General features: G+C 42.4%; 1 protein-coding gene and 1 long non-coding RNA gene across 4 annotated transcripts in view; both read left to right on the top strand.

Moving 5' to 3' along the window:
* Positions 1-11939: 11939 nt before the first annotated feature.
* usp25 (ubiquitin specific peptidase 25) lies at positions 11940-57649 on the top strand. 3 transcript variants are annotated; one of them, XM_028594765.1, is made up of 26 exons: positions 11940-12199; positions 21487-21564; positions 22254-22398; positions 26416-26539; positions 27946-28108; positions 29293-29379; positions 30994-31131; positions 34098-34174; positions 34811-34884; positions 36556-36707; positions 38209-38336; positions 38460-38555; positions 38689-38853; positions 39089-39327; positions 40236-40306; positions 40409-40637; positions 41680-41940; positions 42885-43024; positions 45079-45252; positions 46113-46208; positions 47569-47747; positions 49050-49128; positions 49327-49406; positions 49738-49861; positions 52345-52537; positions 56753-57649. In XM_028594765.1, exons 1-26 carry the CDS (start codon positions 12158-12160, stop codon positions 56923-56925), a joined length of 3507 nt encoding a protein of 1168 aa, XP_028450566.1. In that variant the 5' UTR covers positions 11940-12157; the 3' UTR covers positions 56926-57649. The 3 variants fall into 3 exon arrangements, with proteins under 3 accessions (XP_028450566.1, XP_028450567.1, XP_028450568.1); XM_028594766.1 differs by lacking the exon at positions 46113-46208; XM_028594767.1 differs by lacking the exons at positions 45079-45252; positions 46113-46208 and having other exon boundaries at positions 11941-12199.
* Positions 57650-69889: 12240 nt separating this feature from the next.
* LOC114567084 (uncharacterized) overlaps positions 69890-72089 on the top strand; it is a 77192-nt gene continuing 74992 nt past the window's right edge. Inside the window, exon 1 of the long non-coding RNA XR_003694116.1 lies at positions 69890-70277. This is a non-coding gene — a long non-coding RNA (uncharacterized LOC114567084). The remainder of the gene's footprint in view (positions 70278-72089) is intronic.

Below are 72089 nucleotides of genomic sequence, written 5' to 3'. Positions count from 1 at the left end.
AAATGTTGATTAATGTGTGTTGTCCTTTATAAATAAAGAATAAGAATAAGAATGCTTTTGTTAGCATTTAGCTAATAGCACCACTGTATATAGCCTCACAGAGCCAATAGCGTGGCTGTAGACTGAGAGGAAATGAGATGTCTATGTATTTCACTCTTGAAATTATTTTATGTGATTTTGTTTACAACATTTCAAAGGTCGAAGGATTTACAATTGAGTGACTACAGATTATAATAAGCATTGATTTCAACTTTATTTGCACTCAGCACAGGTGAGTATAAAAAACATGATACAAAACAGGTAAGGTAAGGATCATGGGACTGTGTTCTCCCTTTATCTTCAACACCGGTCATTTTCTTAAATTTAAATGGACAGATTCTGGTTTGGGGCATTAACTTGGCTTTTTATTTATTTTTAAAATCATGAGAAATATGAAATGTAGTATATTATCGAAGGAGACTGACTAGTGGAAATGGCCAATGTCTAGAAACCTAGAAAATGGCTGAAATCCTGACAAATGAAGATCTTGTCAGGATTCCCTACATCCAGCCACGGCAGGGCTTAACTACTTCATCCTTTATGCTGTCATAAAATCAATGCTCATATTGCACTCTGAGCAAAAAAAAAAAAAAACAAAAGGAAAAGGACACAATCAGTGTTGTTCATAATGAAATTAACTTTGTATGATTGCTGCCATGATTGCTTCCAACGCAACACATTGATATGTGTCCACTGCCTATAAACCCAATGCTGTGCTGTGCTGCCTCTCTCAGGTATACGCTGTGTTCATACCTTCTGTATCACATATTAACATCTATGATAGACGTCCGTGTCTGCATTTGATATTAAATATGAGGAGCAGCTGCAAAAATCTGCGTGGCACTGTAATTTCCCTCGACTGCAAAACGCACACTGAGGCTTATCTCGCTTATATGAAGACCAAGACCTCATATATGGTCCCATGCTTTAGTCTGGAGGAAGAAAAAAAGATGACATATCAGTTTTATATGGTTTCATGCTTTATGACAGATAAATATCCTGTTGGAAAAAACTATGCTAACACTGCTAAGTCAGCAGTGCTGAAAATAACCTCTGGGGTCTGCTGCAAGAAAGTGGCTGCATTTGATTGATATTATGATTAATAATAATAATTCATTTTATTGATATAGCGCTTTACATGGCACTCAAAGACACTTTGCAGTAAAAACCATCGCATATAGCACATTCATAAGCAATACAACCAACTAAAACTAGTAACTATCAGGTGAGAAATGTAAGACTATTGTATGTGGAAAGCTAATCTGAAGAGGTGTGTTTTGATTATTATTATTATATAATTATTATTATTATTATATATAGATTTGACTTCATCTTTTTTTCAGGAAAGCAACTTGCTGGTTCTAATCCATGTGTATCTACTTAATGTTGTAGTTTCCTATGCATGAACAAACTTATATTAGAGAGTATGACATTGAAATGATGTGTAATTGGATAACCAGTATTAAGATTTACCAATTAAGCAGTTGCCCTAACCCTTGTGTGGTGTTCATATTTTTGTTCCACAGCCAATGTTCCCGGGTCTGGTGGACCCACCACATTATTAGGCTTTGAAATCAATACAGCCATAACAATTTATGTAAAAATACTTAACAGATGTTTACTTTAGCTCAGTTACCAATGATATATGCATCAATTATGGTTCATATTTGCCATTTACCCCTGTGAGATCACATTTATTAATCATATGATCACTTTCAAGGACATTCAATTATAAAAAAGGTAAATAAAAAATGAGAAACAAGATTTTTGGTCATTATGGGTGCTTATCTCTTAGAACTTCATCATAACAGGTGAAAGTGCTTGAAATGTAACAATTATGTAACTTTGTGTGGGAATAGCAGGTGCAGAAAGACAACATAGTTTCATGCCACCTTCATTTAAATACACTCGGGTCCAGTGGACCTGAACACCTCATATGTAATAGTTATGTGTTGGGGGGGTGTACTGTGTGCAGTCATTGAAAATAAGCTATTTTTGATGTTCTTCACAGAAAATGAGCCAAGGCCAATGAGTTTGAGTTAGAAGAAATAATAAATAGCATCATTTTTCTTTTTAGGAAACATTGAAAATGGGTCCCACAGACCCGAACACCACACAAGGGTTTAAGAAAACAAAAATAAATTGGGGAAAGATAATGAGTTTCAGTATGCTTGGACAAAACGCCTGCTTCAAGAAGAGATCCTAAAAATGATATAAAATTTCATAATGACCGTGCCAACTCATTTTGAACGTAAAGCCTTTATGTGATAGACTACTCTCGTAAAAACGATCACAACCCAATTCCTTATAGTGACCGGCACAATGGTCTGCTCCAGAGCGGGTGGACGATAATGGATGCTGCTTTGTCAGCCAGATTCAGAGACACATAATTGCCGCAAGCCCTTAGTTAATAATTTTTATTTAATTTTTTTAATCGCTTTAGTCACAATAACTCTACAGTATCCACCTGCAGCCTTGGAGCCCGGGCCTGTCTCTAAAAACCCCGGAGTAAAACGCGGACAGTGAGTGAAACCTGGCAAGTGCACAAACAGACTCAAGAGGGCAGCGCAGAGGAGATGACCATGGATGCCTTTCAAGATTTTGTTTTTCCAAAACATTGTTGCAATATAATGTATATAACTGCTTCTCAAAACCTTTTCATCCATTCATTTTCTATACCTGCTCATTCTTTTTCAGGATCCCGGGAATGCTGGCACCAATCTGAAGCATGCAGAGTTAAATAAAGTACACCAACTCAGTTAAAGCTATAGGGCGTCATTTCTGCCCCCCATGAGGAAGTCTAAGTACTAGTACTAGTGCTAGTCTAATGACAACAAAACTGTCAGCGTGTCCACATGATACAAGCCTTCCATGACCACGCTCTGCCCCCACCCCCCTTCCACACAGTTGCTAGTAGCCAAGGAGGACACAGAGGATTAAAAAAACATGATGGACTCTTCAGAAGAGGTCATTATCTTCACTGGAGTTTCTGCGTGGGAAAGTAACCAGACGCCACAATCTTCTGAACATAGCTATACTGAGAAATCCAGAGAGGGGTGCCTGGGTAGCTCACCTGGTAGCATGCGCCCATATACAAAGGTTTACTCGTCAACACAGCAGCTGTGGGTTCGACTCCAACCTGTGGTCCTTTGCTGCATGTCATTTCCCCCTCTCTCTCCTTTAGTGTCTTAGGCTGTCCTATAGATAAAGGCCTGAAATGCCCAAAAAAATAATCTATAATATATATATATATATACAGAGAGAGTTGTGTGGAGTTGGTAGGCCTCTTTAGCTTTATAGCAACTCATTTGGCAACGGCTTGAATATAACGGACGTTCATTAATATCAAAAAGTTATGCACTAAAGCTTTAAAGCACATACAGTACATATTCATAAAATTATTAATGCAGTAGAAAATAATCCTCTGCTCCCATGACACAGATAGTAAGACGCAGTAGGTTTTCCCACAGGGTAAGTAGATGTCCTGGGGCACCAGATCACCAAGGACCCCACAAGCACATCCACTCACACACACACACAGACACACACACACACACACACACACACACACACACACACACACACACACATCCACTGCAGATACATTCAAGAAACATGTGGGACCTGTATGTTAAGAAATCAGAACTTTAATTAGTGTCTAATCTATATGAGATTAGATTAAATTAGATTAGATTAGACTTTATTGATCCCAAATTTGGACATGTCAGTGCTACATCAGCAACATAAAAAGACACACAGCCCACATACAGAATATACAAGACATAATAAAAAGGATAGAATACAAGAACTATTCAAAAATAGAGATAAAAGAATACAAAGGAAAGAATGTACAAACGTATACAAGTGGCGAATAAACACGTACAACCTACTCAAATAGTATTTATAAAGATGTAAGTAAAACCTATGTTTGTGCAAGTTGCACTTTGTGCAGTATCGAGTGATGTATATGAGTCTTATCTAACACTGAATGATTTCTTGCAGCGGTTCTCCACGACACCGAAGCTCTTGGAGAAAGTGCTTTATTTCCCAAATTTTTATTATCATTGACTTTTCTACTTTTACATATAAAGTACAGTTGTGATTTAACCCGGATTGTATGTGTGGTGGATTAGCGAATGAGATCGAGAGCATGGTGGGGATTTTACATGGTCCTGGTGTGGTGAAGCTGTTATCACATAGAACTGGGGCTCACTTCCCGGGATCCGTTTAGATCTTCAACAAACAAGTCTTTATAGATCCGCTTGTCAGCCACGGATCCATTCAGACTGCAGCCGCTCCTGTTTGACTTTGCCAATTGATTCATCAACTTATTTTCTGATTGGTTTCCTGACAGCTTCCCAGATCCTGTGACGGATAGCTCCGCTTCTGGCATCGAGGTCAAACTGGGTTTAATAAGAGGTGTTCTGGAAAGCGTCACACACTCGGGTGGTCAGTCAACATTTCAGCACGCTGCACACTAGAAAGTATCAAATATTGATTAAGGTGCAGCGCTGTGAAAAAAAATTGGAAACAGACTTTGTGATTTATAATGCCACTTGATTTACCAAGTGGAATCATTTTCATGATTCATTTGCCCGATTCATTTTTCCTGCTTCTATTGTGGGTTGTGACATCATGCAAGCTGCCACTCCAAAGGAGGATGTCTCCATCTGCTGGAGGAAGGCTGAATGACAGCGCAACATTACATTACATTACATGTCATTTAGCTGACACTTTTATCAAAAGCAACTTACAATTGCTATATATATATATGTGTGTCAGCAACTAGGGGTTAAGTGTCTTGCTCAGAGACAAACTGGTTGACGTACCACAGTGGGAATTGAATCCAGATCTCCCACACCAAAGGCATGTGTCATATCCACTGCGCCATCACCACCCAAACGTGTGTACTGAATAAAAAAAATTTAAAAAATGCATCATATGTTTGTGCATATGCAGTCAAATGGCATTGAGCATGCTTCTGATATCCATTATTCTTGCAATGAAGTCGCAAAATATATATCTTGATGAAATCCTCTTTCATGACGTCTGCGTTGTTGCTAAATCCTTCCCCCACTAAAACCACAAAGTTCTGACTATTCCCATCAATATTTATATGTGCTAGTTAGATGACACAGTTCATGTTAACAAAAGCACGCTGACTGCTTCAGTTAGAACTATTACAACAATGCTATTCCTGAACATCTAAAGGATGACCCAGTTCTGTGTTCTCCTCCATCTTGCGCTGAATTCATCACAGCTGACACATTTGAATGCCCAGTGTTTTTGGATTTAGGTTATTCTCTCCGTCTGAATGATTAGGGCAGGTATTGGACAACTGAATGTTAGTCCCTTTATCCATTATGTTCAATGTTGATATTCAAACACAAGTGGGCCGAAATGGGATGACATTAAAGGCACAATGCACCCCAGAATTGAAAAAATACATATTTTTCTCTCTAACTAGTGCTATTTTATCAATCTAGATTGTTTAGTTGTGAGTTGCCCAGCGTTGGAGATATTAGCTGTAGAGATGTCTGCCTTGTTTTAAATATAATGGAACTAGAAGGCACTCTGCTTGTGGTGCTCAGGCACCATAAAAAATACATAAAAAAAAAAACAACTCAACAGCAGTATGTCTTTTCAGAAATCATGACCTGGTTACTCAAGATGATCCACAAACAGTGGACAACTCACACCTACATAGAGTGATTAAAACAAATTTAAAAGTTAAAAAATGTAAGCTTTTCAGTATCAGCGGCGTGGAGGTTCTACAAGATTGTGCTGTTGTTATAGCAGCTCCCAGAGGCCAAATGATAGTTCTTGACCTAAAAGAGTTGAAGTTAAAGAGCAGGAGGTAACAGTTCAATTTGTGTTTATTTTATTTTATCATTACTATTATTTTTTTTAAATTTTTGGGGCATTTTTTGGCCTTTATTGACAGGACAGCTGAAGAAATGAAAGGGGAGAGAGAGGGGGGAATGACATGCAGCAAAGGGCCGCAGGTCGGAGTCAACCCCTGGGCCCGCTGCATTGAGGAGTAAACCTCTATATATCCGGGAACCCAATCATCACTATTAGTTTTGATTGGTACAGAGCACTGTTGTCACTTTATCAAGTTAATTCCTACTGTGTGCTGCTGATTGTGTGTGCGTGTGCATGTGTGTGTGTGTGTGCGTGTGTGCAAAAGGAGGCTGACCCATGAAGATAATGACCTCTTCTGAAGAGTCCATCATGGTTTTTTTAATCCTCCGTGTCCTCCTTGGCTACTAGCAACTGTGTGGAGGGGGTGGGGAAGTGGAGGTGGATGCTACAACAGTGGTGTTCTCATTACTTAGAATTCTTCATGGGGGCGACAGAAACTACGCACTACAGCTTTAATAGGAAAAAAACAATAAATACAGAAAACTGTGTCGTCTACAGACCTGTTGGCTCTGTAGGCGAACTGCAGGGGGTCCAGGAGTGGGTCGGTGAGGGTTTTTGAGGTGAACCAGAACATGGGGCTGTGGTCACTCAGTCCTGTGATCCTTGTTTATCTTAATACAGCATCATGCTCTCTTACACCCACTGCTCTCATGTCGCTTATATATCATGACTCGGGATGATATCTAAACTTGAATAGAGTACTTACAGTCTCAGTGTCACCTGACAGCAACTGACATTTCTTATGTGGAATCCAACCATTACATCATTCCATCAGTTGTGATGGAATTATTCTCCTGATTACTAGTGATGTCTATCATGATATCTCCCTGCGTTTGGTGTATATTTATATTATTATGGTGTCGAATTATTTAGTTTGTTATGGTTTTGGTGTTTTGCTTTGCATTTGGTTTACGTTTGTTCCCTGTTGTGTTTGTTTTCTGGTCTGTGTATTGTGTGTTTCGATTATTCCTGTCTTCTCTGTTGTTCCTTGTGTTGCCTAGTGGTTTGTCAAGTGTCTGTGTTTAGTTGTTGTCATATTTTCTGTCTGTGTTCCTGTTTCCTGTTTTGTTTTGATAGTCTGGTTTTCTGTCTTGTCTTGTCCAATTAACTTCCTGAGTTTTCCCGCCTTTGTCGATTGTCCTGCCCCGCCCTGATGTGCTTCACCTGTTGTCTCACCTGTTTCTGATTTACCCATCTCCTCATGTATTTAGCCTCTGTGTTCCCCTTGTCTTGTGTCAGATGGTTTTGTGTCCGTGCCCGTTTAGTTTGTGACCATGCCCTTGTGTTTCCGTCCTGTGCCTTGTGTCTGTTCCTGCGTCACTTTACTCCTGCCTGTGTTTTGCCCGTCAGTTTATGTTTGTAAGTTTTCCAGTCTTTGTGCTGCCGCCTTTTGTTACAATTAAATTAAAACCCTGAGTTCCACCATCTCCTGCCTGCCTGCCTGCCTGCCTCTCTCTGCATTTGGGTCCTCATCCTCCCGCTACATACAACAGAACGATCTGACCATCATGGACCCAGCGGAGAAGCTTCTTTTTACTAAGAAGGTGTTGGAGTTTGGCTGGACTGTGCAGTGTTTGCTCTGCTCTGAGCCAGACCGGCACCCTCCTCTCCTGGAGAAGCTCGCCATTCAGCGACAGTGGTTGGCAGAGAGACCTTGGGTGAGTCACTTTGTTCCCCAGCTGGAGGGATTCAAGCGCGTGCTGGAGCGTTTTCTACAAGCCACCCCCAGTGACCCACCCACCACCAGCCTGTCTCCTCCTCAGTCGGCCAACACCGTGGCCGTCGGCGCATGCTCTATCGGCCAGCCTGCCCCTTTACTGGCTTCCCCAGAACTCTCATTGGACTGCTCAGACGCTACCCGGTCTGCGTATGCCCCCAACCACCAGCAGTCCTATGAAGGAACCCGCCTGGCCCTCTTCACAGGGACCCGTGGAGGCCGTGGATGGAGGAAGGGACGTCGTGGCTCTCAGCGCCTTGTCCCTAATCAGCCTCTCATTGGACCTGAGCCCAAGCTGCCCAGCGGACCTGAGCCTGACCTAACCTGGGTACCTGAGCCTGGTGCGACCTGTGTGCCAGATTCTTCGCCGACGTGCAGCCGCCCGGAGTCGCCGCCGACGTGCAGCCGCCCGGAGTCGCCGCCGACGTGCAGCCGCCCAGAGTCGCCGCCGACGTGCAGCCGCCCAGAGTGACGCGCGGCTCTCCTTCTCCTGACTCCGAGCCGACGCGCGGCTCTCCTTCTCCTGACTCCGAGCCAACGCGTTACTCTCCTTCTCCTGACCCCGAGCCGGCACGCAGTCCTCCTGCCTCTGGGCTGACGTACAGCTCCTCCCCAGACTCCCGGCCTGCTAGCGGCCTCTTTGACTCTCAACTAGCTAGCCACCTTCCTCATTCTCCGCTAGCTAGCGATCTCTCGGAGCCCCGGCTACCTGGCAACCTCCCAGATCCCCGGCTGGCTAGCAGCCTCCCTAATGTCCCGCTAGCCAGCAGACCCCCTGAGTAGCGGCCCCCCAGAGTCCCGGCCGTGTAGCGGCCCCCCAGAGTCCCCTGAGTCCAGGCCAGCTAGCGTCTCCCCTGAGTCCAGGCCGGCTAGCAAGTTCCCCGAGCTCCGGCTAGCCAGCAGCTCTCCCGAGTCCCAGCTAGCCAGCAGCTCTCCCGAGTCCCAGCTAGCTGGTAGTCTCTCTAATGTCCCCGAGCTCTCTAGCGTCTGAGTTCTCTGGTGTCCCTGAGCTCTCTAGTGTCCCCAAGCTGCCCAGTGTCCCAGCACTGCCCAGCACCCCTGTGACTTTGCCGGTCTCCGGCTCCCCAGAGACCGCCCCTAAGACTGTGCCTGTCTCTGTCACTGTGCCTGTCTCTGTCACTGTCTCCATCCCTGTCACCGTGCCCGTCTCCATCCCTGTCACCGTGCCCGTCTCCATCCCTGTCACCGTGCCCGTCTCCGTCCCCGTCCCCGTCACCGTGCCCGTCTCCGTCCCCGTCACCGTGCCCGTCTCCGTCCCCGTCACCGTGCCCATCCTTGTCACCATGCCCATCCTTGTCCCTGTCACTGTGCCCATCCTTGTCCCTGTCACCGTGCCCGTCTCTGTCCCCTTCAATATCGGTGTCCCTATTACTTTCCCTGTGTCTCAGTCTGTCCCGTCTCAGTCTGTCCCTGTTCTGTCTGTCCCTGTTCTGTCTGAGTCTGTCCTGTCTGAGTCAAAGTCTGTCCTGTCCGCATCTGTTTTGTCAAAGTCTGCCCAGTTCCGTGTTCCCTCGGTCCCCAGTCCCTAAGTTCCCTGTCCCTAGTGACCCTCTGTGTTCCCTGTGCCCCCGGTGTCCTCTGTGTTCCCTGTGCCCCCGGTGTCCTGTGTTTCCTGTACCCCCGGTGTTCTCTGTTCCCTCTGTTCCCTCTGTTCCCTGTGCCCCCAGTGCTCTCTGTTCCCTGTGCCCCCAGTGCTCTGTGTTCCCTGTGTTCCCTGTGCTCTCTGTGTTCCCTGTGCTCTCTGTGTTCCCTGTGCTCTCGGTGTTCCCTGTGCTCTCGGTGTTCCCTGTGCTCTCGGTGTTCCCAGTGCTCTCGGTGTTCCCAGTGCTCTCGGTGTTCCCAGTGCTCTCGGTGTTCCCAGTGCTCTCTGTGTTCCCAGTGCTCTGTGTTCCCTGTGTTCCCAGTGCTCTCTGTGTTCCCAGTGCTCTGTGTTCCCTGTGTTCCCAGTGCTCTCGGTGTTCCCAGTGCTCTCGGTGTTCCCAGTGCTCTCGGTGTTCCCAGTGCTCTCGGTGTTCCCAGTGCTCTCTGTGTTCCCAGTGCTCTGTGTTCCCTGTGTTCCCAGTGCTCTCTGTGTTCCCAGTGCTCTGTGTTCCCTGTGTTCCCAGTGCTCTCTGTGTTCCCAGTGCTCTCTGTGTTCCCAGTGCTCTCTGTGTTCCCAGTGCTCTCTGTGTTCCCAGTGCTCTCTGTGTTCCCAGTGCTCTCTGTGTTCCCTGTGCCCCCAGTGCTCTCTGTTCCCTGTGCCCCCAGTGCTCTCTGTTCCCTGTGCCCCCAGTGCTCTCTGTTCCCTGTGTTCCCTGTGCTCTCTGTGCTCTCTGTGTTCCCAGTGCTCTCTGTGCTCTCTGTGTTCCCAGTGCTCTCTGTGTTCCCAGTGCTCTCTGTGTTCCCTGTGCCCCCAGTGCTCTCTGTGTTCCCTGTGCCCCCAGTGCTCTCTGTGTTCCCTGTGCCCCCAGTGCTAGTGCTCTGTGTTCCCTGTGCCCCAGTGCTCTCTCTGTTCCCCGTGCCCCTGGGGCGCTCTCTCTGTTCCCTGTGCCCCAGGGCCCCTCTGTTCCCTGAGCCCCAGTGACTTTTGGCTCCCTTGTCGCCCTCCCTGGGTTGATTTTTTGTTTTTTAGGGTCGTCTGGGATCCGCCCCTTGAGGGGGGGGGGGTTCTGTTATGGTTTTGGTGTTTTGCTTTGCATTTGGTTTACGTTTGTTCCCTGTTGTGTTTGTTTTCTGGTCTGTGTATTGTGTGTTTTGATTATTCCTGTCTTCTCTGTTGTTCCTTGTGTTGCCTAGTGGTTTGTCAAGTGTCTGTGTTTAGTTGTCATAGTTTCTGTCTGTGTTCCTGTTTCCTGTTTTTATTTTGATAGTCTGGTTTTCTGTCTTGTCCACTTAACTTCCTGAGTTTTCCCACCTCTCAATTGTCCTGCCCCGCCCTGATGTGCTTCACCTGTTTCTGATTTACCCATCTCCTCATGTATTTATCCTCTGTGTTCCCCTTGTCTTGTGTCAGATCGTTTTGTGTCCGTGCCCGTTTAGTTTGTGACCATGCCCTTGTGTTTCCGTCCTGTGCCTTGTGTCTGTTCCTGCGTCACTTTACTCCTGCCTGTGTTTTGCCCATCAGTTTATGTTTGTAAGTTTTCCAGTCTTTGTGCTGCCGCCTTTTGTTACAATTTAAATTAAAACCCTGAGTTCCACAATCTCCTGCCTGCCTCTCTCTGCATTTGGGTCCTCATCCTCCCGCTACATACAACAGTTGGTCTACATCTCACAAAGCAGGCAATTTGAGTATTTGTTTTCATTCTTTATATGCTATTCAGCTTCATAATTTTATTGTATCATTCACAGTGCAGTTAGACTTTGCTTATTCAATAGTTTTACTTATTGATCACTTCACTTCTACTGCGTTAAAACCATTGTGTAACACCCATTTTTAAGGATCTATTGCAGAAATTCTTCTTCCAGAATGTCAATACACAGGAAAGTGTAATCCCACAAACAAAATACCAAGTACACCATGATGATTTGGTGCAAAAGAAGAATAACTATGAACGCTGCCTGCAGAGCCTACACTGAACCAGCTGGAAGAAGTTAATGAATGACATATGTTCCCCAAAGAGCCAAATGGGTTAAATGCAGAGCCTACATACTTTAGCAAATGATGTGTACGGTTATGGTAAATATTGAGCAACACACCTTTCAGTGTTCTTGGCTGTAGAATTTTAAACTGTTTATAGCCTTGTATTTATAGCCTTGTTCAGTGTCCTTTTCAAATATTAGGAATTTATCTGTGCACTTACGGCGATATAAATGGGTATATGTGACTTAAAATTGATTGAATGTCTTTGTTTATCAATGTTTCCATTGCACTCCTATCAGAACAGCATTCATCCATAACTGGAAAAACTGCATGGTCATGTATTGATTGAGCTTTGTAATATCTTAACGTTTTTTTAATATTTTTTGTACAACAATGTGATTATTTAGTTGCTATGGTAGTAGTTATGTAGTAATACTACACAAAATAAATATTGAGATATTAAATAGGTTCAACATTTGCAAGTGTAATCCCTTTTGTAGGCTATTTTACTCTTGTGAATGTAAACATGTCTAGGATAGTTCTTCGGTTAATAAGGTAATAGTGCTTATTTGTGTCCGTTATTATATGGCCACCATGAGGACCACACAAAACATAACACAAATAACAGGCCAACGTCTATTTTCTAAAAATCTGATCCATGACGTAAATGCAGTTTAGACAGACATGAGTAATCGATCTCAGCGCTCAGGCAAGACAGAGCAATGTTTTCATGCCTGCTGACGACCTGCGCTAGTCACTCTGCCATGGCGCCCGTTATGTCACTGGTTGAGGAGGGGACATCATAACATCGTGTTTTAATTTGCTTTAGTGAAAGATAGCCTGTGCGTTTCGCTACTCCGGGTTTGAATTTAGTTACACTTATCTCTGAACCCGCCATGACCGTGGAGCAGAATGTCCTCCAGCAGCATTCTCAAAAGGTAAGCTTACAGAAGCTAACTTTGTGGCAAGCTAACTTTAGCCTAATGGCATAGCTAGCTAGCTACTTACTTTTAAGGCTCAAAGTACCCGCAGAGATGGCAAACCAGTTTCTTGGCTAGTTAGGTTAACATTAAATAGTCCTTTTATTCGGGTTACGGACTGTTGCTCAGGAACAGTGTGTAGATCGCGAGTACATTTATTCAAGTTAGGCCTAACGTTATCCTATCGTAACGCGTTATTCAACATTTAGCTAGCTAGCTAGCTGCTAGCCAACGTTAGCTAACGTTACAGTGAAGTTAAACATTAGAGTTGTTTGTGTTAGTTGGGTTACGTAAACATTAACTATAGCTTAAAAGCTTCATACGCGTTAATGTGGAAGAAACCTTTCTTTGTAACATTAGCATGCTGGGCTAATTATGTCGTCAATTGGAATGAACAAGGCCCAGTGACAGTGAAAGATTTAACGTTATGTTAGTGTCAACTTCGTAACGTTAGTATTTAGCTTGCTAGAGAGTTCAATCTTTTATTTTCACGGGACGTTTTGCTAAAACCTCTCCACCAACGATACTGTTTAGTATGGATAAGTGGATACTCTGTGTTTGAGTGTGTGCAAATGTTTCTTAGGTTACGCATCCCATATCTGGTATATTTGTTTACAAAGCATGACCAGCGGCGAAGGTAGAACCCAGCCTTGATGCTTGGCAGGGATTGAGTAGACAGATAGCAAGCCAAGTGTATAATGGTTCATAACTGAGAAGGCAGATTATTATGTTACATTTGATCATCCCTCTCAGTTTACTAAAGTGCATTTAGGGTCGATTGCGTTGCTTAGGCTTTGAGTTTTAAAAGGATTTAATCTCTGCGACCACCATGCCCAGCGATAGATAGATACTTTATTGATCCCCAAGGGGAAATTCAAGGAGCTCTGGTTAGTTCTGCAACCACTTGACTGATGTTGCTAAAACTTAGGTTGGACCATTACTGCTTTTACTACTAATGTTAGTCCAAATGTAAATAAATAATAGTTTTGCATAAGAGTGATGTAATCATATCTGATGGGTCTGAAGCCCAGGCAAAAATAAATACTTAACCTTTCCGTTGATGACTCAAACTTAAAAGTAGCCTTGTAACACACACCTTATTATGCAGTCTGACCTTTTCAGGGGCTGAAATGAAACCATGATTAACAACAATGTCAGCAAAGGCAGGCCAAACATTGTTTTATACTGGATTGAGCCATTATAATACAATAAATAAGTATGCATCTTCTTTTTCTAAGCTTTTATATTAAATCCTTTTTTTTGTATATCATAGTCTACGTACTATCTGTCCAGGTCGGATTTGTTTTGACAATGCGTGAGTGTATGGTGGAATTTAGTTATAGTCCTTACAGTTGTACATTACAGAGTACTTTATCAGAGCTGGGTGTGGTGCAGGTTTTCATGTAGTGGCCTGTGTGTGTGTGTGTGTGTGTGTGTGTGTGTGTGTGTGTGTGTGTGTGTGCGTGCGCGTGTGTGTGTGCGTGCGCGTGTGCGCGCGCGCGCGCCGCGAGCACGCAGACATATCTGAGTAACTGCTCTTGCGGTTGACTTGGCTCAAATCGGTCACAGGTGTGACTTTCCTTACACTTCAGTTACCCTGCCTTGCCAACACACTGGCATCCATCAGTCTCTGACAGTGACCAAAACACAGTGCCATCTTGATGTTTGTGATGTGATTGAAACATGGTCAAATGTAAAGCTTTTATAAGTGCACGAGTTCAAAATGCAGTTCTTGTGAGTGTAACGTTTAAATCTGCTGCATCACATTTAAAGTGTCGGAGCTTTAGAATGTTCAGCTGACACGTAAAAGGTCGGTATTGAGAGTGCATCAAGTGGTGGAATAAATAGGTTCATTCATGGATTTACATAACAGTAATGTTCTGCCTGTATTCCTCTCTTGCCTGTTTGCAGCAACCAACAGCGATGCTTTTTGCTGTAATGCCTTTTTGTATTCTTCATAGGTGGAAGGCACATGATCTGTCCATTTAGTGTGGTAGAAGAATCAAATCAGGGCTCCAGACTAACTTTTTTTACTAGGAGCACAGTGGCCCCCTACTGAAAATTTTAGGCGCGCAACCAGAAGATTTAGGGGCACACACCGTAAATCTACATGCTAACCAAATATTCACATTTCTACTAATTTCCACTGTAATACTAATAAATACTTTGATAATAGATGCAGAAATTACAATGTGCTGTTTCAAATTCAGTGTCACTTTTGAAGATGCAACATACAAGGTACCATTGCTGTCATGACAGTAAACAAAATATTTAAAAAATATACCAACTCTGGTCTACAACTACAATGAATTCACCTTAAAATTAAACCTGTATTGTTTAGGCTACTACCCATTGGGTTGGGTACCTTTCACATCTGAACCAATATTGGTACAGATACCTGAAATTATGGTAAATTTTTTTTGGTACTTTCCCTCTGTAATTACAAAACAATTCTTTCAGTTGTAAAAATAATTCCAAACCTATTTATCCTATGTACTTAGAACATTGTTATTTTATTAGAATATGTTACACTCTAAAGAAATTAAACAAAAATAAAAATAAAACCCCTCCCTCTCTCCTCCCAAACCCGTCCCAATAACCTATTAAATTGAATAATTATTCATTTCTTACTCACTGTAACTTGTTTAGCCTGTTTTATTTTCATCATGACTGTTTTCAATTGCTCTTTAATTTTTCATGTGAAGCACTTTGAGTTGCTGAAAGGTGCCTTGCCTCACAACCTCAGCCTGTCAGTCAGTCCCCAGGGCACAGTTGCACACTGTTGAGCCTGCTGCTTGTCTCAGAGGAAGTGTAACGTCAACAGCACCGGGACTGTTTTTAATATCATATCGCAGCAAACGCTGTCTGTGTGAAGTTTTTAAAAACTGTAACCATACTTGAACGTGATCGGCATCATACACTGTGACTTCAACAAAACAGCCGATCGCACCTCTGCGTGTGTGTGCGAGTGTGTGTGTGTTTGTGTCGGAGCACCGCTCTCTGTCAGTTTTCAGAGAGGACAGATAAGCTTGCGCTTACGCGCTCAGGTACCTACGTTTCGACATTTAACGTGTAAAAAACTGGGGCAAATTTGCTGGTCGCAAAATGCGACCATTTGGTGGCAGTCTGGAGCCCTGCAAATGATGCTCTAAAGGCCCCCTTTTTTATGAGAACGTGCACAGAGTTGAAGAAGAAATCCAGGGTTAACAGAGCAAGTTGATAACCACCGTTGTGGTATCCATCAGGGCTGCACAATATGAGAAAAATATGCGATAACGTTGAATATCACGATAACGATATTACTTGCGATAAACAAATATTAAAGTGTATTAAGTTCTTAATTTCTGCTGTTTTCAGTATTCTTCTTAAATTCAACAAATTGTTGAATTTAAAACAAACAAAAGAAAATAATTTCCAACATTCTGTTAGCCTGGTTGACACCAGACCCTTCTCAGTTGTAACTGAGAGTGGGTCTGGGAAAGGTTCATTGACAGTTCATGGGCGTCACCAACGGACGCCGCTCAAATGCCTCTGGGTGCATTGGATAGTCCTTCAACCAATCAGACCAATGATCTGGGTGACGCTTTTCACATCCAATATCCAACTAAAAAGAAATGTGATTTTGGTTTTTGGTGTCGTCCCTCCACACCCTACTTTTTACCACACCCTACACGCTGAAGAATTTCCAAACAGCTGACATGTTGCAGGTTCATTCACGAGGTTCCCATCATGTGGGAGAATAGCGCCGACACGCGCTTCACACCACGAGCGTTGACCGGCATTAAATCGGCATATGTCAGACTGACCTGCCGGTCGCCGGCCATGGCCGAGCACGTGAAGCACGGCTTCGGTAGCCGTCAAGTTGAATGTAAACAAAAAGCTGCTCGCCGTCGCTGCGCTATCGTCGCTGCGCTATCGTCGCTGCGCTATCGTCGCTGCGCTATCGTCGCTGCGCTATCGTCGCTGCGCTATCGTCGCTGCGCTATCGTCGCTGTGCAAAGGCCACCTCAACGGTTGTGATTGGTGTAAAGCCCGCCTGAGCGGTTGTGATTGGTGCCTCGATTTTGGGGACATTGGGATTGAATGGACTCTTTGCCAGACTGACTTGCAGAGCAAATCTCAAATTTGCTGGAAGTTTGTCAGGGTTTACCCAGGCTAACATTTTGTTATAGCACAAATTGAACATTGAATTGAATATAAAAGCAGGGCTCGACATTTAGGCTTGTCCGCTTGTCCGGGACAAGTGGATTTTTTGTAGGGCAAGTGGAAGAGAAATTTACTTGTCCCACTGGACAGGTTAAAACTCAAACAAAATAAAATGCCATGTTAGTTCACGTTATGTGCCACTCATTACGTCTATGTTACCGATTTGAAACGATAAATTTTTCCCCCCGCAATCCCAGGCAGCGGACCCAGCGGTAGTCGTCAGTGGGCCGCTAACGTTAGACCCAGCCCGCTGTTCAGCTCGTTTTCTGTAAGCGATGCAGCATGAAAGCACGGTGAACCTGCCGGTGTTAGTTAGCTAATGTTAGCTTGCTAACTCCGCCTTAACGTTACCTCCTCGCCACATCCTTGACAGAAAACGAGAGACCCGGTGCTAATACGGCACCGGTGCCTTAATGACGTTATCTACCGGACCGAATTGCAACGCAGATTTCGGTGCCACTTAAATGCCAGCGCTTCTCTCTGATGCTCCGAAAACGGACGAGGGAACCTAAACATCACCGCATGTCACGCTAGTTAACATTACACTTGGCAGCAGGTAATGTTAACCTACGGTTAACTAGCAGCTAGAGTAAACACGGTTAAAATGCTGACAGCTAAACGGTGTAAAAGTGTGTCTGTATTTCACTGGAGAGGAACATATGACGTTGTAGCTGCTGTTGTCGGAAAAACACAGATGTTGCGTTCACTTGAAATTGGCCTCGCCATACTCGTGCTGCATTCAAAGCTGTTGTAAAATACCCTTTTCCCATCCAGAGGTCGTTTTTGCCGTTCTAGAATGTCGGTTTTTTTGTGCTCCTTTTTGAAACAAATAAATAAATAACATGCTGATTAAATATCCTGTAATAATCAACTGTAAAGTAGCTACAGCTTTTAAAGGATCTCTAAATCAGCCTCTGCTGGGTAGAAATTAGTGAAATTATATTAAAAAAAAAAATAGTTAACACCAACATTAAGTGGCAAAATCCATTGTTATGTCTCCAAAATTATTTTAGATATAGTATAAGTTCAAGTTTAAGTCACCACTACGTCTGGTCAAAATATTGACTCAGTATCTCAGAATATAAACTAAGAATCTCAAAGTAATGAGAAAATGTAAAATATTGCTTTAGAATCTCAATATATTGACTTAGTATCTCAATATATTGACTTATCCAAAATATTGACTTAGTATCTCAATATACTGATTTAGTAACCCAGAATATTGACTAAGAATCTCAAACCAATGAGAACATTTAAAATATTGACTAACAATCTTAATAAATTGACTCAACATCTCAAAGTATCGACTTAATATCTCAATATATTGACTTAGTAACTTAGAATATTGACTAGGAATCTGAAAGTAATGACAAACTTTAAAATACTGACTTAGAATCTCAATATATTAACTTCTGCACACCGACATGCAACATATTACTATGTACTATGAAGTCTGGAGATCCTTTTTTCTTGTTGAATGGGAAATCTATTGTTGGGACACGTTTGTTTCTACTGTTTCAACTGAATTTTATTAATGCTGATAGTGTTTAGATGCTTTCATTAGCAAAACAATTTTTTTTTATAAAATGATGACTCTTTTCCCGGACAAGTGACTTTTGTGCATGGACAAGTGAAACGTAAATGTACTTGTCCGAAGGACAAATGCCTCAAAAAGTTAATGTCAAGCCCTGTAAAAGGCACAACTAACAAAAGAATGACCGTTACATTATTTACTTCAGTTTCTCTTAACTAACGCAGAAAACCAAAACGTGTTTTTCGCGATATGTCGCAGCCTTTCGCGATATGGTTATTGCGCCGGTTGATATTGCGATGACGATTAAAGGTGCACTGCCATACAAAACCGTTTTTACTTGCATTTTTTGAAATCTGTTAGGTCCATATGTGTTTTTGTTATGTTGTGAATGTGAAAATGAACTGCTACCTCCTCCGTCAGCTCTAGCCACTGAAAAGAAATAAACGGAGACATCAGGCCAATCACAAAAGCCGGTCAGTCTGACATCATATTGCCTGAACTTACTATTCATGAGCTCTTCCAGTTGGGCTGGGTAGAGGATGCTGATAGCCAAGCTCTCATTGGCTAGCTGTTAGCCAATCTGATTCAAACAGCTTAGCTTGTTGAATATTAATGAGAACTGGCAGAAATGGAGCCGAGTCTTCCTGAAGGCTTTCTATACCATGCTAGAATGCCTTGAAACAAGGTAACCAAGGCATTTTTTCCACAAAAAATGTTATAGAGTCCATGGTAGAACTTCAGACATTACCACAAAGTCATGAAATACGTGTGGCAGGGCACCTTTTTAAAAAAACGATGTATTGTGCAGCCCCTGTACCCATTTTCTCTGAATGAGGCTTCAGACGTTGTCTAGCTAGTTAAAGCATGATTTATGGTCGTGCGGTGGCTCCACGCAGAGTTTTCGCCGTAGCCTACGTAAGTGGCCTAAAGTTTAGACTTCTGCGTATCTCTTTAAGAGAGAGAGTGTGTGTGTGTGTGTGTGTGTGTGTGTGTGTGTGTGTGTGTGTGTGTGTGTGTGTGTGTGTGTGTGTGTGTGTGTGTGTGTGTGTGTGTGTGTGTGTGTGGTTTGCACATAGCTTTGTGTTCACTGTGTGTGACTATTGAGTTTATAATCAATAGGGCTGGGTATCGCCAATGATTTCGCCAATTGATCCGATTCACAAGGTCCCGATTCGGTTACATTTCCAACTCAACATCGATTTAGGTTAGGGAAATTTCAGTTGCAATACCAATTTTGCTTAAATATAAAAATAGACTCTCCGAGAACTTAAAGCTGTACATTGTACAAGCAAGAAGCAACCCTTACGTATATATATATTTTTTTAATGCACCAGGTTAGTGTTTACATTAAGAAATGACCCCAAAAAATGGGGTCCACATAAGCCTCTTCGTAACCATGGTGAAAAGGCATATATTAGATCAATTTCAGGATTATATTAATCCTTATCAAATCACTCAAAGACCAATCTTACTCGGGGAATCGATTATCACCCAGCCCTAATAATGAAGTAATCTACAGTATATATTTGATATTGTGGCACTGCGCATACAATTTGAGACTCACTTAATTCCAAGGCACACAACAATCTAAAAATACTGTTGTGCAGTGCACAATGTTTTGTGTGCATGCATGACTGACGGCTCTGTATTTCTTTCATTTATTTAACCTTGCCGTGCCAGGGGAAAGGCTTACATAATCCTCATTTGTGATCAACAGTTTTTCTCCCTAAAAACAAAGTTTAGATTCTTGCCTACCTGAAATACTGGAGTACAGTTCACTCTAGTGTGCTTCTCTAGAGTGCTTGATGCTATTATGCACATGGGGTTGTTGATTACTGTCTTTACATCTAAACTATAAAACATGATATTATATAAACTCTTGACATTCAAGAGCACAGCACAAAACATGTTGGATGAAAGCTTGCGTTATTTGTTTGGTTGTGCTGCTTTATAATATATCACTTTCCCGTGCATGGCTGGTTTCCATTGCCTTTTGTGTAGTAGCTGTAGCAAGTCCATTAAAAGGGTAAGAAAAAAATGTTTAGTGTAAAAACAACCTACAGTAACTGTTCCTCAACCAAAGAAGACCCCTTTGAACGGACACTGTTGGCTGGTGCAGCTGTGACGTTACAGTCACTAATAAATAAATAAATAATAATAAATAAATGTATGTGTGGTAAAACCATATAGTACAGCTGGGTTTGACATGAGTATGTCATTAGACTTCTGTGAACTCATTAATAGGGAAGAGAATTGACAGGTCCAATTAAATCAAACTATGTCCTATACAATTAATATATATCTATCCAGTAGGGCTGCACAATATATACTTTTTTTCATCCTCATCGCAATATCAACTTGCGCAATAAACACATCGCGAAAAGGCTGCGACATATCGCAAAAGACACTCCGATATCTTTTGTGTTAGTTGAAAGAACATATCAGCAGAAAACTGCACTTTAAAATGTAACTGTCACTTTTATTTAGCGTTGCCATTTTTATATTCAATTCAATGCTCAATCTGTTCAATTAGAAGAATTATTACTTTAATTTGTTTCAAATCCAACAAGCAATGTGTTGTATTTTAGCAGAATACTAAAAGCAGCAGAAATGCAGAACTTAGTACATTTTAATATCTGTTTATTTATTGCAAGTAATAATGGCAATTTTCAACGTCGTCATCGCATATTTTCCTCACATCGTGCAGCACTATTATCCAGATCGCTGCGGTGTAGAGCCGGCATACTTTTTTAGTTTATCCGGGCTAGGAAAAATTGCTTAGGCCTCAGAGGGCTAATGGCTCGTTTTAATGGAGCTGATAATGATGCTTGATACTGGTCTGAGTTCCTGGAGTCTATTTTTTGGAGGGCTAAGCAGCAGGTTGCCTTCTTTTTTTCCTCTGCTTTAATCTCTGGATGGTGTTGAGCTAGTGACAGTCAAATATTGCTTTTATAGAACTATATGCTTATTCAGCCATGACTATGGATGTTTACGTTCACTGTAATTAATGTTCAGTTAAACACTGTTAATCAATCAAGAATATATCAATATCAACCGACATTATTTTTGCACTCCTGCAATATTGGTATGTATAGCTGTTAAGGGCAGCTGATACTCACAGTATGGTCAACTGCACTGTGCATAGCATGAGTACAAAGCCTGTGATGCATGTCACTATGCAAACTCTCACCAGTTTTAAATATTCCAAATAATTATTACACATACATTCCTTGATTTAAAAAAAAAAAAGATAGATAATTATAATAAGCCTTCCCCTGTAGCCTTAGATAGAGATTTGGCTCTTACTCCACCTTTTTTTTTCTTTTCATTCATCTGGCCGTCACTATAGGTGTGTAATAGCCTTACGAGTAGCTCCATTATTGATTGAGTTGAAATGTTGGCTTCACTCTTACAGTTGTGGCTCCTTGGCGTTGTCATGTCTCCATGATGCCCTGCTCTGAACTGCCTTGTATCCTTCTCTCTTCTATTCTTTTCCCTTCAATAGCACCAGCAGACACTACTAAACCAGCTGAGGGAGGTCACGGGCACCACAGACGTTCAGCTGCTTCAGCAGGCGCTGCAGGTACACTATGAAACGCATGCATCACACACACACACGCTTGGATATTAGCTAATGCAGAAACAGTTTCTCTGTTTACAAGCATCACCACATATTCCTTTTAAGACCCATTTCATGTCAAAGACAGGTGAGATGCTTTTCTACCTCAAACCCACATTTGACCCGTTCATATGAAACTGCTGGTCCATGTTAATCTCTGGGGTTTGCAGAGAGTGTATACGTAGTTCCACCCAAGTCCCTACTAAACCAGACACTTAGGCCGGTTACACACTGGCTGCGTGGCGTGAGCGTGGCTTGTCACGCAGGGATTGTGTAAGCTCTAACCTGTTAATATGGGAGCTGAAATAAAAACGGACACGCCGCGCAGCTGACACGCTCGCGCCACGCATCCAGTGTGTAACCGGCCTTACACGGTTTTAAATTAGATAAGCACACACTTTGGCAATCTTGCCATCTTCCTTTTTTTTAGTTGTACTTATTCTAGTTCAGTTGTATTACTCAGCTATTGTTAGCATGAGTTCTCCTAAACAGCAGCCACATTTTTCAGGTCTCACCAAGAAACTTAAGGTTGAAAAATATATGAAAGCTTGAGCTGAGACAGGGTTCAAGTTCTAGTCAAGTGTTCCTGCAAATTATTTCCCCGTGTTTATACTGAACTGACATATGGCTCAACACACACATTGTTGCTGCAGGTGAGCAATGGAGACTTGGCCGAGGCTGTGGCGTTTCTGACAGAGAAGAACGCCAAGGTTCCTCAGCAAGATGAGACGACCTACTACCAGACGTCCCAGGTGGCCAGCGACAAATACATCAGCGTGGGAAGCCAGGCAGACACAAGTGAGCAGCTTACTTAAACTTTTTGGCAAGGAAGTTTAAGAGACCTCACAGGGATGATTTAGAAGATAAAAAAACATATAAGCTCAGTTTACAGTTTCATAACATCTATATAAGATTTCTGTCTTTAAATTGTAATTAACAAACTATATTTTAGCTTTGTCGATATGGATTATTGTATACTGTCATAGCACAAATCACCATACGTAATAAACAGTAGTTCCCCTATAAGGCTGAACGATTTTGAGAAAAAAAAACAATCTAATTGCGGTTTTTCTACCAGATAATGCGATTACGATTCAATTTGCAATTTCTTTTCCCTTCTTAAGTTAAGCTAAATTTCAGTATTCACTGTGTAACAGATAAAACATGTCATGGAGCATTATAACATGAGATACCACCAAACACAGAACATTTATCACAAAAGCTAAAGTTATGAACTATATATTGAAAGCATATCAGTACTTTCCTGTAAAGTGAAATGTCTGCTCTGCCTCAGTTCAACAGCAGCATCTCCATATGGCACCTTCTACCATCATGTTAAATAAAGTCATAAAAATAAATGAAATATTCACTGAAGATAGGACGTTTCTGTAAACAGTCTGTGATATGTAACATTATTCCAGCAATTATCTTATGGAAAAACAGTAAATATAATAACAAAAAGAGGAATAAAACAGGTTGAACCAAATGTTACACCAAACATTCAACTAAATATTCCATCCATCCATCTTCGTCCGCTTATCCGGTGTCGGGTCGCGGGGGGAGCAGCTCCAGCAGGGGACCCCAAACTTCCCTTTCCCGAGCAACATTAACCAGCTCCGACTGGGGATCCCAAATGCGTTCCCAGGCCAGGTTGGAGATATAATCCCTCCACCTAGTCCTGGGTCTTCCCCGAGGCCTCCTCCCAGCTGGACGTGCCTGGAACACCTCCCTAGGGAGGCGCCCAGGGGGCATCCTTACCAGATGCCCGAACCACCTCAACTGGCTCCTTTCGACGCGAAGGAGCAGCGGCTCTACTCCGAGCTCCTCACGGATGACTGAGCTTCTGACCCTATCTCTAAGGGAGACGCCAGCCACCCTCCTGAGGAAACCCATTTCGGCCGCTTGTACCCTGGATCTCGTTCTTTCGGTCATGACCCAGCCTTCATGACCATAGGTGAGGGTAGGAATGAAAACTGACCGTTAGATCGAGAGCTTTGCCTTCTGGCTCAGCTCTCTTTTCGTCACAACGGTGTGATAGATTGAATGTAATACCGCACCCGCTGCGCCGATTCTCCGACCAATCTCCCGCTCCATTGTCCCCTCACTCGCGAGGTACTTGAACTCCTTCACTTGGGGTAAGGACTCATTCCCTACCTGGAGAAGGCATTCCATCGGTTTCCTGCTGAGAACCATGGCCTCCGATTTAGAGGTGCTGATCCTCATCCCAACCGCTTCACACTCGGCTGCGAACCGATCCAGTGGGTGTTGAAGGTCACAGGCCGATGATGCCATCAGGACCACATCATCTGCAAAGAGCAGCGATGAGATCCCCAGCCCACCGAACTGCAACCCCTCCCCACCCAGACTACGCCTCGATATCCTGTCCATAAATATTACAAACAGGATTGGTGACAAAGCGCAGCCCTGGCGGAGGCCAACCCACCTGAAACGAGTCCGACTTACTGCCGAGAACCCGACACAGCTCTCACTTTGGTCGTACAGAGATTGGATGGCCCTGAGTAGAGACCCCCACCCCATATTCCCCATGCACACCTCCCACAGTATCTCCCGGGGGACCCGGTCATACGCCTTCTCCAAATCCACAAAACACATGTAAACCAGTTGGGCATACTCCCAGGCTCCCTCCAGGATCCTTGCGAGAGTGAAGAGCTGGTCCGTTGTTCCACGACCAGGACGGAATCCACATTGTTCGACTATCGGCTGAACCCTCCTTTCCAGCACCTTGGAGTAGACTTTACCAGGGAGGCTGAGAAGTGTGATACCCCTGTAATTGGCACACACCCTCTGGTCCCCCTTTTTAAAAAGGGGAACCACCACCCCAGTCTGCCACTCCTTTGGCACCGTCCCAGACTTCCACGTAATGTTTAAGAGTCGTGTCAACCAGGACAGCCCCTCCACACCCAGAGCCTTGAGCATTTCTGGACGGATCTCATCAATCCCCGGGGCTTTGCCACTGTGGAGTTGTTTGACTACATCAGTGACTTCCGCCTGGGAAAACAACGACAATCCCCCGTTATCCTCCAGCTCTGCCTCTAATATAGAGGGCGTATTAGTCGGATTCAGGAGTTCCTCAAAGTGCTCCTTCCACCGCCCTATTACCTCCTCAGTTGAGGTCAACAGTGTCCCATCCTTACTGTACACAGCTTGGATGGTTCCCCGCTTCCCCCCTCCTGAGGTGGCGAACAGTTTTCCAGAAGCACTTTGGTGCCGACCGAAAGTCCTTCTCCATGTCTTCTCCAAACTTCTCCCACACCCGCTGCTTTGCCTCTTTCACGGCAGAGGCTGCAGCCCTTCGGGCCCTTCGGTATCCTGCAACTGCCTCCGGAGTCCTCTGGGATAACATATCCCGGAAAGACTCCTTCTTCAGTCGGACGGCTTCCCTGACCACCGGTGTCCACCACGGTGTTCGTGGGTTACCGCCCCTTGAGGCACCTAAGACCCTAAAACCACAGCTCCTCGCCGCAGCTTCAGCAATGGAAACTTTGAACATTGTCCACTCGGGTTCAATGCCCCCAGCCTCCACAGGGATGCACGAAAAGCTCCGCCGGAGGTGTGAGTTGAAAGTCTGTCGGACAGGGGCCTCCTCCAGACGTTCCCAATTTCCCCGCACTATACGTTTGGGCTTACCAGGTCTGTCCAGAGTCTTCCCCCACCCCCTGACCCAACTCACCACCAGATGGTGATCGGTTGACAGCTCTGCCCCTTTCTTCACCCGAGTGTCCAAAACATACGGCCTCAGATCAGATGAAACGATTATGAAATTGATCATTGACCTTCGGCCTAGGGTGCTCTGGTACCAGGTACACTTATGTTCGAACATGGTGTTCGTTATAGACAATCCATGACTAGCACAGAAGTCCAACAACAAACAACCACTCTGGTTTAGATCAGGGAGGCCGTTCCTCCCAATCACGCCTCTCCAGGGGTCTCCATCATTGCCCACGTGCGCGTTGAAGTCCCCCAGCAGAACAATGGAGTCCCCCACTGGAGCCCCATGCAGGACTCCAGTCAAGGTCTCCAAGAAGGCCGAATACTCCGAACTCCTGTCCCCACAACCCGCAGGCGTAGGGAGGCGACCCTCTCGTCCACCGGGGTAAACTCCAACGTAGCGGCGCTCAGCCGGGGGCTTGTGACGCCTCACACCCTGGGCAACTCCGGAGAAGAAAAGAGTCCAACCCCTATCCAGGAGTACGGTTCCAGAACCGAGACTGTGTGTAGAGGTAAGCCCCACCAGATCTAACCGGTAGCGCTCCACCTCCCGCACCAGTTCCGGCTCCTTCCCCCACAGAGAGGTGACGTTCCACGTCCCCAGAGCCAGCGTCTGCTGCCCGGGTCTGGTCCGTCGAGGCCCCTGACCTTCACTGCCACCCATGTGGCAGTGCACCCGACCCCAGCGGTTCCTCCCACAGGTGGTGGGCCCATGGGCTGGAGAGATGGGAGCCACGTAGCTTGTTCGGGCTGTGCCCGGCCGGGCTCCGTGGCAAACCCGGCCACCAGGCGCTCGCCGACGAGCCCGCCGTCTGGGCCTGGCTCCAGACGGGGGCCCCGAGCTTCCTCCGGGCAGGGTCACTCCATCTCTACCTCGTTTATTTCAACAAAATATTGCACATTGGATTAATGGCGGTCTTCACAATTAGCTAATCGCATTCTTTCAAATCTCAATTTCAATTTGAAAGAAAATGTGAAAAACTAGAGGGTTTTCAATACTTCCCTAAGCTGTCTGAGTATGAACCAAGGTAAAATGGGTGTTCATGCAAATCAAATTACAGCTTGTTTGTGTTTTCTTTAATGCAGATGTGATTGACCTGACGGGGGATGATAAAGATGACCTGCAGAGGGCTATCGCCCTCAGCCTGGAGGAGTCCAACCGGGCGTTCAGGGAGACAGGCATCACTGATGAGGAGCAGGCCATTAGCCGGTGGGCTCAGCAGCATTACTCGCTAATAAGAAATGTGCCTAGAAATTTTGGACTCAACATCTCACCACACAGGCAGGAAAAAAAACAGTTTGCACCAATCTTTAGAAGAAAAATAAAAACACAAGACCTCTATTTTAATCAGGGATGTCCCGAGCCGATTCTAAGCATCGGTATCGGGGCCGATCCAGGCATATTTTAACGGATCGTATTGGGTAGAGATACAGCTGATCAAAATCTGATCCTTTCCTTCCTGACCTTTGCTGTGTTTTGTCCACCTCGACTTGCTAGAGTTGCACCGCTGCTCTCCTTAGTGACAGCCGGGCTCAACTCTGCGAGCTAGTCGCTCCACATGCGAGTACACATTTGACTGTATGAATGTGATAAATGATTGGTTTGCACCAGTGATTGACTGTGCTCCGTCACCTGTTAAAATGACAAACGTCGCCGGTGGCAGATCATATCAGCTGTCACTAATTAACATTAATTCTGCGAGTAACTTGATGGCAGGCCAACATTTGGCTGTTGTCGGGTTTATGTGCTCTCTGGGGCCCGTATATCTGTTTTCTGCCAGATCTGTACTCAAGATTGTTTGAGGTAAGAGAAGCATCAATCTGTAACACCATGTGGACAGAGTGTTCTACAGTCCCAACAACTCCAACAGAGTCTAATCTGTTACTCATCTAATACATCACATGATAGTTACATAGTAAGAACAAATCATCTCTGTCTTAGAGATAAGTAAACTGTGTTAAAAGAAATGCAGTTTTGAAATTTGGGTCTTGGATATTTGGAACATTTCCAGACTAGGTTTGAGGTTTAATGTGGAAAAAATGGAATGGAATTAATATTTAAAGTCACCACTTAAACCTCATATTTTTCCTTTCATGCACCGTCCAAGGCATTGCTAATGGTCACCTACGTTGTCATTCATGTAATTCGTTTTTTATGTCCTCATAAACGGAGAATAAAAGCCTTATGAGTATTACATTTTAAATCACAAATCTTAGTATAAAGTACAATATGACCTGACTGAAGTACAATGCTAAGGAGCCACAATCAGGCAGTTCAATTGAACCCCATTAAGACTAAGGACCATCATGACAAGATGAAGAATGAGAGGGAAGAAGTTTGAAAATAGCACTTTTTAGGAGATAGAATGCGGGATGAACTAGAACAGGGGAGCCAGTGCGTGACGGCACCACCTACTGTGGAACCACCTTTAAAAAAATCATAAGAAATTGAATTGTACATAAAGCAGGTAATTCCGCTACCACTAGTGGGTTGAGCTGGACCTTTCAAATGTATTTATGGAAAGGTCTGACAATGCTGAGATCATTTGGTAGAAAAAAGGTTTTGGCATCCTCTCTTTCTTACTTTCTTTAATTTTTTTCCCCTTTCTCTTATAGAGTTTTGGAGGCCAGCATAGCAGAGAACAAGGCAAGTCTGAAGCGGACCCACACAGAAGTATGGAGCGATTCACCCAACCCGTATGACAGGAAGAGGATAGATACCTGTCCTGTGGGGCTGAAAAATGTTGGCAATACCTGCTGGTTCAGTGCTGTCATACAGGTAGGCACACACACATACTCACTGATTGTCCAAGACCAGGTGGAAGGCATCGATCAGGAATCAATGCATTAGTCTGCTGCAGTTTTCCTAAGTAGTAATGGATAAGAGAGTTATCTAAATGTTTATATGCTGGAGAAAATGCTGGAACATTTTAGCCCAACTGTCACAAAGACTTTCTTCTATGCTGGTGATGTCAGTGGTAGACTGTGACCTGATCTGAAATATGCCAGATGAACACTGGATACACCATCACATGGTGCCTGGCCCCTGTGTGTAATGAGAAGAAGGCACTGCTTGTACCTGACCCCGCTGCACTTAGTGCAAGCACAGAAGTAAACAACTTTTTCTTTTTATAACAAGATATCGAAAAACTCGACAACTGTTATGTTCACTTTCACATTCAAAACAGAAATTAAACACCATGACCTGAAGTTAAAGCAGTGAGCACAAGTGGCTCTTGTAATAGCTGTGAAAGGTTGAACATGCTTTCCCTCAATGTGTGCAGTTTTTGTTACATGTAACATAATCGCGCAAAACTGAGTTTAATATTCTGGCATATTAAATGTCATTGTGCTTTGTTATGTTAAACATTCCACAGTGCGTTTCCTTACTTTCCTCCATCACCTCAGGTTGTTTTTCAGAACTTGTATCACATGATGCAACAAACGCTGTCAACATATCATTCCAAGTAATGCGTAAAGGGGTCAGGTTTATGTCCTATTTGTGTATAATCAATCTTTTATTTCTGTTTCATGCACTACAGCTGGCAGAAGCATGTGACAGATTGACTTGCATTGGTTGTAATTGCTAGAAGAGTGGTCCTAATGTTATTGCAGAGAGCATAAGCTTTTGATTAAGACATTTGTTTTAATTGGGGAAATGCGGAGACAAAGGGAGAAGCAGTATCTTGCACATATAGCATGCAGGTAAAGTAGTGTGAATAATTATACAAAATTGAAACCTTATAGCTGTTGCTGCAGCATCGTAGCTTTACAGAGTGGAATGCCACACGTTGTAAGAGGTTTAAGGCATTATACTGTATGCACTTTGATGAGGCCTCTCTACGTTAAGAAATCACTAGATTGTTCGCTGCAGTTAACCTTGATTGTCCTCTGACATGAAACAATGTATGTCTTTATCGTTGGATGTTACTAACCTAGTCTTTATCCCTCTTCATCCTCAAGTCTCTGTTCAACCTGTTGGAGTTCCAGAGGCTGGTGCTCAACTACTCTCCGCCAGCCCGCGTCCACGACCTGCCTCGCAACCAAAAGGTTAGAGATTTCTTCACAGTACCTCAACAGAGGTAAATGAAACCGCAAAAACAAAGTGAGAGTGTAATGATTTTTAGTTCAGTGTGTGTGCGACCTCACCTCAGTTGTGTGTATATCCATCTATAGCCTTTCACAGCTAGCAGTGCTTTAGCTCTGAGGGTTTGGAGCTGTGAGCCACCGTTCAGCAGCTGTGTGAGTGTGCCCTAAGTTCACAGCAGCTTAGTGTTTTGCCCCTGATAGTTCATGTAAACTCACCGCTAGCAAGCTACAAGAATCCCTACCCTCTGTGAAATGTTTAATGAAACCCAAGTATTTCTCTTTCAGAACAGACATGAACATGCAGAGACCGTGTGTTTCGATTTGTCCTCACCACCGCATTGGCAGAATAGTTATCAGTAGGGGAAATATGGACGGTCAAAACCATGCTGAGGGCTCACCACAGGGTTAGCAGCCTGTCACTAATCTGGCTTAAGCCTCTGCTGTGGAAGTGTAGTTTGGGGCAGTCATCTCTTCATGTCAGTTCCATTGGTTCTAATCCCTGACCTTTCACTTCAGCAGTATGCAACTGCTAGAGCTTAGAATCTAATCCTTACATCGGCATCCCTGACTTTCTAGCACAGAAAATAAGTGTTATAATGCACCGCTAAGTCACGTTACCCCTGTATCTCTCTGTCATAATGCCACTATGGTGATATTGCACAATGTAAAGATGAGAACTACGGAAACACTGTTGTTAAAAAAAGTGACGTGATTCAGTCCATGACCTTTACCATGCTCTTCAAATGGCTTATTGAGGGTATTTAATAAAGAGTTGTACCTAAAATGCTGGTATCGGTACAGGCTAGTACGCAAGTCTATGCACCGATCTGATACTACGTAATGAAGCCCCGACAAAAAAACTACTTTTAAAGTAGTTTCACCTGGATAAAACAGCCGTTTGCTAACATTAGCTCTTGTACACTCTACAGTAGCAAACCAAACCATGAATCAATTCTTCTTTACCACCCCAAAATAGTAGCTCACACAGCAAGTTGCGCTGTGCCGCCACCACAGAAGACCGCAAAGGTTGCAGCCCCTGAATTGGGACACAGCAGAGACAGTCAGACCTGGTTAGCTAGTGGCAGCCACTGGCAACTACGGTTTCTTTAGAGCGCTTGAAGAATTGATTTGTGTTTTGATCTGCTAGCGGAGAGTGTAACCACAGATACTCTTTCTAAACCGTCTTTGTGTAATGTTACTTAGAGTTTATGGTAGCAAAAATTCTGCAATTTGGCAATATTTTACACAGGAACATACCAATTAAACACAGTATATAGTATCATACAGTACGCAAGGCTTTCTTTTTCAAGGGGTGGCACTAGTGTTGCCAATTTCAGTTGCTATTGCACTACTTTTTTATACTGGTACTGTACTATTGAAAATTTTAAATGTCTTAAGTTTACTAAATTGTGGCTTCATTTATTCCTAGATTTATTTATGTACTATGTTCTTTTTCAGTTAATGACTGTCTGTCAAACTACATGAGTGTGTTATGGCATTCATTTTTTGTATGTATAAGGCTGGTGATACTATTATTTTTTGTTAATATACTTGTTCATGTTTTACTCTGAGCAGGAACACAGGAACCTGCCCTTCATGCAGGAGCTGCGGAACCTCTTCTCCCTCATGGTGGGCTCCAAGAGGAAATATGTGGATCCGTCACGAGCTGTGGAAATCCTTAAAGATGCCTTCAAGTCCAGTGAGTCGCAGCAGGTAAGCCTCTTTCTGCCATACCGCCTCTGCATAATAACATTCACTTAGTACAGGCAGTGTTCAATGAAGAGAACGTCATTATTGCAAGCAGGTGAGAGGTTATGTTCTTGTTACAGAAGTATCTCCTACTGATGAAATCAAAGTGACGGCACACATTTTACACACAGCTTCACATGGCATGGTTTTGACATGGTAGATGCTGAGTTCCTCAGGAAAAGTACTAAACATATTAAAGTCTTCCACCTGCCCAATACCAACTTCCTTTTTTGTTTTATTTTATTTTGGTCTCTAAAGAGGTCCTAACAATTATTAATCAATGTTGTCCCTATAGCATTTAAGACTGCTAGAAAAACCTCCTTTTAAAAAAAAAAAAAAAGTAGTCTAGGTCCATCAACACTTACAGAGTACAGACCAATCTCTAATCTTCCAATTTTAAGTACATCTTTAGAGAAATTGGTTTTCATGCAGTTAGTTTCCTGAACTCGAACAGTAAATCAGAAATGTATTAAACTAATAAAGGCATTTTAACTGTCCTTGTGGGCCTGAAGTAAGCCCTACTGGCTTCCTTTTTTCTATATTAAATTTGAAATATTTGACAGAAGCCCCATTTTTATTTATTGTACTATTTGACCGGAGTGCTGCTGTTGATACAGTTAAACACCAGGTCCATTACATATACTAAGGAAACCCATTGGCCATGTCGCTCTTATTATCAGCTTTTCAGTCATCTGCAAAGCACTGCATTTCACTAACCATTGTATAAAGGTGCTAAATAAATAGGCTTTGATACATTTAGTAATAAGTAAATCTCTCCTTATGCTACCACCTTTAGCCAAATGAAAGGTCCAGCCAGTTAAGTGCTAATGTTAGCTTAACATGCTTTGAATGCACTTTTTAAAACATGCTGCAGTAGGGATGGGCGATATATACATTGCAGCCTCTTGCGATAACAATATATATCACGATATATTAATTGTAATAGAACCATTTCAGACCAGGTTACATAGAACCTAAGGAAAGCCAAACTGCTAAATGTATTTTTTTTTTTTTTTTTTTTAAAGAGAAAGAAACATAGTATGTAGTTTTGAGAACATTTATTGTGCAAAACTGTAATTATACAACATAATGTTGCAGATAAATAAAATTCAAGTACACTAGTTGCAGAGACTTTAATAAAGGAAAAGCTTAAAGTATTGGGTTTCTTTCCTTCAGTGCAAATCATTCTAAAAGGCACTACACTTAGTTTAAGTCCTTGGTTCTTAAATGCCACCCCAGATGCAGAGAACAGGGAAAAACTGGTGTCTTTTTAGTTAAGGAACAGACACTGTACTTATTATTAGGCAAAGATGCACAGATACTTTAAATAAAAACATATTTCAAACAAAGTTTCTTACCTGCAGCCTAATGTAACACATTTGAGCACACTTGTACACACGCATGTGCACACACACACACACACACACACACACACACACACACACACACACACACACACACACACACACACACATAGGGCCGTATGTTCAGCAGGGAAGTACGATGTCTGCAGACACCGGCTGCCAAGATTCCAATCATCCGTTATATAGTGAATGGTCAGGCTGATGAAAGGCTCCATGGTACGGCTCGACAACAGGTCCGTTGTAGCTGCTTAAATCTGAATCAAGTCCAAATAATGGATGTTGCACCAGTCTTTTTCACCAGCTCCTCCGTTTCGCTTTCGGCCATGTTTACTCAAGATGACGATGACGCGTTGCAGCTTTTGGCTCTAACCTTCGCGGGTAGATTGCATCATCAACATACATTATGGCGATTAAAATCTCTATCGTAGACCAATTTCGTATCGTTTATATTGCATATCGTTTCTATCGTCCATTACTATTATATACAGCTTTAAAGACAGACCGTTTTTGAAAGCCTTTTTTTATTATTAAATGACTTTAAATTAAGTGCTGTTTTTATTTGTTGTTCCATATTACATATATACACATATATGACTATATGTTATTGAGTTTTATTAATAGTTTCAGTGATTTCTTATTACCATGTCTGTATCGGTTTTGTTTTGTAAATAAGTTAATTATACTTCCTGAGACTCACAGGTTATATACTGATTACAAATAGGGTAAAGTGTACAAACGCGGTTCCTTTTTTACATATTTTCCACTACTACATGAGTGTTTCAGTCAGTTTGGCAGACAGTCATACTTCCGAAATGTGAATAATTCCTGTAGAAACATCTGCGTGTGTAATTATTCATTCCTCTTTTGTCCTAATAGAAAATAAGCACTTCTCTGCTGTTTGCACATATATTAATACCTTTTACCCCCCTCTTGTGCCGAGTCCTTTCACACTCAGACTTGACTGCTCAATTTCATGGTCGTTCTACTGACTCAGCCCTACTGAATCCGAGACTCTTAACCTCTCTGATCTATAACTATTAATCCTCAAACCCAACCCTCTGAACTTTGCAAAAAATAATATTGACTAGGAATTAGCTGTTTGTGCATATATCCTATAATGTGACATACGCATGTCAATTGTACAAAACCGTTCTGTTCTTCTCCTTACATAAGCATTCATTCTAAGCCAGTGTCTCTGCAGCGGTTAACCGAGGTCAGTCTTCTGCCTTCTCCCCTCGTCAATCATGTCACTACTCGGTGTATTAGTCAGATGGGCGTTGACCTGAATTAACGGCTAGCATTGATGTCTTTGAGAGATGGCCTTTGGCATGCACATTCCTTTTTGAAGTTCAGCAATCTGCAAAATTCCTCGGCTAAGACGAGTTATCTCCCACCCAAAGCTCAGCGTTAATCGGCAGATGACAGACATAACATTGATTTGACTGATTGTACTGTCTTGCTTGCAGGCGCAGTTAAGTCCTATAGTTTGACTCCGTGACATCAGTGTCCCAAAGGCCGTCTGTGTAATTGGTCCCTTTGTATCTATGTGTGTATTTCTCTCAACAGCAAGATGTGAGCGAGTTCACCCACAAGCTGCTGGACTGGCTGGAGGACGCCTTCCAGATGAAGGCTGAAGAAGACAGGTAACGCCAGCTCTCTCTATCCAGAGGTCAATGTTAAAAAGATGGACATGCAGTAGACAAATGCTTGTTGGTGTTAATGGGCACCAAATTTAAATTTTTTAACAACATATAAAACATGACCTCGCAACATGAACACATCCCCCCTCCCCTCCGTCATCATCATCCACCCAAACAAAAATTAAAAAACATGACACAGTAACTACAATATTCAAGAATATTCAACAAAATAGACAATAAACCAAAAACCAAATATAAATGACAACACCATGAGCCCATCATACACGTCTCTCCACAGCACAAATCTTCCTAGGAGGCCTCCAGAAAGTTTAGCTACTTTCCCCATTTTCTAATATAGACATCCAATCTGGCAAACCGTTTCTATCACATTTCTTCAAACGCTGCCACCCTAGCCATTTTATTAGCCCACTCCTGGATTGACGGCACCACTTGATTCTTCCATCCTCTTAAAATAATCTGTCTATCATTAAACTAGTCTGGACCCAGCTTCTTATGTGCTTATCCATCCCGCTTAGGATTGAGGGGCACCACATTTTGAAGCCGAGAATCAAATGTACATTGTACAAATGAACTGAATCAAATTCCTTTAAACAACGCGTTTGTTTGTTTTGCTTTCAGGGAGGGTGAGAAGCCAAAGAACCCCATGGTGGAGCTTTTCTATGGCCGCTTCCTTGCAGTGGGTGTCCTGGAAGGTGAGATGAGGTGTTAAAGCACCCATATTATGCTCATTTTCAGGTTCATAATTGTATTTTAAGGTTTACATGGTTTAATTTTCAAAAAACACCATATTTTTGTTGTACTGCACATTGCTGCAGCTCCTCTTTTCACCCTGTGTTCAGGTATCTGTTTTAGCTACAAAGTGAGAGATCTTTTCTTCTGTACTATCTTTGATCGCACATGCGCAGTAGCTCAGATCGTAGATCATGTCAGCTAGCTCCATAGACAGTAAAAGAGGCTGTTTCTCCAACTTCGGTCAGTTACAAGGCAGGATTAGCTGGGAAACTTTTTCTAAACGAGGGCGCACATGTAAGTAGTTCTTTTGTAGATTATGGTGAAAGTGTGTGTGTTGTAGCAGTGCTTTGCCATTGAGAACGAGGTAGCATGCTAGCGCTAGCATGCTAACGGTTGCGGTTAGCCAGCTCGTTTCGGCTAGTGACGTAAAAAGCCCTGCCGATTTTGACCAGCTCAGCCGGAGACTGAAGGCAGGACACATTCAGAAACCCGTATCTCACTCAAAAAAGCATGGATGTTTTTGTTTTTTTTTCTCATAATATGGGCACTTTAAACACTTTTTGATATTAATGAACGTCCGTTACATTCAAGCCATTGCCAAATTAGTTGACACAAAGCTAATTCAGCCTATCAGCTCCACAACACACTCTCTCTGTATTTCTCAGTACAACTGTTTACAAAATTGTGAAGTCTGGCAGCTCGAGTAATGAGTTTTACGTCACCGCTGAGAAAGGACCACAGCGGCGTTCAGCTTTGGAGACAAAGAGGACATACAAATTACAAGATAATTACCTCTTCTGAAGAGTCCATCGTTTTTTTTAATCCTCTGTGTCACTGCTGCATGGAGGATGGGCGGTCACCAAAGGCTTGTATCATGTGGACGCGCCGACAGTGTTGTTGTCATTACTTAGAATTCCTCTTGGGGGCGACAGAAACTACGCACTATAGCTTTAAATTCAAACCAATAAAGAGAGAAAGTGAGTCGTAGCTAGAGAACCCCAGAGAGTTAAAGCGTCAGCATGGTCTGATTGCAGCAGCCAGAAAGCACGCCAGCCCTTGCCTCTAGTAATGAAAGATGACCTTGTCTTAATGAGATGTGGTCCATGTAAAAGAGGAGAGCGGCTGCATTGATCGCGGAAGACCTTGATGGCTGATTGACATTGCGCTTATTATGCATGACAACACTGGCCCAGAGCCCCCAAAAGCTGGGCCAGTGGACTCTGCTGCTCACAAGATGACCTTAATGCCTCATCTACATGTCCGCCAGCAACAGTCAGGCGTTGATGCGGGGAGGTCTGTACAGCTGTTTAATGATGAGTGAGTGACTGCTGAACAAGTGCAAATCAGCTCTGATGCCAACGAGTGTGAAATGGCTCGTGTTATTGCTTTTTCTTTTCTTTGCCTTTCCAACTCTTCTGGCACACATTGGAACCAATGTATGTGATATGATGTATGTGATGCACTCTCCCTTTCTCTCTGGCATGGTGATGACACAGCTGTAAGTAGTTGGTTGGAAGAAAAAAAAGAGTGCACACATCTACTTTTAAAGTTAACCCTAACCCTTTTTCAGGTAGGTCAGCAATAATGACTATCAGTGCTCATCTGTCTATTGTGTGTTTGTTATTCCACAGGTAAAAAATTTGAAAACACAGAGATGTTTGGGCAGTACCCGCTGCAGGTGAATGGCTTCAAGGATCTCCACGAATGTCTCGAGGCAGCGATGATTGAGGGAGAGATCGAGTCCTTGCACTCAGCAGAGAACTCTGCCAGGTCTGGTCAAGAGGTCAGTATGACAACAGTTAAAACTTGCTGGGGAAGTATTAATGGAAATGTAAGTTTGTTTTCATCCTGAATGAAAAGCAGTACGTGCACTTAACAGTAAGTAATGGCCTTAAGTTTCATACTGCTTCATACGTTCCAAGCGTTAAACATTTGGGATTACGTGGTGGATCCTCTCCAAAGGGTTGACCTCCTTGCCCTTATGTCACACCTATGCTATTCTGGGTGTGACCTCTGGTTAGCTGTAGCCTGGCCTTGGCTGTCCCACAGCAGCTGGGAGCAGCTAATTACCAGGTCAGTACACAGATGAGTATGGTACCCAGCTCTCTGGAAAAACCCCAGCCATCCCGAGGGACGCAGGAAGGGAGGGAGCGTTAGAGACAGAGCAGGAGTGACACTCCATTCACATCATATAGGAATACAGGGTTTCCCCCAGGAAAATGCAGGTCAAATCTAAATCGCATGATGGCGCAGTGGATATAACACATGCCTTTGGTGTGGGAGATCTGGCTTTGATTCCCACTGCGATACATCAACCAATGATATATAGCAATTGTAAGTCGCTTTGGATAAAAGCGTCAGCTAAATGACATGTAATGTAAAAATAAAAATCATCTTAGACAGGTATTTTGCAAAAAAAAAATTGGTTATAGGGTTCTGTGACAAGTGAACGTTAAAAGAAAAACTACTCTAAAGTTGGGCTGGGCAATATGGAGAAAATCAAATATCATATAATATATAACACACACCTATATATATGAGGTGTGAATCTTCACTGATCTACCGATTCGATTACGATTATCATGTCTTCGATTCATCACGATGCATCCAAAAAAAAAATCTATTAAAGCCATATAGGATATTTGACTGAATCCAGCTTACAGTTAACTGTTAGTTCAAGAAACACAGCTCAATCACAAAAACAAAAACCAGTCTCCAGCTACGGCTAAGTCCTCTTCAGCAGGGAAACACGCTGTCGTCCTCTCCGGTCAAAAATCAGCATCCTCCAAATTAGCAACTCTCCGCCGTTGGCTCCAACTTTAGCCAGGCACACTAGCTAAAACTAGTTCTAAACCACTGCTGTTCCTCTTCAGCTTTCGTTACTCCACTTAGATCTTCTCCAAGCTAACTATTCTAGTGTCTCTCAATGTTTCTCAGTGTTTTATTTCCTCTTCTCGAATTGCAATTGTCCATGTCCGCATCACGATGCATCGATTATTTGATTAATTTCAACACCTCTAATATCTATCTATCTATCTATCTATCTATCTATCTATCTATCTATCCTTGACCAGATACCTTGATATCAATCAATCTTGCGACAGTATTTTAGTTAGTAGACTATTGTTGCTTTCACAAACGGTGAATGGTGTCATATCACAAAATTGATTCATAGATATATTACCCAGCCCTACTCTAAATTACAATCAAGCCCTACCAAAATAATATATTCTGACACGATACAGAGAATCCATCTCAAGGTCAACATCCAATTTTTCTTTCAGCACTGGTTTACAGAACTCCCTCCTGTGTTGACCTTTGAACTGTCAAGATTTGAGTTCAACCAAGCACTGGGGCGACCTGAGAAGATCCACAACAAGCTTGAGTTCCCCTCTATGCTCTACATGGACAGGTAATAGAAATATTAGCGCTGGACTTTATTCTGGAATCTACAGTATTTGTGTCTGCAGTAAATAACAATTAATCCCAAGTCTCTTTTAGACTGAAGCCTGTGCTGTGGACTTTGTGTTGTTAGGTACATGGACAGGAACAGGGACATAACCAGGATCAAGAGGGAGGAGATCAGGAGGCTGAAAGAGCATCTGACGCTGCTTCAGCAGCGACTGGAGAGGTACTATTTGTCCACCAATAACTGTTTATTTAGCCCAGGTCTGTTCCTTTCTCACTATGCCCTCTTTTCTTATTTGTCTCTCCCTTGGCTTCCATGCATCTCTTTGACACTTACTCTCTCTATTCTCTCTCAGGTATCTGAGTTATGGCTCAGGCCCCAAGAGGTTTCCTCTGGCAGATGTCCTCCAGTATGCAATGGAGTTTGCCTCCAGCAAGCCATTGTGCACCTCCCCAGTGGAAGACATTGACTCTTCAGCTCCTCCCGGTGGCACAACAGGACAACCGCTTCCCCCACCAAGGCAAGTTTCATAACAGATAACATAACAGTTGTTTGATGTCACTGTTTTCCTCTTTTCCATCATTTCAGGGGTGGTAAAGCAGGTGAAGATGAGGCAGATGAGTAAAGGGAGCGTGCAAATGGAAACAATGGGCCTAATGCAAGAACATTTTCATATTGTTATCCTAAACCCCTCTTTTTTTTTTTTTTTTTTTTTTTTTATTAGTATTTGATATACCGTGTCTCTCACCCTGCAGCACAGCCGAGCAGGACTCCTTGCCTGCCCTAGAGACCTCGGGCCCCGCCTCAGGTCTCAGTGCACCTCCCGCTGCAGCCCAGCAGCAGAGAGTACCCATTCATAAGCCCTTCACCCAGTCCCGGCTACCTCCCGACCTCCCAATGCACCCAGCCCCGCGCCACATCACTGACGAAGAGTTGAGGGTGCTCGAGGGCTGCTTGCATCGCTGGAGGAGTGAAGTGGAAAATGACACGCGTGGTAGGTCTACCTGCCTCCTGCCTGCAGCCCTTTATGCTCGTCTCTGTTGTGTAGGACTGGTTACCGAATTTAATGCTGTTTTGGCAGAGACCGCATTGCCTCTTTCGTATCCAAAAATGCCTCGTCATTCTATACCCAATTTGAATATCTAAGGAGCAAACGCATTAGCGTCAGTGAGCCAATAAGCATACAGCATGCTTGTACCAAGATCTAATAATGCAGGTGATTGGCTGTCTAACATTACACGTCATCACAGTCTTGCATTGCCAGACCTTCCTCCACAGCGCTGCGGAGGAGGGTCTGGCAAGTCCACACAGCATTCTGGAATGGGAGAAAAACATGCTCTGGTTTTTTGGTATTTCTTTAAACCAATCACAATTGTCTTGGGCGCTGCTAAGCCCTGGACGGAGCAACGGTGCCGCTACCAAATAGACTCGGGATGGAACTTGTTTAGCTAGCAGTCTGGATTTACCCTGCAGAGATCTGAGGAGCAGTTAACCATAGTCCTCATAAATCCACCGGAGTTTAGAACGCCTACACAAAGAAAGAGGAAGGTGTGGGACATCCGGCCAAAATGAGTGAGAGTCGAGACAGGCAGGAAAAACTCTACGTTACGTACAGAGACGGGGCTCACGTAGTAGGAACTGAAAAAATACATTTGTACAGTAATGCGTAATGTTGTAATTTCCTTTTGGTCAAAATGGATTTTATAAAAATTGGTATCGAAAGGGAACTGGTATCGAAGTCACTGTATTTGTATCGGTACCGGTATTGAATTTTTTTTTAACAATACCCAGCCCTACTGTTGTGCTTTCATCAGCATCAATTCCCTGTACCTCTGTAATATTGTAAAAGTCGCATACTAATGGCACTTACTAATAGATTGTATATGATTTTCTTCCCACCAGATCTGCAGGGCAGTATAAACAGAATCCACAGAACCATTGATGTTATGTACTCTGACAAATCTATGATGCAGGTGAGCAGCACTTTTTGGTAATCGGTCACATTTGCAATACAAGAAGCCGTCAACTGCTCCATTTGTTAATCAGCATTTTAAATACCCTCTGTGTTGTTCCAGGTTCCATACCGGCTTCACGCAGTGCTTGTCCATGAAGGCCAGGCCAACGCAGGCCACTACTGGGCTTACATCTACGACCCACATCAGCGTTGCTGGATGAAGTACAACGACATCTCCGTCACCAAGTCGTCCTGGGAGGAGCTGGTCAGGGACTCGTTTGGCGGCTACCGCAATGCCAGCGCATACTGCCTCATGTATATCAACGACAAGAAGCCCTTTCTCATAGAAGGTACACACAGACCAAGGTTTAGCCCGTAGTAGGGTTCAAATGTGTTAGAGCTGTCAATCTTCCTCTATAATACCATTTGAATTTCATTTTTTTTTCTTCACGTGCGGGTAGGCCACGGCGAGAAGAGGGAGAATAGCTAATGTTAGCCAACATATTTATAAAAAAATCACATTCGAAAAGTAATTTCAGCATTCGAATAATATTGATTTCTATTTTTTTTTCACTATTCGAATTATATTCGACTTTTGGAATTTGTTCCAAAATGTACCTTTGATGCAAAATTGTGTAAGAGGTCGGTTTTTGTCTCTGTTTATTAATTCTCAAAAACGCTAGGCTGCAGTTACAGGCCAAAATATAACATCTGCTACTTATTTGTCCAGTGAAGGACTGATCAAGTCATGGGAGACATGTCTGATTTGAATCAACTATTGTTTCTACTGCTTTTTCTGTCACTCCCTCGCTGGTTGTCACATAGTCTCTTTCCTTGAAATGTGGAGGTAATATTTGATTCGTCGTATACAAATCGTGCTTTATTATTGGATTCATTTAGGGACATGATTCAATTCTGTTATTTTGTATATTCTGGGAGCAGTCTAGACAATTTCCAACCACTTCCTTTATATATCTTGCCCACGTCTGGTATAAATCTGAATGTAGATATAAATGCAGATATTTTTGTGTAGCTTTTCATTACACCCCTGGTACCTGCATAGCCCTATCCCTGAGCTTCTTGGTAATTTAACACTAGAATAAAATATCTTCGGTCATCTGTTGGTTCGGTTAAATCGAAGTAGTGAAGCTGATTCCACTCAGACTTTGTACTGCCATCTTTCCTGTAGGGCAGTTTGTAGACCTTCTGTTGAAAGTGAAAATAGCAAATCATGACAAGAACAAGTGAGTTCTTGTCAAAGCATAGGTTTGAGGCTTCTTCACTTTATGTAAAGTCAGTTCTGTTGAAAGAATTGATATAAAAAAGACACACATTGTCATGTTTTTGAGCAGCCCAGTTTACAGTCACGGTCTCTCTCTGTTGTCTGTACAGAGGAGTTTGATAAAGAAACGGGACAGATACTCAGCGGCATGGACAAACTGCCTCCGGATCTGAAGCAGTATGTGAAGGAGGACAATGAGCTGTTTGGCAAGGAGATTGAGGAGTGGGACGCCCTGCAGGCCCGCAAGGCCCAGCAGGAGAAGCTTGCCCTGGCCACAGCAGCCGCAGCTGCCTCGGCAGCAGCCAGCATCTCCACTTCTTCCTCTTCCCCTCAGCCCATGAGTATTGAGTCCAGCCCTCCAGACAACACAGGTCAGGGTCCTGACACTCAGAATACACAGGAGAGCACGCAACTGAGAATCAATACTTGGCTGGAAGATAAATACAGAAAAAATAGTTATGAAAGGATGAGGAAATGACCTTGAAATATTGGCATGCAGTCATACAACCTTTGGCATGTTATTGTATAATATTTTATATTTAGGAAAGAGATAAAACAAAGCGGTTGAGCGATCTAGAGAATTTACAATTTACGTTAGATAAACAAAGCGAGTTCCCTGCACAGGGAGCATCCAATCATATTGTATAACTTGCTGTGCTCCGCCACTAGCACAAGTCTAGCTAACCTTCTCCTTGTCGTTATGGAAACGACAGGTCTCACTACTCCGCTTGTCATTACCATGGTCAGCTGTCAAAAAAGCGCTTGATGTAGGGCGCTTTTTTTTAACTTCAAAAAATAGCTCTCTGAGTTGCAGAAAAAAAAAACCCGTTGTTAGTGGCGTTTAAAAAGAAACGCTCCGCACTTTTGTGAGTACTCCATGGAATTATAATGTAAAACAGCCGCTGAAAAAACGCCAAATGTGAACATAGCCTTAGATGTTCATTATTCAGCACTCCTATGTATTTCTATTGAATTATGGTGAGCACACGGTATGATGATATGCTAAATTAGGCAGTGAAGGATAATTGTTATTGATATTTTAATGTGGACATGCTGTTTTTAACCTAAACTACATTTGAATCCAGGCACCGGTCCAAAATAAGAGCTTTATTCATGTAATCCTAGATATTGGTAAACAATATGGATCATTTCTGCAATCATGCTCACACTAATGCACCTCATGCACATTTATCATTTGTGGCATTTGTATAGATGACAAACGCGTATAAAATCAATTCAAAATGCTTGTGCAAAAAAAGAAAAGCCATGCATTTTTTTGGTTTGTTTCTCTTACGGTGTCGTTTCCCTCCTGCAGCACCCCAGCAGGACCCAGAGTACATGGAGCAGCCATCACCCACGAATGACTCCAAGCACCTGCAGGAGGACACGGAGAGGGCCATCTCCAGGGCTGCTGCTGAGCAAGAGGAGAGAAGCCCCGAAGCATTGTTAAATGCTGTATGTAAAACACGCACTACACCGTTCTCACACCGAGTCATTGTCTCCCATCAGGTGCCTCCTGTTGTTCTTACACTTCAGTTTGTTAATATTGATCCCCGAACTGAAGCGTATCCACCTGTGATTTAATTTAGTCTTATTTTATTTCATCCAGTAATTTTTTTTCTTGTTGAGTAACTAATCTAAGGGTTTTTTTGGGTTGTTTTTTTAAAGATTATTTTTTGGGCATTTCCGCATTTTAATCACTGGGACAGCTTAGATATGAAAGGGTAGAGATAGGGGGCAGGCATGCAGGAACCCTGGGCCTCTGCGCCGAGGAATGAACCTCTCCATGTGGGCGTGCGCGCTACCAACTGAGCTGCTGTAATCAATATTTGAGCATGCTCACTCGACTCTGCAGTTCCCCTCACCTCTATATAACGTTCGACTTGAGGGGGGTGTTCACATTGGGGAAAATGGTTACTTGTGTTGAACTAGTTTAATTTCTGTCTATTACAGATAGAGGACAGGGTATTAATCAACTTGACAAATTTCCACCCTGGTGGACAATAACAATGTATTTTATTCTAACTCTCCCTACATCCCCATTAACAAACTTTGCACCCAACATTTGGACATTTAATTTTCTAAATACTACTTACATATAGAGCATCCAATCTGTACATTTAATATTCATTTTGTCAAACCAAAGGCATCAAGCACTCATTCTTCAGAAAGTACAAGACCGGTGTCAAAGGATGAAAATCCTATTCGGAAGGAAAGCCTTTCATTCTCACGTTATGAGGCAGTTCTGGGAGACGGCAAAAGGAAGATGATTTGCAGCTTAAGTCAAACATCCATTAGACATCATTTCTAATCTCAGTCCATTGATCTAGAGTGCTGCAGATCAACAAAATACCATTTATTGAATGAAAAGGGTTTCTACTGGTGATACGGGACGGGTCATATGGTGAAAATAAATTACAAATATACTTTACTTGCAGGATAAAAAGATAAAAGGTAAGATAGAACCGATAACTTGAAGAGGATACTTGTCCTGATTGATAATGAGATATATTCTATTCTTGCTGTCCCTACATCACTGTGAGACAAACTTGGGACGGGACTGACTACAGTGATGAAATGTTCAGCTGTGATACGGTTGTGTGTAAAGCTGCCTTTTATATGAAAACATGCAACCGATTGGGACAGGCATAAATAGAGTAGCTTCTTATTGTATAAGTGTTTCAGGGGTGGAGAAGAGTAATTGAAAGAGGTTTGGAGCTTTCGGTTAAAAGTTTAAATCCCTCCTTCGGTCACGGATCATGGAACACGAAACTTAAATCTGTCATTGGGGTGGTTGGACTTATTCACGCACTTTAAAAAGATTTATTTAAAGCTTCTTTCTTTGCACATTTTTATTTACAGCATTATGTGTTTATATTTATGTCACGATATGCTGTATGAGAAAACAGGTAAGTTATATGTAAAATCCGACATTGAGTATAGTGAAAATGGAATGATCCTCATTTAAAAACGCCTCTGCAAAGATTCGAGTGTGAGATTGGCAGTCGAATCGGGCTCCTTCGAACGGTGCACCCTCAACTAGGCGCCGTGCTACCCCTGGCAGCGCGCAAAACTATTCCAACTTTGACCTAGTTGCCGCTGACCTTTCGAAATCGCAACCAATTAGATAACAGCTGTTGTTACCTAGCAACGGGAAATGGATTCCTTGACACCCTTGATGACGAATACCTGCGCTGCGATTTGCTTTAAACTTGATGTATAAATTATGTGTGAATATCAGTTTTCATCCATCCGGCCCAGTTTAATATTCAGTTAAATGTTATACAATGTATGTAGTTGGGGGTCCCTTCTCCATCTCTCTTTTAGCTAAGGGGTCCTTGGCCTAAAAAACTTTGAAGACCCCTGGTCTAGGTAATTAATGGGAAACACTTGGTACTACTTTTTATACTGTAACATTTCACTGTTTTTTTTTTTTTTCCCCTACATGTGATCTTCCTTTGCATTTCCATCAGTTCTCTGTCCTTCCTGTTTCATCTGTCTCTCTACAGTCTCTTCCCCCTCCCTCCTCCCCTCAGCCTGAGGTCCAGGTGAGCACCCCCTCCAACCCTCCCCCTGACCTGGTCACGGAGGATGAGTCCCCTGGCCAGCGCACAGTAGAGGTGGCAATTCCTAATGTGGGGACCTTTGTCATTGAGTCAGAAGAGGGGGGGTACGATGACGAGGTAGCTCTCGCCCAGCCAAATCTTCTCTCTTCCTTTTTGTGCTAAGAAGCCTGCGCCTGTTTTGATATTTGGAGTGAGAGCACCATTGCCCATTTACATGGCTCTACATAAGGTTTTTCACACCTGAGAACATCTGACCGCTTTACGCCGACTGATTTCAGGATTGGCTTGAGGCTGGAAATGCTGTGCAAATAAGTCTGACCTCTTTGTTGGCCTTCCTGCATTACTCTTGTGTGAAAAGTCTATTCTTGAGCTAGTCTGCATCTTGACACAAAGGCAGATTGACCTTTTGCAGAAAGCTACGGTCTGCTTCTTCACACATGTCACTCTTAGGTGAAAAGAAATCATGTTGTGATTTGAAAAAGCTGTTGTATGTTGTCCATTTGATACCTACCTTTCACCTGTACGTGAAGCCAAATGCACCAACCTTGTTTATTATAGTTTGCACAGATTTCATGCAGTTACCATGGAATCACAGTTTTTTTTTTTATTATTATTTCTTTGGGTTGTCTTGATATCGGCAGCAGTTGTAGATCAGTATGTTCTGAGTGCGTTGCTGCTGCTCAGTATTCCAGGCTGACTCCTGCACTGTTTGCTCTCTGTCACACACAGCTGTCATATGGCTGCCTTGGTTTCCACACATAATCCTTGTGAGGATTGTGCCATTGAACTGACTGGCTGTGTCCGTCACAATAGTGTCACTCTAACCAATGCATGGACTGCTGAGTGATGTCTGGCATGCCCTAACTGTGGTATGCTCAATTGCAGTGCCTCAGCGCACATAACATAGTGGTCGGCCTTTCTCAGTTCTTCACAAGGGCCTATTGTTTTGTTTGACATGGTTCCTGCTTCCTGGTCAGGCAATGATGACCCCCAACATGCAGGGTATAATTATGGCCATTGGCAAATCCAGCAGCGTGTATGAAACGAATGGGCCCGAGGCAGCCTTTTTTAAGGTACACACTATCTCTCCTTTACCTCTCTTCATTCCACACTAACTCACTCCACCTCCATCCACCTACTCTTTTATGTGTTTCTTTGTCTTGTTCTTCTGTGTACTTTCTTGCAGTGCAGTAAGAAAGATTAAAACATGTTGCAGTAATTTACAGCAATTAGTAACTATTACAGTAACAGTGGAACTTAAGTGAGCAACTCGAACCTTACAAATCAAACTGGGCAGCATGTGAGGGGAATGCTATCTGTATTCATGCTTGTGCTGCACAGGTGCTCACCGCTAAACTTGCCTCCCAAATCTCTTTAAGAAACCGAACAGAAAGGTAAACTGAGGAATCGTGACCGTACTATATGCCATCTCAGCAGTACATATATGCTATATTCTCAATAGGGACAATGTGTGGTAAAACCAAAGGGACAGATCGATTTCTAATAGGGAAAAAGTTAAGATGCAAATGAACATCTAATTGTGGCCAATAATGTATTGAGAAAGATTTCCATAAATGGACTCAATCTCAATAATAATCTTGTTCAAGTTGCATGTGCTGCAGATTTTTTAGTTCAGAAAGAGAAAAGCTTAAAAGAGAGAGATTATGTTACTAAATATATTTGATGTTCATGTACCAGTCCTGCGGAGACACATCCGCCTCCTGTAGAAGTTCTGTTGTGGTTTTGCATTTAACTCTGACTACCCATTGAACCGGTCACTTTTCCCACAGCACAGAGGGAAGATTGCAATTATGATTGCACACGGCGTATTGTTTTCAACATGTCATTATTCGCAATGTCACAATGTATAGAATCTGTTAGACCTTTTGCAGTCCTACTATTTCAATCCAATCTCTTGAAATACAAAGTTTTTTTCAGAAATATGAGCCTAAAATCGCAAGTGCGTTGAGACTAGGGCCGTGTACCAAACTTCTGCACTTTCAGAATTTCCTCCGTAGTATCGATTCAATACCTAAGGAGTTGATCTCATCAGCGTCAGTGAGCCAAGAAAACATGGAGCATGCTTCTACCAATATCTAATAATGTTTGTGATTGGCTGGCTAACATCGCACATTGTAGAGGGATGCAGAAGAAAAAAAACACGACGTTACACACAGACGGGGCTAACGTGTGTAAGGAGGCTAAAAGATTAAACAAATATTTGAACCATAATGTTGTAAATTATTTTTGTTAAAATGGATGTTATAAACTATGTATTGACTATGATTCAAGAACAGTTTTCAAATTCACGCCATCTGTATTGAATTCTCTCTCTCTCTCTCTCTCTGTCTTTCTCTCTCTCTCTCTCTCTCTCTCTCTCTCTCTCTCTCTCTCTCTCTCTCTCTCTCTCTCTCTCTCTCTCTCTCTCGTCAGGCGATCAAGCTGGAGTATGCTCGTCTTCTGAGATTTGCCCAAGAGGACACACCCCCTGAGAATGACTACCGACTACAGCACATAATCGTCTACTTCATCCAAAACCAGGCGCCCAAAAAGATTCTGGAGAGGACTCTGCTCACACAGTTTGCTGACCGGAACCTGGCCTTCGATGAGAGGTAGGATAGACTGTACACTCTGCAACAACTTTGTGTTTTTTCTGTTCTTAAGTCACTTAAAACAATCAAGTTAGATCAGAGATCTTCAACAGGGGGTCCAGGGCCCCTATGGGGGTCCTCAGACCAAATTATTGTTAATTTTTTTAAAGTTTTTTGTTAGAGAAAAATATTTTGCACGTCTATAACGTAAAACCGGTGCGTAAGTCAAAAGTTGAAAAGAAACTCCTGCACGCTGTCTAACTTGCAAACAATGTATTTAATAGTAGGCAACGTTTCGTACTAGACCATCATCAGGCAAAATCCAACAAATTATTAGCAAATATAAATCAGCCAAAATCAGCTGGAAAAAAACACTGATGACAGGCTTGCTGGCCTATAGGTAAGGAAATCACTGGTCCACAGACACAATTCATAATAAGGATTCACTGCCACATGTATGTTAACATTAAAACATGATTCATAAAATCATGCCAAAAATGATTTTTATAGCTTAGCTTATGCACTAAAAAGGTATGTATAGTTATATATATATGTTAGGCCGCCCTACACGTTATTGTAGGCCCAGTTTAATATGCAACTTCATTGTAGGCCCAGTTTAATATGCAACTTCATTTTTTACAATATATGTAGTAGGGGGACCCTGCTCCATCTCACTCTCAGTTAAGGGGTCCTTGGCTTAAAAAACCTTCAAGACCCCTGAGTTAGATCATTTAAATAAAAAACATGTCTCGCAATGCCCAGCAGAAGGCAGCAGAGACCTTGCCTCTGACATAAAGGATCACTGTCAGTCTCGCCTGGACAACACCTTCCTGCTGCAAACCCTTGCCGATCGTATTCCCTCTTTCTTTTGTTCAAACGCAAATCTTAGGAGACACAAATCCAATAATGACTTTTTTTTTTTTATCATTATTACTGCTGACTGCAAATATTAAGATTCCCTCCCTCTGAACAGCGTGATGTTAATGTCATTAGGGTGTGTAATGCCCCTTACTATCTCTTAAAACTTTTTTAACTGCGCTTGTTGGCCTCAATCCATATTCATGAGTGAAAAAATTGATTTCTCCCTTCTCCGCTATTTTGAGCAAGATAATTAGATTTATGTGTGCATGTGGCCTCAATAGGAGCCTCCGGAGGAGCGTTTCACTTCTCCTTTCAGCACTAAAGAGTGATTCATTATGCCATGTTAGGGCCTAGGGGCAGGGTGGACTGTTTCATCTCCTGTAGTACCTTACAATGACTCATCGCTAACGCCGCTTCCTCTTCCTGTCTCCCCATCTTCTTCTCCCCCCCTCCCCTCCGCAGATGTAAGAGCATTATGAATGTGGCACGTGCCAAACTGGACCTCATTAAGCCTGATGAGGTCAACATGGACGAATATGAGGTCAGCACTGCTTTCTTCTGGGTTCTATCTATCTAAAGTAGTAGATTTGAGTTGTTTTATACCGTCTTTAATACAGTATTATACATTGTCTTTGCTGGGACGTAGTTAATCATTAAAAATGCTAGTATTTGCCAGCAACTTTTTTTGATTTTAATTTCAGTATGCTTGCCTACAGTAACTTGTGTTTGTCTCAATCAGATGTGGCATCAGGCGTACCGGAATTTCCGCGAGACAACCATCTTCATGATGTCTGGCTTGGAGCTCTTTCAGAAGACAAAGTACGGTGACACCTTTTTCCAGCGCTCCTCCTAATATTCAACATTGGAAACCTTTAACTCGGTCTCCAACTACTTTGTTAGAGCTTTAACTCACGCGAGTTTAGTGTGTCGCACATGGCATTTATTTTCAGTTGACTTCCCATCTGTAGTGGCCAGTCAATGTTGAAATGTCACCTGCAGAGGGCAGCAACTTAACAGTCTGTGCAAAGCCCTAGCTTTCTAGTTGTGCAGTGAGTTCATCGAGTTTATTTCTCCTGTGAAATGGTTCTCAGTACAACTTTGATACTATTTCATCTGAATGTAACCTGTGTTTATCTCTCTTTTTTTCCAGTTACATGGAGGCTCTGATGTATCTGATCTACTCGTACCAGTACAACAAGGAGCTTTTGTCCAAAGGGTTGTACAGAGGGCACGACGAGGAGCTTCTTGGTTATTACCGTCGAGAGTGTTTACTGGTGAGGCAATGCACACAGTCACTGATTTTATTTCAGACAACTTGTTGATTCTCTCTTAATAACGGTGGATATATTTATTACTGTATGTCCAGGGTTTCCGCAGGCTCTTAAAAAGTCTAATGAAGTCTAAAATTTCAGAATTGAAATTGTGGGCCTTAAATAGGTCTTAGTTTTCCTACATCCATGCAACGCTACCTCTAATGCTCATTGAAATGTGTATTTTTTTTTATTCCGTGGCGTTGTAGTTCTATGCTTTCGCTAGTCCTAATATATCATTTGCTCTAAATGTTCAGATCATTATAACTCTATCTTTTTTTTTTTTTTTTTATTTTAATAGTTTTATTTGCTTTTTAAGTTCTTTTGTGACTCTGCATTTCATGTCACTTTTATGTTGTGAAATAGGTCTTAAAAAGTCTTAAATTTGACTTGTTGAAACCCTGACGTCCTATTCCTTCATTTAACCAGAGTGATCACAAGCAGCGGGGGTTTACCTCTCTTTGTCACTCCCTTTTCCTCTGTGTCAAACTTCCCCTGCTCCAGTGACTCAGCAAAACTCTCGCGGGCCAGACATTTCCCCTTCGATGCTGAGCCGTGGGACTGTAATCAAATTGCTTTTGCTGAGATATTGCTTTGGCTTGCTTGCAGCCCACAAAAGATTCTACTGAGGGTTTTTCATCTGATACTGCCAGATGAAAATCCTTTCAGCGTTGTGATGTGAGCCCCTTTTCATTTCACCCCCTCCAAGCTCCAGGCGGTGCTCTGGTATTATTGGTTAGGGCTGCGGGTATTTTGGTCCGATCAGCCCTTGTACTGGTCTTTAGCAGCCCCTCTCGCCGCTGCACTCAGTAACCTTACACCAGCATTGTGCTCCTAATGTAATCATTGGAGTGGGAATAGGAAGCAGGAGGGCCAGCGAGTGTAAACACATTAGCATGAGACACAAGCGTGTCCTCAGCTAACCTCAAACCCCAGCTCTGAACACCACGGCCTGAACGGTCATCTCAGATCTCTGGCCAGAACCTCCGGCTCCGTCCGCTCTGCTGTTTACCTTCAGCTCTCGTTTTAATTGAAAACACTGCTAACATTGACACAGTTAATGTACTTGGATGTTTTTGCAAATCCAGCCCTCCAAACTGGCTTGAAGAAAAAAAAAAAAAAAACTGGCGCTTGTTTCCTCCGGGGGGAGGTCAGGGAGTTTGTCTGTGACAGGTTTTGGCCAAGAACAGGAAGAAAAGCTTGTATCCTCATGCATGCAGAATCCTCCAACCCACTTAAGTTCCAATGGCTGTAGGATATGTTCTGTGATATTAATGATGTCTGGGGGATTAATGTCCGTACTTAAGCTGTCTGGTACTTATCTATTAGAACAAATGGAAAACGTCACTAGAAAGCACAAAGCAAGAATAGAACAATGATAAAGTCAGCAAAGTGTGTTCTCTGACAAGTTATTTCATTTCCTTGGCCAGGATATTCTGCCGTCTCAAAAGCCATAACAGAAACTTGGCCTTTTTAACTTTGCAACGATTGAGTCTAGAGCAGAGGTTTTCAAACTGTGAGGCAGAACTGTAGTTTCAACTTGGAGCGTGATTATGCCCTAAATCAAAATGAGACTTTGAAAACTTACATATAATTTTCCAGGCCTGGAAAAGTCATAGAATTAGTGAAATCCTTGAATGTTTTGGGAAAAGTCATGCAATTTTGTTGTTTAATAAACCCTCCATATATTGTAACATAATTATTTTCTGTAGCTGTTGACGTAATGTAGCTCTAATGCGTGACAACATTTAGTTTACTGTCGCATATGTTTATTCGTTTTCTCCTGTATGGCAGCTAGCTGAAATGATGTTGCTGATTATGATTTGATGCTATAAATAAAATTTAAAAAAAAAAGTGTTTAAATAGTTTGAATCTGATAAGTTTGAATAATGCCAGGCAGGTGTACATTTTAATATTTAGTGGCTCTCTAATGATGATAATATGATGTAGTATGTAGGCTGAATACTTATGTTGCATTGTTTTTGCAGAAATGAGTCATTTGTTAAAGACAAAATAAGTGTCAAACCGTTCTGTATGAAGTATAAGAGACATTCCATCTTACAGTCATCATCTACAGACTAAAGACAAAAATCTTTGTTTGGTACAGAGCCTCGCATAAATCACACTATAATAAGCTGTGTGTGTTTGTGTCTGTGTCTTTGTGTGTCTCTGTGTTTGTGTATCTGTGTGTTTGTGTCTCTGTGTTTGTGTGTCTGTGTGTCTCTCTGTGTGCCTGTGTCTCTGTGTCTCTCTCTGTGTGCCTGTGTCTCTCTGTGTGCCTGTGTCTCTGTGTCTATCTCTGTGTGTCTCTGTGTTTGTGTATCTGTGTGTTTGTGTCTCTGTGTTTGTGTGTCTGTGTCTCTCTCTGTGTGTCTGTGTCTCTCTGTGTGCCTGTGTCTCTGTGTCTCTCTCTGTGTGTCTTTGTCTCTGTGTGCGTGTCTCCATAGAAATTGAACGAGCAAGCGGCTGCCATGTTTGAGTCGGGAGAAGAAGCGGAGGTGAGCACAGGCCTGGGCATCATGAACGAGCTGGTGGTGCCCTGCATCCCTCTGCTGCTGATCCACGACACGGAGAGGGACCTGCTGGCAGTGGAGGACATGAGGAACCGCTGGTGCTCCTACCTGGGCCAGGAGATGGAATGTGAGTCCCCGAGAGGGAAGCAACACACGCCGCCTGTTAGATATTTCTGGAGGGTTCAAGTCTTAGGTTACTGGTACATTCCCACGTACCCCTGCCAAAGATCCTCATAATCAGGCCACTGCTCAGTTCACACGCTAGCAAGGCTTTGAGGGTTGTGTAGCATTCCCTCTCGCTAGTTCTTTCTTTCAAAACAATGACTAAATCAAATAAATAGACACAATAAGTGCGTAGCAACACACCAAAAGGAAAACAATATCTATAAAGTGTTACAAACAATATGTTCAATCTGTCCGAAAAGGAGCGGGACGAAGCCAAAGCTTATTTTCCCCAGCCCCCCATTCAACTCGTCCCAGGTTAACAAATGAGATTATTCAGCGCTTTCCCAGCGATAATTGCTTTGGCAGTGTAAGTCATAGCCCAAAAAGTCCAACATATAGGAGATCACAAGACATGGTGGTAACTCTTTATTTGAAGTTCCCAAATTTAGCATTCATTAGCAGTATACAAACATTCAATCAGTGGTTTACAACACCCTTCAAGGTAGTTATAAGGATACATTTCAAGTGTTTATTAATGTATAGTATTTGTCAACAGTTATAACTTCCTTTTTTGAAGACATATTTTACAGCCTCCACTTATTAACGGCCACAGGAGGAGTTATAGTTGTGGACAAATCCATTACTAAACCCTCATACCTGCTTAGAACTACGTTATAGTGCGTTAACAAATAGGGTAGCAGCAATTCCATGATTAATCGATTGATTAATCTGCATTATTTGAATCAATTAATCAACATTTACTGGCCACTACAGATGGGAAATAAACTGAACATAAGTGTAACGTGTAACCCTAAACTCCAATGAGTTAAAGCTCTCAAATGTGATTTATTTTCACTGACAAGTGTATGCTGAATATCTTTTGGATTTTGATGTTCGTCCGCAAAACGAGCAATTTGCATACGTAACCTTGAGCTCCTTGAACTGAGAACACTTTGTTCATCTATCACCATCATCGGACATTTATGGCTTTTTTCCATTATATGGTACCTGCTCGACTCTCCTCCACTCTACTCGACTCGCCTCGACTCGACGCACTGTGCATCAGTTTTCCATTGCAGACTTTGGTACCGCCTCAGCGTGGCTGGTCATCATAGCGGCGCCGCAGTAACGCACACACACAGAACGTCAAAGGTGTGTTGTTGTTGCCACAGCCAGAAGACACATTTAGTTTCTAAAGAAGCTGGAGGCAGCAAAAAAAAAAAGCTGGCTAAACTATTTAAAAACGGTGGGTTTGTTCAGGACACACCCGTCTGTCGCTTTCACGTCACCTTTTGGTATCGCCTCAGCTCGCTTGGAACCTCGACTGAGGTGGTACTGGTACTTTTTTTCGTAATGGAAAACCAAAAAAGGCGAGGCGAGGCGAGCAGCTACCGTGTAATGGAAAAGCGCCATTAGTAGACCAAACAAAATGAGTCAATTCAATCCAGAAACCAATCTGCAGGTTAATGGGTGACAATAACCATTAGCTGCAGCCCTATTATAAACCATTTTATTCTGCTTATGAATGCTAAATAGCGGGAGTAACGTCAGAGTAAAAAGTTGCCAGCTCTCGGTATATCACCACATCAGCAATCACATCAGTCTTCTTCAGAAATGGCACAAATAGATTTAAAGCCGTTCACCCTCTGGGGTCTTAGGGCATTTTTACATTCCTTTTTTAAATTCACCTTTTAAGGGTATTTGGATATAACTGATCCCCATGTGTTTCATATCAAAATGTTCCGAACACATTCTGCTCTCTGTAAAGTGTTCCAGAGCAATGTGTGAAGAGGAAATGTGGTCCTAAAGCTGAAAAGTTGAAGTTTGCTTTTTGACATTTCTCAAATTTCTTGACACACTGTTTTGGTGCTTGAAATGACTTCACAGAAGTCTTGGGTTCCGAAAAGTAGCTTAATACATTAATAAAATAGTAAACAAATGGTTAAACTAGTGCTGAAGCAATAGATCGATGATAGTTGATTGTCAGAAAAACACATCACTTGAGTCACTTTTCAGGCCCAAAATAAAAGTGCTACATTTTACTTTTTGTTCTGTTTCATATCATTGTAAATAGAGATGTTCCGATACCAGTATCGGTATCGGCTCCGATACTGCCTAAAACGCTGGTATCTGGAAGTACTGGAGTTTATGCACCGATCCGATACCACGTAATTTAGCCCTAAAGAAAATCTACATTAAAGTAGTTTATTTATGTTCTTTTTCCGTCATAACTGACTGTCAAACTGGAGAATAAAAGAAAGTTCTGGGGCATTCATTGTTTGTGTTTGTTCATGTTTCACAAAGAGTTTAACCTGAGCACGAGCGACAACAAAGATAGAAATCATATCACATCCATACAGGGATAGTAGTATACAGCTGTTAAAACATAATGAAATATATGACACTCTGATATCGGATCGGTACTCGGTATCGGCCGATACGCAAGTTCAGGTATCGGTATCGGGAAGCAAAAAAGTGGTATCGGGCCATCTCTAATTGTAAACACAAGTTGTTGCAGCCCTCCATCCGACAAACCCTCGTCGAAAGATTGTCTGTCAGATTGCACTCAGAAATGTCCAGAGAATGCTCCTGAAAATAATGTCTAATGGAAATGGGATTGAAGAGGATTCAGCTTTTATCAGTGTGTTCCAGTACGAGTCCACAGAGAGCCTTGCTCTCCCACTTCCTTGTTCAGGAAATGCTGAGCGTTATCGCCCAGACCCTGATTCCTTAGTTCTACAATCGCTTTCTGTTCTGGAACATCCTTGCAAACTACTTGTGATATCACATTGACAACATTTACCCAGTGAGTTCTGTGTTTAGGTGTCTGATTTTTACTAGAGATGCTCTGATACCATTTTTTGCTTCCAGATACCTATTCCAATACCCAAACTTGCGTATCGGCCGATACAGAGTACCGATCCGATACCAGTGTGTCATATATACACAGCTGTATGCTACTATCCCTGTATGGATGTGATATGATTTCTATCTTTGTTATACGGCCGGGCTCAGGTTAAACTCTTTGTGAAACATGAACAAACACAAACAATCAACGCCGTAGAACTTTAATTTAACGTTCCAGTTTGACAGTCAGCCGTAAGGTGTTTGGTGTTTTAAGCCCCCAACGTCGTCTTCCAGGCAGCGCTGTCTGGAAGGCACCAAGGGGGTAAGCGTCTGTCAACAACGCGTAGCTCCTGTGGCGACATTTTGATGCTAACAAGCATTCACCTCCCGTTAGCATCCCACTGACTGCCATTCATTTTGGGGCCACTTTGACAGTGAATAACAATATAAGCGTTTTAAGACTTTATTACATTGTTTATTTTTTTTAGAAACACAACAATGTATAAAAGGCTCCATTACGTTGTACCTCACGTTATGGCTCCGTAGCAGACGTTTTAGTAAAAATAGGCTAATGATTGTGTCATAACCACGCAACTTACTGTCACCTAGTAGAGGAATTACCGTATAGTACAGGAGAAGCTTGCAGGCAGTTTGGACTTATGTTAGCTGTTTAGGTTTAATTACTAATGTTAACTAGCATGTTAGTTAGCAATAATTAGCCTGTGCCCATGTAATCTCCTTACATATACCTTCGCTCTCCGTAAGACTGGGAATGATTGAGATTTCTCTCGGCACAGCTACCAGAAGACTTCCTACTTTCCGACAGGTTGCTCACGTCACACCTGCGTCATCTCTCTCAGTTGGAGGCTGCTCAGTAACGCTCAGCCATCACCGGGAAAGTGCTTCTAATAGACTTCACTGGTCTCTGTCTAGAGCAACGGGATCTGTTGGTCCAGTTTATATATACGGTCTATGGAAGGCACTAGGATTAGGCAATGGTTAGGGTTAGGTGCCTTGAAGTCGACAGTCACAGCACTGACTTGAAGTCGACGTTGGGGGCTTAAAACACCATCGAGCCATTTGTAACGGAAAAAGAACCTAAATAAACTACTTTAAAGTAGATTTTCTTCGGGGCTAAATAACGCGGTTGTGGATCGGTGCATAAACTCAAGTACTCTCAGATACCGATACCAGGCTTTTCTGCAGCGTCCGAGGCTTTTCAGAACATGTCTCGTTTTCTTTTTTTTTTTTTTTTTTTAAGCACATTGTGATGCAAAGCCCATACAGTCAAACCATTGAGCATCCTTCTGTTTTTTCCTCCTGCTGGCAGCCAACCTCCAGGAGAAGCTGACCGACTTCCTCCCTAAGTTACTGGACTGCTCGACGGAGATCAAAAGCTTCCACGACCCTCCCAAGCTGCCCACCTACTCCACCCTGGAGCTGAGCGAACGGTTCAGCCGCGTCATGGCCGCCCTGGGCAGGGTGCCCACCGAGGCCAGATGAGCTGGGGGCGGGGATGAGACATCCTCTCCCTCATCACAGGCCCGAATCCTGGGCAGAAACCCATGGACCTCTCTTTACCCATGCCTTCCTTATAAATCCAGGGGTCTCTCGCTTCTAGCTGTTACTCCTCTGTTACTCTTTTGCTGCTATAGGTTTTGCCATTATAAATATTATATCATTTTTATTTTAAGCAAAACACAACAGAGGAAGGAGGATGGACTGATGGGAGGGAATAAAGAAATAAGAGAGAAAAGTTGGTGGGGAAAGAAAACAGTGGCAATCCTGCAGTGGTTAAAAAGCCAAGCACATTTTGCATCCGCTTTGCAAAAAAATAAAACCAGACAGACACGTTTGAGGGTTTTTCCCTAGTTTATTATTGATGTTGTTGCTGTTTGATTCAAGCTCCCCCAAGCCCAGTCATAGCCCTTTCTAAAGCACGCTTCTCTGCGTGAAAGGGGTCACCCTGCTGCTCTGCCTCCAGTTTGGTACAGTATTACCACGTTTTTGTTTCATTTTTCGAAGGAAGTCAGGAAGAGAGCATCGGATTCATCAGTGGCTCAAGGGTATTTCGATCGGGCCTCACGTCTTTGAGGACCGCGGCGGAATGAGATGTTTTAAGTGCTGTGGTAGACAGCCATGGACTTCCTGTGGCTTGTTAATACATCGAGAGAATAAAATTTTATTTATGGCCCTTTTAGGCCAAATAAACAACTGTTTTGCCTGATGTTGATTTGTCCCTTTGTTTGCACAACAATAACTTAACTGATTTATAATGGCCATTGCACACCATTATTAGAAGTGAAAGATGACCTATCATGTGAGATATTATTAAGGTGATGGACAGAGCTACTGGCAGTTAGCCCGGTAAGCAGAGGTTCAGTAAAGATCTGTGGTCAGAACACTTATGGCGCTTACCCACTGCTAGTGCCGGCTCGGCTCGACTCGGCCGCGGTGCCCCGTCCTCAGTTTTCCATCGCAGATTTAGTACCGCCTCATGCCTGAGGCGAGCATGGCTGGTCGTCATAATGAAGAGGCTAAACTATTTAAAAAATGGCGGCTTTGTTCAGGGCCCCCCTTGTCAGTCGCTAGCAATGATGACGCAGTGAATAGGCCTAGTGACAATTCTCTCTGAGGTGAGACCAAAAAAAAAAGTACCTGTTTGCAGGTAACGGGGACTTTTTTTCGTAATAGAAAACCAAAAACGGCGAGTAGAGTCGAGCAGGTACCGTGTAATGGAAAAACGCCATGATAAACCTGCTGTGCTAATGCAGCTGATTTTATGCAGTTTATTACAATCCGATTTTGATACCAATTCCAAAGCATACAGCATTTGGCCTAAATATTAATAAAAATTTTCTCAAATTTAGCTGCTTTGAAATGATGCACTTTTGGATTAATTTCCTGGAGTAATATTAATTTCCTGGAACACTGATCACCACAAGCAACCCATGTGATGAGGGCAGGAAGCCTTTTCAGAAGGCCTTCTCAAAACCCTGCTACCTGCATTGCGCATATTATAAAAAGATGATTAGGATTTATAAATGGTTTAGAATATGCTGTGCCATGTTTTGAATTTGACTTCAGTCTCTTAACTGAGAACCATGGAAACTAATCACTCTGGAAGGATGCAATTTGTTGATCCTACCCAGTATTTCCTCCACTTTATTACACAGCTCTGGTCACGTGCACAATGTCCCTGTCCATTTATTTTGTCATAACACTAGCTGATTTGTCTTCCAGTATACTATTACAAGCTGTCCACGAAATCTAGTGAGTTTTCTTTTCAACAGTTATACAAAATATTTCTAGTTTTACACCTGCCACATCACTGAATGCCTAGAAATCCTGACTACGATCTACAACATGTCACAAAGGCGGTTACACTAAAAACTTTCCATGTTTTTTCTTCTTCAGAAATATGTAAATGACATCTTAACGCTGCACTGAAATGTAGAATACGCTGTTGACATTGAGACAAAGTATATGGAAATATTTAGATAGTGTATAATTGAGCTTTTTAAAGACGAGGAGAGACCTTCTTTTGAAGTAAAGTAAAAAAGGTACGTTATTGTCACATACACGCAGCGAAATTCATTCTCTTTAACCCATCCCTCAAGGGAGCAGGGGGCAGCCAATCACAGCGCCCGGGGACCAACTCCAGATCTGAGCCAGTGCCTTGATCAAGGGCACTGACTAGAGACCCTAGTACATGTTTTTGATGGTGGGGGAAACCCACGCAAAGGGAGAACATGCAAAAGGCCCCACAAAGTCCCAGAACGACCTGGATTCAAACCTAGAACCTTTTTGCTGTGAGGGCACAGTGGGCCACCATGCTGCTGAAGTGCTCATATTGTGTTTTTTTTTGTGTGGCTTTTTTCCTTTCCTTCGTGTTACATATATTTTTGATCACGTTATAGGTTTACAAAGTGAAAAAGCCCAAAGTCCCCCCCAAAGGGACTTACCATCTCCAACAGAAAACACTGTTCACCAACTGCTCCAAACAGCTCTATTGTAGTCCAGCCTTTACTTCAGAGACAAACGTGGTCACTTTGTAATGGTCGCCTAGCTGCTAGCGAGGCACGCCCTCATACTCTTCTTCTGACTGGCTAGTAGTCCTTACCTAGCTACTGTCAGGGCACGCCCTCATACTCTGCTTCTGACTGGCTAGTAGTCCTTACCTAGCTACTGTCAGGGCACGCCCTCATACTCTGCTTCTGACTGGCTAGTAGTCCTTACCTAGCTACTGTCAGGGCACGCCCTCATACTCTGCTTCTGAGTGGCTAGTAGTCCTTACCTAGGTACTGTCAGGGCACGCCCTCATACTCTGCTTCTGACTGGCTAGTAGTCCTTACCTAGCTACTGTCAGGGCACGCCCTCATACTCTGCTTCTGACTGGCTAGTAGTCCTTACCTAGCTACTGTCAGGGCATGCCCTCATACTCTGCTTCTGACTGGCTTGTAGTCCTTACCTAGCTACTGTCAGGGCACGCCCTCATACTCTGCTTCTGAGTGGCTAGTAGTCCTTACCTAGGTACTGCACATGTGCGACTCCCAACAAAGATGGAACAGAAGTGAGATGTCTCACTCTGTAGCTAAAACAGAGAGATCAGCCCACAGGGTGAAAAGAGGAGCTGTAGCAATGTGCAGTACAACAAAAAGATGGTGTTTTCTGAAAATTAAACCATGTAAACCTATTCTGATATAACCTCTAAATACAATTGTGAACCTGAAAATGAGCAGAATATGAGCACTTTAAAGAAGCTGACCTAGAAAATGAGAACTGGACCATGCAGTGTATGTATGGTTGAGAGGGGGTTGTAGCCGATTCTGTGGTCTGTCCTGGGACCAGTGGTCTCTGGCAGGGACACTAGAGACACTGGTCGCGACCAGCTCCTCAGTGGTCTGCCCTGTGGTCCCTGTGGTCCCAGTGGTCTGTGAAGCTGCTTTAGTATTGTCAAACCCTTTCCTGTCGTTTTGGCAGCACTGTTAGCTGGATAAATGTCAGAGATCACAATCTTTTGTCTATAAAATACACTATATCATATATATTATGATTATTATTGTTATTATTATTGATAATGGAGATCCGTGTGGTCAGGACCAGCTGGTCTCTGGCACGGACCAGTGGTCACAACCACTAGGGGCGCTAGAGACACTGGTCGCGACCAGTGGCACAGTGGTCATTACCAGCATCTTACTGGCACAAAGGGCACTAAAATGACTGGTCCTGACCACCTCCTCTGTGATCTGGTCTGTTCTTTGGACCAGTTGAGTGATCTGTGGAGTGTTTATTTTTAATACAACTTTTCACGTTTCTCAAAGTGTGAGCAGAGTCGCCTAATGTGAGAAGCCATAATCGTTTGTCTATCCAATGCTATTGATCACTATTATTAATAAAAATCATAATAACACTGATTAAATTATTATGATTAGTCGTAGTTATATGAGTAGTACTATCGACTATGCAGGTCCGTGTCTTCCTGACTGGTTTAAACTTTACCAATGTGTTGCATTTTAAAAGCTTGTCACATTACCCTTTGTATCAAATCTTGATCTAGAAACTAAAGTCAAATACATGTAGTGGAGGAAAAAATGTAGAGTTGACTGACAAAGCAACATCAAATGAAATACAAAAATGTAAAAGTTCAATTAAAAATTCAACTTAAGTAGCCTACAGTACATTAACAAACGTAACAGTCGAATCATCTTGATTGATCCAGCACCTGATCACCTGATCGATCAAAGGATTTTTTCTGGATAAAATCTGGAAAACCCTCAAATCTCGCCAGGATGTCAATTGTGGACTGCATAATAGAAAAAATTTAAGTTCATGACAACATAGGAAAAATAAACAAGGAAGAGGACAGATTATAAACATAAAATAATGGGTGGGAATTATATAGGACTTTTCTGGGCACTGAAAGTGCTTCAAATTCTCTCTTGCTCTCTCTCTTTATATATATATATATACTTACACAGATCGTTGGAATGGGCCTGGGAATCCAAGGAATCCAAGCAAAGTATATCCTAGACCATATTTTCCCCCCTTTGTGGTTTTAGAATGAGCATACGGCGTAATAATCATCTTTTTACGGCTGCTAAAATTGACGATACTTTCAAACAGTGGGACAGTATGGGCCTTTCAACATGTAAAGATTTTTTCCTAAATAACATCTTTCTCAGTTTCACTGACTTGGTCAGTAAATTCAACATCACTAAATCCAGTTTTTTCAGATATCTTCAGGTTTGTCATTTCATTTAAACACACATCTCATAATTTTCTCAATTGCCTGAGCACTCTGACCTGGAGGATATACTGCAGACCCCTCTAACCTTTAGAGGCCAAATCTCTAACATATAATTCAATTATGTTCAATTCAGTTCAGTTAAGTCACTTTATTATCCCAAATGGGAAACTTGATATGCAGTTAGAAGTGAAAGATAAAAAGAAACACATTCAAGCCACATACAAATAGAGGCAACAATACAAGACATGAGTACAAAAAAGATTTCCTGTGTAATACACACAACAGAATTTATCACCACTGGAACAATCTCTAAAAACAAAACAAGTACTACATTACATGTGCAAATTAAGCTGAGTTATTGCACATGGGACAAAGGAGTTTTTACCCCTACTGGTCTTAAACCAAGGTACTCTAAATCTGCGACCTGATGGGAGTATTACAAACTCTACAACTACTACTACAAAGAGTGAAGGGGGTGGTTTATAGATATAGACCGGGCCTCGCGAAGAACTTGCTGGTCAAAGATAACCAACAAGGGGGACTGTGAAAACACCTTACCAGCCACCTTTACAATATGGCTTAGGTGGTTTTTGTCTCTGATATTAAGGTTACCGTACCAAGCAAACATAAGAACTGATTCAATAAAAGATTTATAAAATAAGGACATCATTTTCCTATCTACATTAAGTGTTTAACTTCTAAGGAAGTACAAACATTGCTGTCCCTTCTTACAGACTGCATCACTATTCACATCACACTTCAGGTTTTTATCAATGACAGTTCCCAGATACTAGTACTGTTCAACAAACTCAATTTCAGTTCCCTTAATGAAAGTCTTAGATGGTGGGAGGAATACTTTCCTAAAATCAATGACCATATCCTTGGTTTTTGTGGAGTTTAATTGGAGAAAGGTCTCATCACACCATTGGACAAACTCATCCACAACTGGCCCATGCTCAGATTCATCTTTACGGAGCAGGCTAATGATGACCGTATCATCAGCAAACTTCAGAATGTGCCTGTTCTCATGCTGGCTTCTACAGTCATTGGTGTAAAGAATGTCCAGCAACAGGGACAGGACACAGCCCTGAGGAGAGCCAGTGGAAGAGGAGCGCTGTTCTGAAAGCCATTAACCCTAACCCTCTGAGATCTACATGTTAAAAAATCTGCAATCCAGCCGACAAAATTTACATCAAAATTAAAATAGCTATGCAGTTTCCAAGCTAAAATATGTGGTTGAATAGTATTAAAAGCTGATGAAAAATCCATAAATAAAAGTCTGGCATGAGTGCCAGGACCTTCCAGGTGCTTATACAGAAAGTTAGGCATCTTCTACCCCCATCCCTGCCCTATATGCAAACTGCATGGGGTCTAAAGCCTCCTCCACCATAGTTATCACTTCCATTTGACCAGCCTTTCAAATGACTTCGTGACCAGTGAAGTCAATGCCACTGGTCTAAGGTCATTTAGCACCTTAGGGGTTCCGCTTTTAGCCACCGGAACAACATTGGACTCCTTCCATAACTTTGGGACCCTTCACTGATCCAGAGATAACCTAAATATATTACAGAACACATCACAAAGCTGTTCTGAACAGTGCTTTAGCAATCTTCCTGTAATAGACACAGGCCCCATGCTCTTATTTGTCTTAACTCTCTGAGACTCTGCCTTAACATCATGGGCATCAAACATCTGGCTTGGCTTTGTGGAAGAGGAATACTCTTTGCATATTTCTCTAAGTTGCTCTGTGAAGTCATGAGTCTCAAATCTCACTTTACAGTATATCCATGGATCCTATCAAAGCAAAATGGGAAGAAGAGTTAGGGACAAATATATCAGATGCTATATGGGACAGAGCTCTAAGCTGGGTGAATGCGACCTCTTCTTGTGCACGTTTGAATTTGATTCAGTTTAAAGTTCTTCACCGTATGCACTACAGTAAGGTTAAACTGGCCAAAATATACTCTGACATGGATGACATCTGTGAAAGATGTAGAATGGACAGAGCAGATTTACTTCACGTGTTTTGGTCATGTTCCAGGTTGAGAGAGTTCTGGACTTCAATATTTGAGGTCTTAAATGAAGCCTTTGATCTAGATCTACAACCTAGCCCTACAATGGCCGTGTTTGGGGTAAAAGGGGGTGATATTGTAAGGTCCAATGGGAAGGAAAGTATTGTTGCTTTTGTCACCTTAATAGCACGACGGAGAATACTACAAAAACATCTACACCACCAAAAGCCTCCACATGGCTTTCTGATATTATGATGTTTCTAAAAATAGAAAAAATCAAATACTTTCTTAGAGGATTAACCAGAACATTTTACAAAAACTGGGATCCTTTACTGGCTTACTTTGAAAGACTTACTACACGTCCCTCTTAATAACTGCTAAGATTTGTGAAGCACACTGACTTACACTATTTGCTATCATGAGTAATAGAAGAGAGGTGTTTTTATTATTTTTTATTTTTTGTTTCTTTAGCTTTCCTTTCCTCAAGGGTTTGTTGTGGGTGGGATGGGGTTAATTGAAAGAGGTCTTGTTATTGACATTGTAATGTTGCACTGTATCTTCTCTAAAGCAATAAAAATACTTGTAAAAAAAAAAAAAAAAAAAAAAAAAGAATGAGCATACGGCATATGATCAATATGATCACACCTGGCATCAAAATTGGAAATGGCTTCTTATTGGCCAGGAACTGAATCACCAACAGTTTACTTCATTTCATTAGTTTAAAGGCAGTGGCCATGTAGCCATGGCATGATCGAAAAACCAATTAAAAATTAATCTTCAATTCTCAATGGAAGACACGGACCTGCATAGTCGATAGTACTACTCATACAACTACGACTAATCATAATAATTGAATCATTGTTATTATGATTTTTATTAATAATAGTGATGAATAGCATTGGATAGACAAACGATTATGGCTTCTCACATTAGGCGACTCTGCTCACACTTTGAGAAACGTGAAAAGTTGTATTAAAAATAAACACTCCACAGATCACTCAACTGGTCCAAAGAACAGACCAGATCACAGAGGAGGTGGTCAGGACCAGTCATTTTAGTGCCCTTTGTGCCAGTAAGATGCTGGTAATGACCACTGTGCCACTGGTCGCGACCAGTGTCTCTAGCGCCCCTAGTGGTTGTGACCACTGGTCCGTGCCAGAGACCAGCTGGTCCCAGGACAGACCACAGAATCAGCTACAACCCCTGCTGGTATGGTTTGTGTGTGTTGATTGAAGGCAGTAAACTTTAGTCTGGAAGAACCGCTGTCATAGGATCACAACATATTACCACCCAAACTTTTGCACGCACTCCGATAACTGCCACTCACTCTGACGGGCCCAAACATTTACACCGTCTGTCATTGACCTGGCGTGAACTTCTATAGACAAGTTCCAAGTGCTTGTCCAGTCCTTCACGTCTTTCAGTACCAGTTGACGGCCTGTCTGCTACACATTATGTCTAGCCTCTATGGGTATTTTTTCTATTTATTTTTTTAAATCAATAAGCCACATTTTCAGCCACCGGCCTGTCACGCTATTTGATGGATGTTTGAGTGTTGAACCAATGTTACTGTAGAGAAGATCCCTATTAGTGGAAACAATTGTTGAAAGATTTATATTCTTAATCTTTCAACAATTGTTTCTAAATTTGAGACTGTCAACCCTGGCACATTTTGACTTGATTTGATCTAATCTCGCATAAGAGCTCTTTTATGTAATGTTACCTGTCTTAACAGTGTTGGAAGAAGTATTTACATCATTTACTTAAAGTAAATACAGTAATGTATAAAAAAATACTATATATAATATATAATACATTATAAGTAAAAGTCCTGCATTAAAAATCCTACTTGAGCAAAATGCATTTAAAGTATCTAAGTATCTGATATATCGTGACTGATATAAAATGATATTAGATTGTTAATATTGATGCATCAAGTGTAAGCAGCATTTTACTATTGTGGAGGCGGAGCTAGTTTTGACTGCTTTACAGTTGGATAGTTTAGTCCAGTGGTTTCCAACCTAGGGGGTCAAGCAGGATTTCCGCGGGGTCTTAAAAAGTCACATATTTCAAAATCTAAAGTTTAGGTCCTAAAAAGTCTTAAATTTGCTGGAGTATTGTGTTCTAGGTCTTAAAGGTCCCATGACATGGTGCTCTTTGGGTGCTTTTATATAGACCTTAGTGGTCCCCTAATACTGTATCTGAAGTCTCTTTTATATAGACCTTAGTGGTCCCCTAATACTGTATCTGAAGTCTCTTTTATATAGACCTTAGTGGTCCCCTAATACTGTATCTGAAGTCTCTTTTATATAGACCTTAGTGGTCCCCTAATACTGTATCTGAAGTCTCTTTTATATAGACCTTAGTGGTCCCCTAATACTGTATCTGAAGTCTCTTTTATATAGACCTTAGTGGTCCCCTAATACTGTATCTGAAGTCTCTTTTATATAGACCTTAGTGGTCCCCTAATACTGTATCTGAAGTCTCTTTTATATAGACCTTAGTGGTCCCCTAATACTGTATCTGAAGTCTCTTTCCTGAAATTCAGCCTTGGTGCAGATTTACAGCCACTAGAGCCAGTCCCACAATGAGCTTTCCTTAGTATGTGCCATTTCTGTGTCTGTAGCTATTGAGGAGGAGAGGGGGGGCAAGGTGGAGGGGGGGATGTGGCCTTGACCAACTGCCACTTTGCTCGTTTGAAAGCCATGATGTCTCTCTCTCATGGGTGGGCCAAATTCTCTGGGCGGGAAAAGCAGAGAAAGGGGAGCTAACCTTGCTCCTTATGACCTCATAAGGAGAATATTCCAGATCGGCCCATCTGAGTTTTCATTTTCTCAAAGGCAGAGCAGGATGCAAAATTACGAATCCCACTATGGCCACGCCAAGACCCGCCCTACGAAGCAGCTCAATTGGTTGGGGTTAGGCACACTGGCACGCCACGCGGCCAGTGTGTAGCCGGCCTTAGGATGTGCATCAGGAGGATGAGAGACTGTGTCAGTTGGGGTTTAAAGTATTAAGTTGCATACCCCAAAATCCTACAGTATTTCAGTAAATGCACTTTAACAATGATTATTTTCTTTACCGCTGCATCTTAACAGCCCTTAATCCTAAAAAAGAGTAAAGGATACTCAGCAACAAAAAGGCCGCAGATTCATCCTGCTATCTCAAATTAAAAATGTCTACACACACACTGAGCAACAAATAGAAATGCGAAACTAAAATACTGTGAGCGCAGCAGAGCCGCTCTCATATCCGTCTGGTATCCTGTGGTATAAAGCAAATGTGCTGACATCAGGATGCGGAGGTGTTTCTAACAGTTTCTCATTACTTGCCATTTGGAAAGTTGCCCTAATGCACATTTGGGTTGTCATCATACCTCTCTTCACACCTTATAAAAAGCTGCGTCTTTCTCCGGGCCTCCCATACCTTCCTTAGTTACTATCCATCCTCTCAGCTAGTCACACTGGAGCACATAACCAACACAGGAGGGCTCACAGAGGACAGTGCATTATAGAGCACTGGTGGCATGGAATTCATTACCTAGTTTTTTTTATTTTTATTTTAGAAAGTGATAAAATATACTAAAATAAAAAGTTACAATTGTACAGAAGAAATGGTGTAGAATACTATAATGAACTGTGTGTGTGTGTGTGTGTGTGTGTATATGTTGTTTGTAACCATCTTTCAGTTGGCCTTTTGATAGACCTATGCGGTTGGCTTGCAGATGTTTATGGGGCATTAATTATCATCATCGGCAGCGGCATCCACTCATTTGGCTTATTATTTCTGTTGACTTGAAGTGAGGCATGAAGCCAAGTTCTGTGATGATTATAGAGCAGAAACAGTGGCAGTTTATACAGTCCATGAAAACTGATGGGCAGGCTTAATTAGTGGTTTGAACTGGTTTTTCCAACAGCATCCAAAATGTAAACCCCACAGGCCCAACTCGCATCTTGTAGCTGATAGAGGAGGAAACAGCTGACTTTGCCCAAGTCTGATTAACCTATACAGTATATATGGAATTTACAATGACACACGAGTACATATCTTACACATCCACGCTTATAAGGTTGCCTCCTGGTGATGTGTTTACAGGTGAGCGTTATCTGTAGCCTAGAAATCTAGACGCACCCTGGCGGCAGCAAATGTAATTTCGTCTAGAAACTCTCCGTTGGCTTGCAAGCTGGAAAAACCAAACTCTAGTCAGGCCAATCACATCATAGATATAGAACAAAAACTATTGTTTAATGTATATTAGCCATTCAGAATACCAAAGACAGTTTTTACATATTAAGTTCAGGCAAAATTGAAAAAATCTAATTATTACCTGCAATATAAATGCGAAAGTATGAGATTCCTTATAATTGAATTCTCTTGGAGCTATATCAATCAAAATTCCACCCAGATCTCTATTTTTTTGTTTCTTTCTAGAAAGGCACAGTTGTCTTACAGTCATTACTTTGAATTAAAACCACCATTGATGTATTGGTAGAAAAATATAAGGATTATAAAGACAACATGAGCCTCTTTCCCCATTGATTCCAATTGAAGCAATTCTAAAACTTAACCCTGGTAAGATGGCCGCTAAGTGGTTCCATCCTAGAATGGCAAGTATGAATTACATGTCATATCTATTGTTCTATATCTATGAATCACATTGTGTATAGAGTCGGTGGGCGGGGCTTATGGCTGCTGCTGCTGGCGAACAGCGGTCTTTGGTATTGGCTTTGGCCGTGACACTGGAAGACTTGGAGTTCAGCTTTTCTTTGAGAAAAGAACAAAGAACGGCACTGAAGTCATTCTTAAAAAAGGAAGATGTGTTCAGAGTTTATAGTTGAATCTATCAACTAGCGTTGCTCTGGTTGGTTGTAGCGCTATCCTATTACGTGCAGAGGGGAATTTGAAAGACAACCCTTTTATCCCGCCCCTCGGATTGAGCCCTGCCAATAGTGAGTTCCCAGATCCAACATCTGGATGTGGGTCTGGCTTGTCAGTAGCGGTGGGGGAGAAAAAAATCGATACAGCATAATATCGCGATATTTTCCGTGGCAATACTGTATCGATACACAGACGCCAAGCATCCATCTATTATTATATATGTGTTGGTCGGTTTGTCTGCTTGACAATCCCATTTTGCAGCAATAAAATTGAAGTGAGGTGAACAAACAGAAAAACTTATCTTTTTAGATAAAACAGATCGAGGCAAAGTTTCCTTTTGGGGACTTCATTTGAAATTGGGACAAAAATTGAAGTTGGAAAAGAGGTAATACATTGCAATATATATCGCACATATGTCGCAATATGTTTAAAATTACAATAATATCGTACCGTGACATACTGTAAGTATCGTGATGATATCGTATTGTGAGGCCTCTGGTGATTCCCAGACCCCTACTTGTCAGGCTACAATTATCTGTGCAATAATGCATGGAAACAGCACCAACTGTGATTTTGCACCCCACCTTACAACTATAGTTTAATTACTATAGGCCGAGTTGTAGTTAGAAATAATTGTGTGTTACAATGAAGGTGGATTTATCCCGTATTGTACGATTACATTTAAGTCACTATTTTTTTTTTCCCTCACCACAGACGTTGCCCAGAAGATTGCCTTCCAAGTGATGAGTTTTTATCTGCCCATTCCACATAGGCTATTTATTCTTTGCAAATTTTGCACTCAACCCATTCAGCCTGTTTTTAATTTATTTTTTTTATGCAACAGTTAATTTTTATGTATATTTGCTTTTCTGTAGCCTAGTTATTGTTTATTTCATTTCATGTTTAATATGTGTGTTTATGTATGCACCTTTCACCAAGGCAAATTCCACGATTGTACTTATTGTGGCAAGAAAACCTTTTCTGATTCTGATTTCTGATTCAACTTAGTAATATGGCTTATGGATGCCACTGCCGTAGTGACAGAAAGGTGCGGGTTCATTCAATCTACTAGCCATTTTGCCGCCATATCTCTTTAGTCAGGTTGGGACCATAGACAGTACATAAGGTTGGGACCGTGGATGTATTGTGTTGGGACTACTATACCATGTATGTTACAAATGAACTCTGTTAATTTTGACACTAGGCCTACTCTAACATACACACATTATTATTATTTTTATTATTAAGTAACAAAATGATATCGTTACTGAGAGGCTTTTATGTAGCTAGTTAGGAGTGTTTTTTGGGAAATGGGAGGGTTTAGGTTCTAAATTGTGATTGGACGAAAAACTGTCAATCCAATCTCACAAGACTTCTTTTGTTTTCTACGCTGCCAATTTTTAATGCGTGATAATGTTTGGACATTCATGTTGGTGGTGGATAAGTCAAGTTTCTTCACGTGGAAATATTCTCACTACTTATGTTTCGTCGAGCAGCAAGAATAATTTAGTAAAATGGAACTTGTGCCCTGGCTCCAAGGTTCTATCCACTGCTAACAGCTAACGTTGATGCTAACCCTTCGAAGCACCTGGACGAGCTATCATGCCTGCAGGAAGCTAGCCAAAGACCCGGGAACGTCTGAGCTAACTCAAGGCACTCTGCCCAAACAACCGAGGCTCCGACTCCTGGGACCCAGGGACTAACAAACTAATACGGTACGTAAAAACTATCCACCCCCTCTCTGTCGAGTCAACCGCTTCTTATTCTTCTTCTTCTTTAGAGTTTAACGGCAGTTGGCATCCAAGTCGTTGCATTAAGAGTCAACCGCTTAATAGTGTTCCCTCCTGTTTAAATGTGTAGCTAGCGCCGCCCACTCTGGTAATACCCGGTTAAGCTAATAGCTAGCTAGGGGGAGGCAGTCTGTACAGGTGTTATGCCGAGTTTTGCATGCCTGCCGACAATTGCATCCACAAGGGAAAACTAATGATTTTAAGGGCAAAGTACTGTTGAAAAACGGTATACTCTTCTGCGTCAGGTTCATCATTGGTGATAAATAATCTATACGTATATTTTAAAGTTATTAGAGTGATCAATGTTTTATCATTCTCCGTAGTAGTAGTAGCATTTCCTTGCACTGCCCGTGAGGTGGATGCAATTTTCGGCAGGGATGAGTAATTTGTGGGTGCATTCACGGCAGACATGTTGACATGTCATAGTAGGAAAAGCACAGGTGAATTCAAAACCATTACTGATGGTTGCATTCCACTTAGGAGAGGCCCTGTTATTGTGCATGCTGACTCACTGAAATAGCTTACTGGGACACTTCATGGAATTGAGCCATCGTTAAGGTGATCAATTTCAGCTGTGCTTTTCCTACTAAGTCAACATGTCTGCTGTGAAAAAGACACACACACACACCCACCCCTAAATTGACATAAATGATGTCATTCAAAACAGGAACATGCTGAACCAAACTGGGGAAACGCCATCATATGTGAGGAAACATCAGAGGCAAGACTAGAGGTCGACCGATAGTGGATTTTACCAATAGCTAGGTTGTGCCGTATTTGCGGATAACGATTAATCGACCAATAGTATTTAGAATTGATACACCCACAGCAATGCTACACAAGCATGTTGTCTTAAGCAGTTCTCCTACATATTTGGAGTCATCCAGTGCAAAAATAAACATAATGAGCATCATAATTCATATAAAGGACAAACCATTTACATTTCTTCAAAAAAGGCCCAAATGTATGCCAAATCTCAAAACAGTGCTTCTCTGTAGAATGGTTTAGAACGGTAACAGACGATCTCTGACCTGGAGGGATCTATCGTTCCCACTATATACTCTCTGTTCTCGCTTGGATGCCCATATAAGGTGTAATGTGTGACGGACCTGCCTCCCCATTGGTTGAAAACATAAACAAAGGCATCATGGGAGATTTCCTTGTCGGTAGCACGGAGTTAGCGGCAGAAATGACCGAAAACGTGATGAATTATGGACATCAAGTGGATAAATCTTGGATGTAACAGTTAGGATTTAATGCTCAACAAACCTGAAAAAAGTTCCAGGCTGGATAGAAAATCACCTGTAAAGGCTAGAAAGACACCAAAGATACCCCCTTGACGATTAATTCGTTAGCTTTTAGCTGCAGCAATCAGTAAGTCTCTACGTTTAACTGTTATTAAATTATCTAAATATGAATCAGTGGTGCCGTTTGGGATCGTGGACGATCCATTTGGGTCGGACTTTGTGCTTTTGTCGCCTGTCGACTTTGTGCTTTTGTCGCCTGGCTTTGACAAGGGGGGAGGGCGGAGAATTGGCATCAACTGTGTGCTCGGCCATCAGCTGTGTGCTCGGCCATCAGCTGTGTGCTCGGCCATCAGCTGTGTGCTCGGCCATCAGCTGTGTGCTCGGCATCGAGTGGTATTTCAGACTGGACGTGCTGCGATGATAGCTCCGTTCACAACGACAAAACGCACAGATCACTTTGGTCTTGTCAATGGAACCATTTGGCAACTTT

This window comes from Perca flavescens, chromosome 13, assembly GCF_004354835.1.
Source record: "Perca flavescens isolate YP-PL-M2 chromosome 13, PFLA_1.0, whole genome shotgun sequence".
NCBI classification, from domain to species: Eukaryota; Metazoa; Chordata; class Actinopteri; order Perciformes; family Percidae; genus Perca; species Perca flavescens.
The sequence above is the reverse complement of the archived record's forward strand: the minus strand, read 5'-3'. Positions and strand labels throughout refer to the sequence as shown.

What these genes read in the sequence shown, in the direction of transcription:
- usp25 (XM_028594765.1), top strand. Translation starts at nt 12,158, where the DNA reads ATGACCGTGGAGCAGAATGTCCTCCAGCAGCATTCTCAAAAG. An exon ending in CAACCGCTTCCCCCACCAAG is followed by an intron (nt 38,854 to 39,088) that starts GCAAGTTTCATA and finishes CTCACCCTGCAG; the next exon opens with CACAGCCGAGCAGGACTCCT. An exon ending in CCTGGGCCAGGAGATGGAAT is followed by an intron (nt 52,538 to 56,752) that starts GTGAGTCCCCGA and finishes TCCTGCTGGCAG; the next exon opens with CCAACCTCCAGGAGAAGCTG.